The sequence below is a fragment of the Eptesicus fuscus genome, chromosome 16, assembly GCF_027574615.1.
Source record: "Eptesicus fuscus isolate TK198812 chromosome 16, DD_ASM_mEF_20220401, whole genome shotgun sequence".
Classification (NCBI taxonomy): domain Eukaryota; kingdom Metazoa; phylum Chordata; class Mammalia; order Chiroptera; family Vespertilionidae; genus Eptesicus; species Eptesicus fuscus.
Genome location: NC_072488.1, coordinates 25,599,281 through 25,670,580, shown reverse-complemented (window position 1 = coordinate 25,670,580; position 71,300 = coordinate 25,599,281). Strand labels below are relative to the sequence as shown.

Here is a 71,300-nt window from a genome sequence, read left to right as displayed (position 1 = left end):
TAGCATAATAGAGCACCCTGGATGCAAAGATCAGAGTGTCTCAGTGGTTTAGACTTTTATAGGGAGGAGTGAACAAGTTACAGGTGATTTATAGTTGGAGCTGTGCAGTCAGCACAAGTCTCAGCTGAACAGGCAGTGTGTATCTGTCTCTAGCTAATGTCAGGGGGACAAACAGTTCTAATCTTAGCTAATCATTCATGAGACAAAGAATTGAGAAGTTGGTGAAGGGCAGAAGGGAAAAGGTCTGTATTGGACCTTGATGGGTTACAAATAAGGGCAGAGTTCCTTGTGATGCAGTCAAGGCCCTTTACCATCTGGTGTTGCTCTGTACTTCTAGTCTGATCTCTACTGTCTCACCCACCCCGTCCATAAGCACACACCACAGGGTCTCAGAAACTGAAAATGACCATTCCCTTCATCAGACATGTTTTCTAGTTCTTTCATTGCTTGGGATAACTACTCATTCTTCAAGACTCAGTCCAAGTGACCCCAGCTCTGAGAAGCCTGGCTAATTTGGGGGTTCCCTCCTCTGTGCTCCCAGATTTGTCCTATGCCTCCATTAGACCACATTAAAGGGTGTTTATTGCCTATGATCTCTCCAGCCAGATGTGGGCTCCTGGAATGTGGGTCTGGGTCTCAATGTGATTTTTGCAACCCCCATCAAGACTGATTTTCCGTAGGTGTTCTCAGTGGGGAAGAGTCAATGAAAGGAAGGAGAGGTAGGGAGGCAGGCAGACCTGGTAAAATCTAAAACACTGGTGACCTCACACACCTTCATGGTGAAGTGTCTCCTCAAGCCCAAAGATCCAAGGAGACACCCCTTAGCCTGGCATTGAAATACCTCCAGAAGGCAGCCCCAAGCTACCTCCCACCATGCCCTTCCCTCGTGGCCCCCCCAAACTGGCACCTTCAATCAAATCACTAAGCCCTGAATACACAAAGTGTTTGCTGCCTCCCCACCATTGCTCCACAGTTCCCCACCTGCCTCCTTCCTTGTCTCCCTCTTAGGCAGGCTCTACCCATCTTAACCCTCAGAAGCCCCTGCCACCTGCTCTTTTTGGGGCCCATGAAGTGCAGACAGAGCTGTGTCCTTTCATTGGCAGTGAAGCGCAGGCACCCTCCTCATGCTGTTCCTACAGAGCTGATTCCAGGTGGTGCCGACGCTGAGCCCGGAAGAGTGACCACCCCGCCCCTCAGTGGCTGAGCCCCAGGCAGCAGTCTGCCAGATGTCCCTCGGCTGCATCTCTCGGGTCTCTAACGTCCTGTTTTTCTACTGAAGGTCTTTGTTTCCCAGCCAATATTTTGCAAAGGACAAACAAACCTAGCATCATTTTCCTGCTTAAAGGGGGTGGTTATGACAGTTTAAGGGGTGTATGTTTCAAATGGATGTGGGTTGTGCTCCAGGCTCCACCATCATTAGCAACATTGGAAAGGATGGTGAAAAGATGGGGCATCAACCAATAACCCCCTCATGGCATGTTGATTGTGAGCAATAAACTACAATTCCAGGACAGAACTACACGGAGCTCTTGATATAAAGATCCTGGTAGTCATGCGTCAGGTAAAGCCCCCATCCCTAGCATCCCTCAACCAGTAGGATGTGCTCGCCCAACCCAAGGTTGGTGCAGACGGCTGTGAACAGTGGTCTTCTGCTGCCCTCTGTCTGACTCCCCTCCTTAGGATGGAGGGGTCCCCCTCCACAAACCTTTATGGCAGCTGGCTGGCTTCCCACTCAAGAAGCTGAAAAGACCACCCACTTTCTTCCACCTTGGGTGATCAGGGTGGGGGCTGTGACCCAGGCTTCACTCCAGGCACCCTGGGAAGAAGGGGTGTTGATTCTGGGGTCAGTGACTTAAAAGAGTTGGCATGGGTGGCTGAGGTGGGTAATGGCGATGACAGTCTGTGGTGGCAGCTCCCCTCGGCCTCTGGGGTCCTGTGTCCAGCCTGGAGTGGCCTTGCTGCCTGTAATGACAGCTAGTGTCTGAGGCTGTGGGGTCCTCCCCTCCTCATTCCCGGTGAGTGATTTGAGCTTCTGGCTGCTTTGTCTTCCATGAGTTCCCGCCTGATTTCTGAGCTGCCCCTAAAAATAGTCACTAGATTCTTTGTCTGCTTAAACTGGCTGTTACCAAGAATCTGACTGAATCATGCATTAACAGAAAGCGTATGAGAAAGCACTTCGTAAAGTACCAGGAAAATGTTAGTTGTCAATATTCAAGGCCCCCAGGTAGCAAATTCTCTCACAGATGCCCCAACCCTCACCTGCCCTGGCAGCTCCCACACAACCCTCCTCCTCCCCTCACGGTCTGCAGGGCTGGGCCTCACAGATCTGCCCGCCTGAGTCTGCACTGCCTTGGCAGGCCAGGTAATCCCAGAATGGAAGATGTTCCCTCAACCACATCTTCCTTTCAGAGAGCCAAGGACCTAAAATTGGAAATAAATACACAGTGGAAGGCTGAAGTGGGGTTCATTCTATTTCATGGCCATTATTATTAAATACTAGAGGCCTGGTGCACGAAATTCGTGTACTGGAGGGGTGGGGGGAAGGATCCCTCAGCCCACCTGCACCCTCTCACAGTCTGGGACCCCTTGGGGGATGTCCACCTGCCAGCTTAGGCCCACACCCCATAGAAGTGGGCCTATGCCGGCAGTCAGACATCCCTCTTGCAGTCCAAGAGCCCTTGCTCCTTACCACCCGCCCACTCGCTGCCCCTTATCACTTGGCTTGCTGCTCCTTAGTGCTGTTGTGGAGGCAGGAGAGGCTCCCGCCACCACCGCTGTGCTCACCAGCCATGAGCCTGGCTTCTGGCTGAGCAGTGCTCCCCCTGTGGGAGCACACTAACCACCAGGGGGCAGCTCTTGCATTGAGCGTCTGCCCCCTGGTGGTCAGTGCGCATTATAGCAACCGGTTTTTCTGGTCGTTCCGCCATAATGGTCGCTTAGGCTTTTATTATATAGATGGTTATTATTAATAAACAGGGTGTGGTTGCTGTTGGGGTATGGCTTGCAGTGAGCTCTGGAAAACATTTTCCTACCCATTCTCAAGTCTGGAAAAGAAGGAGTGACAGGGATTGAGGTACCCACAGTCTCAGAGAGGGGGCGTGACTTGCCCAGGTCACACGGAGCAGAGCCAGGCCCTAGGCTTGCGCTCCCAGACCTCTACACAGGCTGTGCAAGGAGGAAGGCTTCAGGAACTTGCGGCAGGTTCAACAGCAGTATGAAAATTCTATGGCCTTCACGCACCCAAATTAATATGCTGCATCGGTAACTCCACCCAGGCAGGCCTCACGTTCCCCTGCAGAGCATGCACTATCTTAAAATAAACCAGCCAGGCTCTGGAGACTGCGCCACTCAGTCCGGGCTGGAGAGCCTGGAAGGTTTATGGCAAAGGCACGGGGAGCCCAGCAATGCTACTTCAAGCAATTTCCCCTAGAAATGTGCTCCCACACGCGCGACATGATGCATACACAAGGTTATTCACTATGGCCTTGTTCATAGTAGCTGGAAGCATAGGCAACAGCTCATGCCCCTCAGCAGGGCTAATGTGTTATGGTACTTCCATATTGTGGATGCGTCAGCCACTTTAAAAAATGCAGAAAAGCCCTGTCGGCGTGGTTGAGTGTCGACCTATAAACCAGGAGGTCACCGGTGGATTCCCAGTTAGGGCACATGCCCAGGTTGCAGGTTTCGTCCCCAATCGGTGGCGTGCAGGAGGCAGCCAATCATTTGATGTTTCTATCTCTCTCTCTCATCAGTGATGTTCCTCTCTCTCTCTCCCTCTCCCTTCCTCTCTGAAATCAATAAAAAAATAAAAATAGATGTTTTAAAAATGCAGAAAGGAGGGAAAAAGAAGATCTATGACTATCTGTGTATTTCCGGAGAATACGTAAGACTGAAACGTCAGTGGCTTCTGGGGAGGTGAACAGGGTGGATGGGAGGCGGGAGTGGGAGGGACAATTCTCACAGAATATCCTTTTGTTCCTCTGGAATCTGGAACTATGAGAATATGTCACCCATAAAAATGCCTGTGATAGTTTTTTTGTGGTTGCATATGATGTTTTAAAAAAATAAAAATAAGAACTAAAAGGAATAGATCTCAGGTGGTCAGGTTTCAGCCATCAGCCAGGGGGATATTTGGGGAGCTGGAAACCCTCCCAGATCTGCAGGTGGCCGTCTTGTTTTAGAGTGGGAGCTCAAGAGCCTGGGGAGGGGACCCCCTTCCCCGTGGGCCAGAACCACTGGGGGGCACTGCACTGGTCTTTACTCCCCAGCCCCCAACCACCCCCCCCCCCCCCCCCCCCCGGAAGAAGGGCTCCTAGAGCCCAGCAGGAAGTGGGAGGTGGTGCCGGAGCCCCTCCTGCCAGGACAGCGCAGGTGTGACTCCTATTTGCACAGCTGCACAGGCAGGGCCGCTGCCCGGGCTGGATTAAACCGAGTCACCAGGAAGATACCTGGTGGGAGAGCATTTCCATCGCTGCATCAGATATGCAGCCTTGGGGGCCACGTCCTCTTTGGTTAAGGGGTCACCCTGTCCTGAGCTCCACTTTCAAAATATACACCCCCTGGCTGTGGATTGAGAGGCATCCCATATGCCATTCCTAACTGTAGTTGACCACACCAGACAGGAGGAGCCTGGTGACAGGATCACCTCCGCAGGGGGTTGACTAATGGCCCCCACCCCCCAAAACAGGATTTGTCCACCTGGAACCTCAGAATGCAATCTTTTTTTTTTTTTTTTTGAAAGTGGGTCTCTGCAGATATACTAAGGTAAGGATCACAAAATGAGGTCATCCTGGATTAGGATGGGCCCTAAATCCAAAGACCAGTGTCCTTATGAAAGAGACAGGATGCACAGAGGGGGATGGAGGTGGAGAGTGATGCCATGTACAAGCCAAGGAACGTCAGGGGTGCCAGAGCCACTAGAACTAGACACGGGCATGGAGCGGGCTCTCCCTCAGTCTCGGGAAGGGAGCAGCCCTGCCAACACCTTGGTTTTGGACCTGTGACCTGCAGAACTGTGAGAAAATAAAGTTCTGTTGTTGCAACCCACCCATCTGTGGTATTTTGTTACGGAAGCCTAGGAAAGGAAGAGAGCCTGTGAGTTTTGCTGAGGAAGAGGCGAGGGGGGGGGGGTGCCTTAGGGCACCGAGGTGTACCTCAGGGTGCAAATGAAGGGTTGGCCCTGCTGCAGGGTGACCTGGGAAGGAGGGACAGGGTGGCCTGTTTAAAGACACACATCCAGGGAAGGCAGGGCCTGCCCCCCTGGTCTGGAGAGTCTCTCAATTGCCTGGGGCAAGAGCGTTTCCAAAGTGGGTGTTTTTCTCTAATGGGGAAGGTGTGCCTGCCCTGTCGCTAGGAAACAGGGAAGGGCCTATGGGCTCCCAGCCTGGAGTGAAGGCAGATGGTGACAAGATTAAATAGTACCTTTCATTTCAACATAGGAAATGTTTTCAATTCTCCTCTTTCTTCTTGTCTCTAAAAAAAGGCAAGTGGCGGAAACGGCCCGCTGGAAATGTATTAACAAAAGCCTAGGCAGCCCCCCAAAGCAGACTTTTTCCTTTGCACACGTCTCTCCAAGCAGCCGGTAGGCACTTGGAAAGGGAGCTCTGCCCCATGGCCACGACCTGTCAGTCACCCCAGCCTCATTCAGTTTTCACAGTCACTCCATGAAGTAGGTTCTGCTGCTCTTCCATTTCACAGATGGGGAGACTGAGGCCTACAGGACAAAAGTAACCAGCTGGTAAGTTGTGAAGCTGGCACTTAATACACAAAGGTGCTATCCTTTGTTATATGCCCCTTAGTGTGAATGTTTGTGAAAGTAGTTGGAAATGATAGGGACAATACAAATCCAGAATCTCATTGTTATTAACATGATGAGAATAAGTAACCACAGGACGCTGTGCCATGAGCACAGCAAGGAGGAAATAGCTTGGTTTTCTCTGCACATGAATTTGGGGCAAGGAGCTAAGTGGGCCAGGAGAGATGAGGCAGATGTGGAGGCTAAGATGCTGCAGGTCAGAGTCGGCTGTCTGGGTCAGCCTCTCCTCTGAGCAGGCCACTTTGGGTACAGCTTCAGGCTCCACGAGACCCAGTTTCTCAGGCTGTTCAGCCAATAATAGTAGCTGGCTGGGCCGGCCAGGGCCCTGCTCCCCTGGCACAGTCTGCTGACTGCTGTGTGGTAGAGGGGAAGGGGGAGATTTCAGTACCCCAGGACACATGGAGTCAAAGGCCCAGATGGCAGCTGGGTAACTGGGAGAACAGTGGGGCACAGACAAAGAGAGGGGAAGAGAGATGTTCTGGGGTTTAGATCTATCAGGGTGGAGAGTTGGGCAGACATGTCCGTAAATAGTCCCTATTCTTTTCCCAACCTTACCTCCTTCTGTCCTAAAATAAACACTGCTCCCACCAAGTGAATTGTTCTTACAATAGTAATATTTTCAGCATCTACAACTTCTCTTCTATCCAAGTGGTTTCATATCCACCGTACCACATGATGCTCAACTCAGTCCTGGGGACGGATGGGACAGATGCTAACCCTCCCTTTGTACATGAAAAGTGAGGTCCAGACCCATCTCTTTGCCTCGTCCTCTATTTCCCGGGCGTTTGGGGTAGTGTTGATTCTTCTTTCTTGTAACAACACTGAGAACTCTGCCTCCTTTTCCACTCCTGATGCCAACATCTTAATTCAGGTTCTCACTGGGCCAAGGCTCTTGTCATTGCCTTTAGTCTCTCCACAGACCAAGCCATCCAACACGCTGCCCCTGGATCAGGCTTCTTAAAGCTCTGCTTTCATCATAGTCGGTCATCATAGCACTCACCATTGTTCCTTATTAACAAAACGAATGCCACTGCCTGGCTCCCAAAGCTCTCTTTAATTCAACATCCCCCAACTGCACTGTAAGACCTCTACTTCACTACGTGCACTCCCTGCCCCACCCAGACCACTCCGCTCCTTGATCAACAAGTTCATGATGCCCAGGTCCTGCCTCGGGGCCTTGGTTCATGCTGTGCTCCCACCTGGCCTGCCTTCCCTCCACTCATCGACAACTCTCCCCTGTCTAGTCATTCCTCAGGATACAGAGCAAGTCAGCCTCTCCCATAAAACCAATCCTATTCACCCCTTCTCTGGATTCACATGTACATACAGGGCACTAGACTTCAGCACTTGGTAGCTGGTCTCTCCAAAGGCCCCCAATGATCCTAACCACCTGGTACACGTTCCCCCATTAGTCTTCCTCAATAGGTAGAGCTGACCTGTGTAACCACTAGGATGGGACAGAAATGACATAGTGTGAATCCCCAGGCAAGGTTATAAAAAGCATTGGGACTTCTGGTTCGGACTCTCTTGGATCGCCTGCTCTGGAGGAGTTTAGCTGCCAGGTTAAGGGTCAGGACACTTAAGCAGCCCTATGCAAAGGTTCACGTGGTGATGAACTGAAGCTACTAGGCAACAGCCTGTACTGATGGCAGGCAAGTGAGGCAGACATCATGGAAGTGGGTCTCCCTGCCCCAGTCAAGCCTTCAGATGATGCAGCCTCAGCCACAGGTTGACAACCTCCTGAGAGACCCAGAGCCAGGCCATCCAGACCAACTGCTTCCAAATACCTCCCTATCCTCACAGTGTGAAGTGACACGTGTTTGCTGTTTTAAGCTGCTAAGTTTGGGGGTAAGTTGTTATTCAGATAGGAACAGGGACGGTTCTTCCAATTGTGGCAGATGGGGGCAGATGGGCGCTGGTGGCAGTGGGTCAGTGGAGGAGTGCCCTCTAAAGGTTTGCTTCCTCTGTGAAGACAGAGCACCTCTGATGACTGGGGAGGAGAGGGAACACGGATGTGAGCAGAGGGAGGGGTGGCACACTGTGTGGGCGGGCAGGACAGGGATCCCTGAGGAAGGTGGACAGGCTGCCTGATGGCGCTGCCTGAGTGCGCATGTGAGACTGGGATCATAAACAGAAAGAGGCAGCACCGTCAGCCCCAGGATACCATCTTTCCCAGCAGCATTCGGCCTCTCCAGCACAGGGTGGAGGAGCTAGGGCTTAACAGGGGGAGGGAGGCAAGGAAGTTAAGGGTACTTGCAACCTAAGCATCATAAAATGGGCCGTGGACTCTAGGCCGAGTGGGGGCGGGGGCAGAAGGAATGGCAGCATCAGTATGACGTGACCCTGTGCTGGCGAGACTTGCTGGGACCACCGAGGACCGCCTGCCCCATCCAAGTGCAATAAGCCAGTTCCTCACCTGAGCACTGTCAAGGCCACCCTCCCTACCCCCTTCCTGGAGGGGGAAGGGGACAGGCGAAAGCAGGCAACTGTGTCACGATCCTAGGGAAGATTTTTACAAGTCATTTGTGGCTAATAATGAAAGATTGAAGCTTGGGAATGAATTTCCTTTCATCGAGCCTATTGGAGGTTATCCCGATCAGGTCACTTTATCTCACTTACATTCGGCTGAGCTCTCTTGAACGGGAGAGAAATGACTGGCGTTACAGCCAGCACTCCAGATAGTGACAATATCTGCAGTGTAGCTTTGTAGGCAGAGCTCGCCCTGAGCGACATCCAAGTGACTCTGGGGCTTTTGTCCTTGTGAATGGCAATGCTTTAGGGGCCTTGGTGCCTGGTAACCGACTCATGTTTGCTGCTCCTGCTGCCGAGTTTTGTGGGGCATGGAGTTAGGGCCACACAAATTCATAATTGGAGGTTGCCATGGAGACTTCTGACTGTCCACCACGATCTCTTTTCCGCTTCTTCCAAAGTAGGAGTTACAGCCTGGTGTGGCTGCCCGGCTGCAAGCTACTTCCCAGCATTCCTTAGCCATGTGACTAAGTTTAAGAGACTTAGTGGAATGGTGGACGTGAGGTATGCCACTTCTAGGCTGGTGGAGGAAGGCACACAGAGCCTCCTCCTCCACGTTCTTTTTCCAGTTCCTACAAACTGGAGCATGGAGAGGCCTGTAGCCTGGCTTCAGCCAAAGGCAAAGCCAAGGGGATGGTAAAGAAACAAGAAGGAAAGAACCTGCCAACCAGGAATGCTCACCTTGGACGGTGTCTCAGGAACAGATTCTGCCCTGGAGGTCACCGGGACACACTGTCAGGAACGGCACCAGCCAGTGGCAGAGCAGAAGCTGAACGGCAGTGAAGTGAGATGAGAGGCTCAGCTGGCCCAGCAGGGAGCTCTGGAGCGAGATGGCCCTTCAGAGCTGTCCTAGATTGGGACAGGTGGGTGGGACTCTGTCCTCCATATCCACCAGTCCTTCTTACATGCAAGCTGCCCCTGCAAGAGGTGTAGCTCGTCTGAGGCAGCTTCCTTTGACCAAGGGCAATTCCCAGAGAGGGGCTCAGCTATGAGCCCTCAACAATCAACGCCTCCTCAGGAAACTGGGGAAATGGCGCCTCGGTCCTGGAGGGGAGATTGGGTGACCCACAGCACCCACTGCAGCTGTCACTATGGGAGAAATGTCTATGTTCTTTAAGCCATTGATGTCTCCTTGGGTCTCTTTACCACAGCAGCCTCTTCTTACCCCATCTAACAAAGCTCTCTATGCTCATTTACAGGTGCATATCCTGTCCTGAGACACACAGTAGGTCAGTGGTTTGCAAAGTGCGGTCCACAGACCAGCATGATCATCATCATCATCATCAGCAGCAGCAGCAGCAGCTGAGAACTTGTTTTAATTACAAATCTCAGCCTCACCCCAAACCTACTGAGTCAGAAACTGTGGGGATGGGGCCCTGCAACCTGTGCTTCAACAAGGCCTTGAGGCACACCCAAGATGGAGAATCACTGCTCTAGATTTTTCCCCTTCTATTTTCAGAGCACCAACCACTGTGCAGCACACACGAGGCCTGGAGGGTAAATCGGAGAGCTTCTCTGTCAAACCCTGGGGCTGCGCGTTAAGATGCTCACAGCCTAATGATGTTTCACCTGCTGACTGAGTCCTCCCACCCTCCCTCTGACACTATTGGCCCCCTTCTCGCCTCGGCCTTGGATCCTCACAGCTTTTGGGCCAGTCCAATCTGGCTTCCAGTCCCAGCCGTGTCTGCTACTGGCTGACTGCCTTTAGACAAACTGTTTGCTGGGCCTCAGTTTCCTCATCTGTACAATGGGGGTAAGACCCACTCTACATGTTAGTTATTGTGAGATCAACATAAGAAAACATATCTGTATCTTGTTAGCTATTATCAAAACCTTATTGAAACAACATGTTCAGTGGACAAAGACTTCGTTTTGCTTGCATATAGGACCATGAGTTAAAAAACAAACAAAAGTGGTTGATTTTTATCTTACGTCGGATCAAAAGGAGTCATGTGTGAGTAACAGTATGATTTAAGGGACGGACCTGATAGATCCTCCCTTCCCCCAACTGATGGACGGAGTATGATGTAAACTCCACCTGCAGCTGGACATTCCTGAACACCTTATATGGACTGTACATTGAACCACCAATCAGCACCTGCCATATACCCTAAGCCCCCAATTCCTAAATCCCTAGGTGCCTAATCATGTGCCTTACATGAAACCACCAATCAGCGTGTGCTGAGTGCCCTAAGCCCCGTCCCCTCTTTTCCTCCCCTTAAAAGGTACTCTCACCCCACAAGCTCTCTCTCTCTCTCTCTCTCTCTCTCTCTCTCAAGTTCTCTCTCTCTCTCTCTTCCCTTTCCCCCTCTGGAAGGCGGCCGGCAGGGTGATCTCCAATAAAGCCTGTGTCCTGGTATCCCATGGTCTCGGGCCCTCTGTTTCATCTTTCAGGACCCTGGTCCATCCCTTCAGTGGTCAGAGACCATCGGATTTGAGAGATGGACAGGCCAGGTCAGGCCAGCTCTTGGTTACAAATGAGCCTCTAGCTGATCTTGGGTTCACATTTTCTGTCACTTAGTGTTTCTTGAAAGACTGAGGTGCCTGTGGTCACATGAGGTAAGGGATAGGGATATAATTCACCTTGACTTCTGACTCATCGGTTGTTTGTATTATTATCCTGAAATAGCACTTCTCAGAGTTCCTAGACCTACTCTTAGGAGTTTCTGTGCACTCCTTCCCCAACGTTCATGTGCCTTTATTTGAACAGCCCCACCAGTGACTGTCTTCGGCGGACAGCCCTGGTCATTACTTTTCCCAGCTGAAAGCTTGCATCCGCCTGGGGTAGCCCATAGCCAATGACAGACCTGTGCAGAAATGGGTAAGATTATAGTTTCCAAAAACAGTCATAGCAATATCTCTGGTCCCACATGGTCTTTGGGAACCGTATGCCCGCTCTGAGAGCTGGAGTCTATTTCCCCTGCCCTGCCTTTGAAATTGGGTGGGCCTCTGTGAGGACCTCATCAAAGAATGTGGAGAAAGTGACGCTGTATGATGGCTGAGGCTAGGCCAGCAAAGGCAATGTTGCTTCCATCTGCCTCTCTGTTCACTGGCCTTGGAACTCGGCCACCGAGGCCACAGGGAGAACGTATGGATGAATTAGTTGGGATGCATTGCAGCTGGGATGGGATGCATTGCCAGACATGAGAGTAAGACTCCAGGGGGTTTCATGTCAGCCTTCAGCTGACACAAAGTGCAGAGGAGATGGGCTGTCCCTCCAAGCCCTGCCTCGATTAAAGACTCATGAGAAAAATATGTGGTCATTGCTTTAAACAACTATGTTTACAGATGGCTTACTGTGCAGCAATAGCTACCTGATTTAGATTAAGGTGCCTGCGTGGAAGGTGCTACATAATAAAGCCTAAAAATGGGACTTTGGCACTGGGGGGGTGGATGGAGGCTGGAAGGACCTGGAGGAAATGGCTAATAAAAACCTAAATAGCTTCAAAGGGACTGTCAGGGCAAGCTGGGTGGCCCTGGCGGCCCACAACAGTGCTTCCTGCCCCACGCACTCCTCCCCTTGAAATGAGCAGGCCCCAGTTTGCCTAATGGAATAGGACAACATTAACACTGTCACTGTTTTAAAGCTACTGCAGGGGAGGGGCAGGGAAAGATGGACTCATGGGCTAATCTATCAGTACTCTAAGCAAACACTTTAAAAAACAAATATACAGCCCTAGCCGGTTTGCTCAGTGGGTAGAGCGTTGGCCTGCGGACTAAAGGGTCCCGGTTCGATTTTGGTCGGGGGCATAAGCCCAGGTTTTGGGCTCAATCCCCAGTCGGGGGCGGGGGGTGCAGGAGGCAGCTGATTAATAATTCTCATTATTGATGTTTCTATCTTTCCCTCTCCCTTCCTCTCTGATATCAATTAAAATATATTAAAACAAACAAACAAACAAACAAACAAAAAAGCCACAAATATACATAGGATATGTCTAACCTTTATAATAAAAGAAGCTTACTAATACATGATTTTGATTTGCTTTTTCACGGTCATACTTAATTCTAAGAGTTTCCTGGGTTAAAAACTCTAACTCACTAAGGGAACAATGATTTCACCATTCCATGCAAACTGGGGTGGCTTTCTTGCTAGGCTGAGGTTACCCCTAGACCACATTTGGGGCTGGGACATGAGATCTGGAGCTATAGACTCCTAAGGAGATTTTTCTCATGACAATAGGGACAATTTGAGCCCAATTATACAGTAGCTGTGCTTAAACTCTATGATTCCCAGTTCACACTCTCCTAATGGGGTGGTCTCAGCTTGTGGGCCCTGGATTATACCTTCCCTAATTATCAAGTTTGGTTTGAACCCGCACCCCCATTCCTTCCTCATTCCACTGAAACTCCTCTAATGCTATTTTGAATTCTTTTCATGCTCTTCCAAACTGGCAGGGCCACACCTCTTGAATATATTTAAATTCAGTTGGATTCCGAACATCCCTCCTGTCTTTGTCTGGCTCCCACTGAGGCCATTTCAAAGACAGACAGAATGCACAAAGATGATCCTTGCTGCTCATTTATAATAATAGTGTAAGAATTGGAAACAAATGAAATGCCCAGTAAAGACACTTGACTCTCAGGTCACACTCAGGGTGAGGCAGCAGGGAGGAAGCATGCCAGTAGCTCTTCCAGGCCGGGAGACCTCAAGCCAAATGCAGTACTTGGCATCTATCACCCACACAGCTCCTTAAGCCAGTGCCAGATGCACGATGCAAAGTCTACCAGATGCCCAAGAGGGGCAAACAGCAGTGGCCTGCATCTGTTCATTGCACACCTGCTCACAGGTACACAGAGGCACGGGACATAGGTGATGAACTTAATATCACCTCTGTGCCCAGAACTTGAGATGCAGAAACCCAGCAACTAGAAGAGACCTGCAACCTGTCTCCCACCCAGGGAAAGGGCAGATAAACTCATGTATTCTGAGGTTTGGAGGTAGCTCAGGGATATCTACATAGAAGGGCTTAGGAAGAGCCATCTGGTTGAAGAGGAAGCTGGTGGACTTGGGTGGAGCTGTGTCAGTGTTTTTATTTGTAAACTAGTGGCCCAGTGCATGAAATTCATGCATTGGGGGGGGGGTCCCCCTCAGCCCAGCCTGCACCCTCTCACAATCTTGGACTGCTGGCTCCTAACCGCTCACCTGCCTGCCTGCCTGATCGCCCCTAACTTCTCTGCCTGTCTGCCTGATCGCCCCTAACTGCCTCTGCCTGTCTGCCTGATTGCCCCTAACTGCCCTCCCCTGCCAGCCTGATCTTGCCCCCAACTGCCTCTGCCTGCCTGATCACCCCTAACTGCCCTCCCCTGCTGGCCTGACCTCACCCCCAAAGGCCCTTCCCTGCCAGCCTGATCTTACTCCCAACTGCTCTCCCCTGCCGACCTGATCTCGCCCCTAACTGCTCTCCCCTGATGGCCTGATCTTGCCCCCACCTGCCCTCCCCTGCTGGCTTGATCTCTCCCCCAACTGCCCTCCCGGCATGGTTGCCCCCAACTGCCTTCCCCTGCTGCCCTGATCTCGCCCCCAAAGGCCCTCCCCTGCCAGACTGATCTCGCCCCCAACTGCCCTCCCCCGCTGGCCTGATATCGCCCCCAACTGCCCTCCCCTGCCAGCCTGATTGCCTCTAACTGCTTCTGCCTCAGCCCCCACCACCATGGCTTTGTCCGGAAGGAAGTCGGATGTGTGGAAGGATGGCCGGTCGACGGGGTCTAATTAGCATATTACCCTTTTAAAAATATATATATTTTTTATTGATTTCAGAGAGGAAGGCAGGGAGAGAGAGAGAGGGAGAGAGAAACATCAATGATGAGAGAGAATCATTGATTGGCTGCCTCTTGCACACCCCCTACTGGGGATTGAGCCCACAACCCAGGCATGTGCCCTTGACTACAATCGAACCCAGGACCCTTCAGTCCTTGGGCCAACGCTCTATCCACTGAGCCAAACCAGCTAGGGCAGCATATTACCCTTTTATTAGTATACATAGATTATATAGGATATGATTGCTTAAATGGCGGGAAAGCCTTTTTCAGCAGGAGGAGATGCTCTTGGCAGACAAAAATACATAATCCCTATATCTGGACTGATAGCAAGCCATATACACCATACTGCCAAACCAGTCATTAAAAAATTGAACCGCTTTCTTACACATTACACCAAACAGCTGTTGCCCTTAAAACCCCTCCTCAGCCCCCATCTTAGGTTCTGCCTTCACAGTTAACCCAGATTAGGTTCTGATTGGTTGGTTTCTATGCCAGTCAGCGTCAGAAGCTCCGCCTCCTAGGCAGCCATTGCCTCCTCGCAGTTCACCCAGATTTGGTTCTGATTGGTTAGTTTCTATGCCAGTCAGTGTCTCCGGGCCTATCTCCGGGCCTGATCAGAGAGGCAGGGCTGATCAGCAGCCCCTGCACAGGCAGGGAAAGAGAGGCATGGCTGCTGGTGAAGCCCAGAGAGAAAGAGAGAGGCAAGGGCTGATCAACAGCTGCCACCAAGGCTGCGGATCAGACCCTGCCTCTCTCTCTGGGCTTCTCTCTGGGCCTGATCTGCAGACCCCTTGGCAGTCAGTGCTGGGTTGCCATGGCAACTCAGCACTGACTGCAGGACTGACTTCCGGTGTTCAGTCGAGCCTTCGGTCATTACAGACCCTGGGTTTTTATATAAATTAGGATGGAGATTATAACTCACCACCCTCACAGCTACCAGTAGGCACTTAGACCAGGAGCATATAGAGGTCAGTGCCTTACTCTACCAAAAAGACCCTCTACCCTCGTATGGTGGGGTTCAGGTGATAGAGTTATTGGACTTGATGTGGGAGGCCCTTTGAGAACAGAAAATCATGCTCAAATCCCTCATAACAAAATATGTTCTCTGGCTTAGTGAGTGAATAGGTTGGCAAGAATGGCTGGGGATTGCTTTCCAGGTAGGAAAGCTGAAAGAAGAGCTTACACCTGGGGGGCAGTGCTCTCCCGAAGACCCGAGGCTGTCACCTGCTCCCCAGGGTGTCGAGTCGGCAGAGGACCGCAGCACTCATTTAATCCAGTATCTAGCCCCTGTGTCTGAATTAGCACCAGCCCCAGACTTAATCAGCCTTCGCACCTATGGCTGACACTTTTCGCATGGAAGTTGAGGAATCAAAAGAGAGTAGGAGGAAAATTCAAGCAGCTTCTTGCAGCTTCACACTCGGGGAAAACCCCAGTCCAGGCAGTACAACCTTGGAGAGGGTGCAAGCCCAACCCCCACAGAGCCTGCATATGGCTTGACCTGCATAAGGCTGAGCAGGGTCTGCGGCTGGGCGATAGCAGCAGCCTGGAGCCCTGTCTGCTGATCTTTAAGGAAAGATGAGATTTGGGTAGTTGAGTGTAGGGACAGGCAGGACCGGGCACACATGAGCAAAGGCTTAGAGGTGGGAGCATGCCGGGGCCAGTGAGAACACTGGTCTAGCTAGAACAGAGTATTTGGGGCACATGGGGAAGGACCAGATGTTGGGCTTCCTTGACTATCAGGCCAAGAAGTTTGGACCTTACCCTGAGGGTACTAGGGAGTCACAGATGGTTCTTGAGCAGAAGATCAATTTGATGCATATAGTGAAGTATCAGGATAAAACTAGCCCACTCCATGCAGAAATTATTTGCAGTTGAGAGTCTAGGGGCAAAGAGGCCAGCCTGGCATCTATGGCTTTAACCCAGCATGAGTTGATGGGCCCTGGGTGAGGGGAACTAATTAATCTTAGAAACATCCGGTGGAAGAATCCCCAGAAGTTCTTCTGGGTCCCAGGCTCACTCTGACACCACTACTTCTTAGTTTTTGGCATCAACGGCACTGATCTGGCTATTTCTCATCTGTGGGTGTTTTCCTGGAAAAACTTAGAGTAGTCTCCAAGAAAATGACTCAGTGGACACATGCGGATCTGAGGTGGCGAGCCGTGTCAGGAAAGATGTTCCCGAAGCTGACTGTGAGGAAGGCGCAGGCTTTCTGCAGGACAGGCTCAGCCCTGTTCCTGCGGATCCGAGCGCCAGGCTTGGGTTGGGTATGAAGCTCCAAGGAATTTAGGCTGATCTTGCAGTTCTGCAGGGTGGCCGCCAGAAAGGCTCATCAATCCCCACGTGGCAGCCCCAGGGCGCTCTCTGGCAAGGAAAATGGGCAGTTTCTGATATCACATGTTTACTCCCAGCAAGTGGCCCCAGAAGGTGTTCTGCTCTATCAGTCAGCCAGAATAACTATTGCTACAGACCTGGAGCTTACCTAGTCGGTGACCATTCTGTGTTAAGATATGTGAGAGCACAGATACCCTGCAGAGACCTGCACATTGAAAACTACAAAACATGGCTGAGAGCAATCAAAGATCCAAACAAATGGAGGGATATACTGTGTTCATGGCTCATAGGACTCAGTATTGCTAAGATGTCAATTCTCCTAATTTTTCTACAGAGTCAATGAAATTCCAATCAAAATCCTAGGACAGTGGTCGGCAAACTTATTAGTCAACAGAGCCAAATATCAATAGTACAATGATTGAAATTTCTTTTGAGAGCCAAATTTTTTAAACTTAAACTTCTTCTAATGCCACTTCTTCAAAATAGACTCGCCCAGGCCGTGGTATTTTGTGGAAGAGCCACACTCAAGGGGTCAAAGAGCCACATGTGGCTCGTGAGCCGCAGTTTGCCGACCATGGTCCTAGGAGGTTCTTTTGTAGAAATAGACAAGCTAATTCTAAAATTTACATGGAATAACCAAAACAACTTTGAGAAAGTTGGAGGAAAGCTGCTTGCCTTCAAGTTCACTATAAAGTTAATCTGGAGAGGGTGGTATGGGCATAAAGATAAACAAATAGATCAATGGCACAGAATAGAAAGTCCAGAAATAAACATAAATGTATATGGACAAGTGATTTTTAACAAAGGTGCAAAGGCAATGCAGAGGAGAAAGAACAGTCTTCAACAAATGGCACAAAAGAATGAACTTCACTCCAAACCTCTGACCATATTAGAAACACACCAACTAACTCAAAGTTGATCAGACTTAAATGTAAGTCTAAAACTAGAAACTTTGTAGAAGAAAACAGGAGAAAATCTCGTGCCTTGGGTTAGGCAAAGTTTTCTGTAACACCAAAAACATGACTCAAAAAAGAAAGAAACAAAAGAATTAGATTTCATCAAAATTAAAATTTTCCTCTCTTTGAAAGACATGTAAAAGAATGAAAAGATAAGCCACAGATTGGGAGAAAATATTTATAAATCATATATCTGATAAAAGCCTTATATCTGGTATATATAATGAACTCTCAAAACTCAATAGTAAGAAAACAAGCAACCCATTTTTTTGTTTAATTGGCAAAAGATTTGAACAGCCCTGGCCTGTTTGGCTCACTGGATAGAGCTTCGGCATGTGGACTGAAGTGTCCTTGGTTCGATTCTGCTCAAGGGCCCGTACCTCAGTTGTAGGCTCAATCCTCTGCCCTCTCCCTCCCTGCCACTCTCTCTAAAAATCAATGGAAAAATATCCTCAGGTGAGGAATAAAAATTAAAAGAAAAAGATTTGAACAGACACTTCTCCAAAGAAGACACAGATGGCAAATAAACACACAAAAAGATGCTCAACATCACAAGCCTTTGAGAAATACAAATTAAAACCACTATGAGCTATCATTACATCCCTACTAGAATGGGTAAAATGAAAGAGACTGACCATCCCAAGTGTTGGAAAGGATGTGAAGTGATTGGGCCGCTCATACGCTGCTGGTGGGGGTGTAGGGATTGGTACAATCACTGTAGAAAACTGCTTGTTAGTTTCTGGTAAGTTAAACCATAAAATCCAGTCCACTCCTAGGTGTTTACTCCAGAGAAACCAAAGCATATGTCCATTCAAAGACTTGTGTGCGCACACACACACAAATATTCATATGTTCATAGCAGCCTTATTTTGTGCACGTATATTCATAGCAGCCTTATTTATAATAGCTCCAAACTGGAAATACCCCAAATGTCCATCAACTGGGGATGGATAAACAAATTGTCATACATCCATTCAATGGACAAGCCATATATATCCAGCAATAAAAAAGGAATAAACTATTAGGACAAGCAACAATAAAAATTAACCTCAAAGTAATTACGCTAAGTGAAAGAAGCCACACTACAGAGCACACTGTTTCATTCTAGAAAATGTGTCTAATTTGTAGTTTGATCAGTGGTTGCCTGAGGATAGGTGGGGAGGAAGGGGAAGGAGGGAAGAATTACCAAGGGGCACCAGGAAACTTCGGGGGATGATGTTCACTATCTGTGGTGATCATGTCATGGATACACACACATGTTAGATGTCGTGACGTTGTACACTTTATATATGTACAGTTGTTTGTTTGTAAATTACACCTCAATGTTCCTTTTTTTTTGGGAAAAACCTCCAAGTTCTCTATATTCCAGAGTAACAGCCAAAGTCCTTACAGTGGCAAAGCTGCCACTGACCTCTGCTCATGCTGTTTCCGCAGCTTCCAGAACAGTGCTCGGAACATAGAAAAAGCCAAATAAGTATTTCTTGAATGATTGCTTAGCAGGCCCTCATTTAACCATTGACAACAGTTGTTAAGAAGAAGGTGGGGTTCCCCAAACAATTGAATATAAAGTTGCCACCTGACACAGTAATTCCACACCTGGATATATTGCCAAGAAAAATAAAAAATTTTCATGCACACACACAAAAAAATTGTTCATAATAGCCAAAAGGTAGAGACAACCTAAATGTCCATCAAGTGACAAATTAAACAAAATGTAGTGTATCCGGCAATGGAATATTATTTGGCTGTAAGAAGGAGTGAAGCACTGACACATGCTACCACATAGATGAACCTTGAAGACGTATTGCAGGTGAAGGAAGCCAGGCACAAAGACCACATATTACACAATTCCATTCACACAAAATGCCCGTATTAGACACATCTACAGAGATAGTGCTGGGGGATGGGGGGTGGGAGTGAGTAGCAGGTAAAATCTAAAAGGTACAATGGTTTTTTTGGGGGTGATAAAATGTTTTAAAATGGTGGTGATGGTTGCATGTGTCTGTGAATGTACTAAAAAACATTGAATCATAAACTTAAATGGGTGAGTTGTATGCTTTGTAGATTATATCTCAATAAAGCTATTTAAAATCTAGAACATGGCCCTAGCTGGTTTGGCTCCATGGATAGAGCATCGGCCTGCAGACTGAAGGGTCCCGGGTTTGATTCCGGTCAAGGGCACATGTCCAGGTTGTGGGCTCGATCCCCAGCAGGGGGTGTTCAGGAGGCAGCTGATCAATTAACAATTATTCTCTCCCATCATTGATGTTTCTCTCTCTCTCTCCCGCTCCCTTCCTCTCTGAAATCAGTAAAAATATATTAAAACTAAATAAATAAATAAATATAGAACACGGTGGCATGTCAGGGGAGGCACTCTTGTTCAGGGTTTGAGTGGAGAGTGCTAATCTCTGATTCCTGTCAGTTCACTGGCAGGGTGAGGACCCTATCAAGTGCCCCCGAGAATGCAGGTGGCACAATGTGCCCAGCAGAGAAGGGGCTAAGGGCCCAGAGAGGGTGCTGGGCTTGCTGGGGTCCCTGATGGTGAGCCCTGGATGGAGGAAGGGCTCTTTCTTTTGGGACAAGCAAATGAAAGCAGTAACTCGCAGCCCTGCAGCCCACGGCTGGGCTCCAGACTGCCTTGAGCTCTGCTGAGTGACAGGACGTCCCCCCACTGCCTGGCAGAGATAATGCCTTCTATTTATAACAAACACCTCTCCTCCCAGGAGAGCACCGTGTTTCCCCAACATTGATTCAATAAGCCAGCTAAACAGAATTGAATTAAACTTCACAGCAGCCACTCACAACAAGCCCACCACTTTTCCCTGCCTCTCTGCTCCTCGTGCACGGCTGTGCCGCTCACCGCAAAATAAGTTCGTCTCCTACAGACCTGCCCCAATCGATCGAGGGGCCTCCACTCCCCCCTGCTCCAGGCCTGGGAGGGGAGATGTGTGCCTCCCCTCGGAGAAACACAATGCCGGAAGACAGGGGTCTTCAAGCGTTACACTCTCCTCTTTCCATAAACATTTAAACCATTAAAACCCAAACGTGAGAACTGCTAATGACGGGATATCAGGCACAAAGAGGCATAGACTGGGGGTGGCACTGGACCCTTTTCTAAGCCTTAATGCATACCGCATAGGCAGCCATCTGCTTTGCCTCTGCAGAAGGGCAACATAGACTCCTGGCCGGCATGATGGGAGGGTCCTCCACTGGGCAGAGACCCCTGACTCCCTGGAGAGTGGGAAGGAAGGTTCTGATGGACTCTGCTCTCTCTTTCCCCTTCGTACAGACTGGCCCTCGTCCGTCCATACCCCTGGCCTGAGGGACAGAGAGCAGTGAGGGGCCAGAGAGCAGGCTGCGCGGGTCTGACTGGATTGATGGATGGATGTCCCCAGCCCCTCTCCCCCAACACACTCACGGAATTCCATCTTCTCTAGGTCTTTATCCTGCCCTGCGCCTGGCAGAGTGTTTGGAGGCCAGAGGGATAAGGATAATGCTGGGACAGAGGTCTCCTGATACTGACGCGCACAATCAATGAACCAATCAAAAGGGAGTCCTCTTTGTAGACACTGTGGGCCTGCTGTGGCCCACCTTCTGTAGGGAAGGGCACATCTGTGGGGAGATACAGGTGGCTTTAGAGATGAGAGCCTGAGTGTCTCCCAGGGCAGGGGAAGCCACATGGCACAAAACCCTCGGGGCCTGCAGTCCTAAAGAGCTTTTCTTCTTCTGTTTTTTTTTTGTTTTGTTTTGTTTTGTTTAATATATTTTTATTGATGTCAGAAAGGGAGACAGAGGTAGAAACATCAATGATGTGAGAGAATCATTGACTGGCTGCCTTCTGCACACCCCCTATTGGGGATCAAGCCTGCAACCTGGGCATGTGCCCTGACCGGGAATCATACTGTGACCTCCTGGTTCATAAGTCGAAGCTCAACTACTGAGCCACACCGGCTGGGCCTAAAGAGCTTTTCAGATCAAACAAAGGACTTGTATGCATACATATGAGCATAACCAATGGACACAAATTGGGGGGGGGGGCATGTGCTGGGGGTTGGGGGTGGCCGGGGAGAGGGAGGAAAAGGAGACTTATGTAATACTTTAAACAATAAAGCATTTAAATTAAGAAAAAAAGAAAGAAGGAAGGAAGGAAGGAAGGAAGGAAGGAAGGAAGGAAGGAAGGAAGAAAAAGAGCTTTTCTCACAGAATCTTGGGGTGTGGAACTGCCTGGGGGTCAGGTAGTCAACCCCCTGCGCCCATCCCCTCATCCCCTGGCCAACATCCACAGTATGTAAAGGGCAGGAGTTCTAGTGCCCTTCTTCTGAGCTTCTGAGGAAGTAAGGATGTGGGGATAGGGCTGGGGCAAGGAGAATGTGGGTACCAGGCCTTTGTCTGGGCCCAAGCCAGGCAAGCATCCAACTTACTAGCTGAGTCTCTACAGCGCTCTTTTTAAATAAATAATTAGTGCTGACACCCCTCTCCCCCCATCAGGAACCAAGGAAGCCACTGTCTACTGACTTGAAAATTTAATTAACCATCACTGTCTAGCTCTTTGCCTAAGAAACAGGGCACCTCTCTCTAGAGGACAAGGGAGGCGATTTGCAGCCGTTCTGTAATGTGAGAGGAATCTGTCTAGTGTGCTGGTGGAAAGGGCAGGAGGCAGATGAAGACTATAGTTGCATGGGGGCTGGGGTGGGAGTTGACTAATGAAAACACTAGAAGGTACAGGCATTGAAGACAATACTGTGGCCATTTCAGCAGAGAACAACAAAGACAAGCCCCAGTTAGTGAAGGCGCTTATGTTGACTCCAGTGTGATGGCTTCAATGCCTGTACCTTCCTTCACTCTGCCCAGCCCACTAAGCTTCACTCCATCCCCCACCAGCTCCCAACCCTTAACCTGGCCCACCTGGTCAGTCCACAAATGTATGAAAGTAGTCCATGCAGACGATCTCCTCTCTGAGGGGAAAATGCAACTGCACAACAGAAAGCCTTTCACAATCACAAATTAACTTCCTGTGAGATCCTGTTAAGTGCAGATTTTCTTCCGTGTGCTGTGTCCCCCACTGGGAATGTTTCAGCCAAAATCGCATGTTCCCATTGATTGCCTGTCCACTAATCACAGCCCCATGGAACCCATCAAGTTCTAGCTCAGCCATTTGCTAGTTGTGTAACGTTGGGCAAATTGCCTAACCTCTCTGTGCCTTAATTTCCTCATCTATAAAATCTGGGCAACAGGAATATCCACCTCATAGGGTTGTTATAAGGACTAAATGCATTAATCTACCTAAAGCATTTAGAATATGTTCTAAGAGAATGTTAGCTTATACCAAATTATTCACATAATTTGTCTGCAATGCGGTTGAAATTCTCTTTTATAATATGAGTGAGTGGGGATTTCCTTATTCATCCAGGGGAAATATTTACAGAACTTTTCATAGACTAGCTGGTTCCCCAATCCATTTTTGCAAAGCACATCTTAAGTTTCTCAGCTGAGAATTCTCTGATTACAAGGATGTTTGTCACATCTTGGGGTGAAGGAGGTTGCTGTAATTTCCACATAATAGTGTGTCTCACAGGTCTCTTGGGGCTGAAGAGGAGAGTTTGAGTCGGTTGTTTGAAGTGCAGTCAACATAAGCAACTCCATTAATTGTCTTTGTTATTCTCTGCTGAAATGGCCACAGTGAAGTCTTCAATGGCTCTACCTTGTAGTGTTTCCTGATGTTCCCAGGGCCGGGCCACTCTACTCAAGAGTAACAAGTACAATCCAAGTAACAGGTACAAGAGTAACAAATACAACCCACACATTCTTAAAAATGTTCAGCCCATTCCCTCTCCCTCACCAGCAGAAATGACCCACAGCTCAGTCCCCTAGGGTCACTCACCAGCCGGGCAGGGCACATTTCTTTCTCTACCAAAAGGAAGCCCCTCCCCAGAAGGTTTTTATGATGAACCCATGAGCCTGTGCCCATGAAAGGGTTTGAAGATTTATTTTAGTCATAGTCTAACTACAAACAATCCTAATGATGACTTTTATTTATTTTTAAATATATATATTTTTTAATGATTTCAGAGAGGAAGGGAGAGGGAAAGAGAGAGAGAAACATCCATGATGAGAGAGAATCATTGATCGGCTGTCTCCTGCACAACCCCCACTGGGATTGAGCCCACAACCCAAGCATGTGTCCTTGACCAGAATCGAACCCGAGACCCGTCAGTCCGCAGGCTGACGCTATATCCACTGAGCCAAACCAACTAGGACATGATGACTTTTCTTATTGCTAGCAGTCCAAGTTTGGTCTTTAGCAAGGCGGATGATGGCTGTGTTAAAGATGACACACCAGGGCTAGAAAGCTTCTCTCTGGAACTCACACACCCTCCTCCTGGTCAGTGCCTGCACATCTTGGCCCTGCCCAACTCCCCTATCTGCATTTTCACAGAACCAAGCAGTTCTCCCTCATAGCTATTGTCACGTGTTTGTTTTTCATTTATACTTGTGTGATTTTTTTTATTCCCCAGTGGCCCAAAGCTCTGTGAAGGCAGGAACAATTTGGCTCTTATAGACAGCACCTAGCTGCATACCTGGCACGTGATTGGTGTCCCATAATACTTGTTGGGAAAAGAAATGAGCCCTTTGAGATATCGTCTCTGTGCAGGGCAGGGAGAAGAGGAGAGAGCCACAGGAATCTTGGCATTTTCGTGGGGCCTCCCCAGCCCCCATCTGGGCTTTACTCCTGATAAAATCTGCTCGTGAGAAATGTCAAGGGCAGCCACAGTTCCCAAGGTGAATCCAGCCAGTGCTTCGCTGGCCTTTTACTCTCAGGCTACAGTATATTATGCTTTTTACATATAACATAATGAGGACTCGTATAATGAGAAAACACCTCCCAGATTGTATCCAACCTGCACGAGGGAATTTATTCAGCATGTTCCTCCCTGCTCAACAAGCGGGGAAGAGACTGGAACTTTCTGGCAAACCTTTCTAGAGCTGGTCCCTCCCTTCCCCTTTTTCGTTCTCCCTTATCTCTCCAATCTCAATTGTTCTATTACAAGGCAGTGAGCTAAATACTGAGCAGAAGGGTCTGGAAACTACCACTCCTTGGGCCTGCAGGCCACCCTCCTCAGGGGCCCTGGAGCTGATGCAAATGCATACTCATGGCTGTACTCCTGGGAGAGCCAAAATCCCAGGTTCTGAGGCTCCAGGAACCCCCCTGACAACAGGGTAGGAGAGTCTTGGATAAAAACGATGTTTTCTTCAAACTCTGAAGAGGTGTCTCATTGCGTCAGTCAAAAGAAAGGTTTTAATGACATCCCCCATGTTGCCCATGAGCTGAGCATCCAGGTTACTTGGTCATAATTATGATTCTGCAGCAAAGAAGGTGGTATTTATTGGTACATCTGGCTGCAGCAATAACCCATAGGTGGCATGAAGGAAGGGAGGGTGGAGGGAGACTAGCCAAGGTCACATAGCAAGAGAGCGGTAAAACTGGCCCTGGACCTCGCTTTCCATTTCATTTACCTTCCACACAACACAGGAAAATGGCCAAGTATTTTTTCAGACTCTAACCCTGTAAGGCCCATTCCAACTGATCCAAGGGCCCAAGCCCACAACGCCATGGTGCAGGAGACTCACCGGGGAAGTCTGGTGAGCCTGCAAGTCCCCAGGCCCAGTGCCCAGAGATTGGATACAGAAGGCCTAGGATCACGTGGAGGAAGAATACAGTCTACTTCAAGCCCAGCCAGTCCAGTGAGCATTTGGGTTGGTGACAATTGCAAATGCAAAAAAAAGAGAAAAGATTGCAAATGCACTGAGGATGTGAGCAGCTCTGACTGCCTCTCTGGGGCCTAAGCTTCCTTATCTGCGATTCTGACTGCCCTCAATGCACTCCCGCCCTCCTTCCTGCCCCATCCTAAAATAAAGGCAATTTGTAATGAGTCAGGATCCTTAATAGCATATTTCCTGGCACCGAATAAATGTTTAGAAATATTTGTTGCATAGATGGAATGAAGGAAGGTAGAAAGAAAGGAGGAAAGGGAAGGAGGGAGAGAGGGAGAAATCAAAGCAGGCTGACCACATTCTCATCTTTATCTGTAGAGAAGAATTTATCTCCACAGGTAACACTGTTTCCCCAGAACCCCATTTACTTATGTAATATCTGAAAGGGGTCCCCAAGACTCTTCTCCCCACCCCATCCCCACACCTGTCTCTATTAATCCTATTTCTCTGGACACCACCCTCACTCCCCCCGACCCACTAATATCCCCACCGACCAAGACTCATCTCTGGGCCACAGCAAGGGAAAGAGTTAACACATTTCCCTGTCAGTGCTTTAAGCTGAGTGTGACCTGTACTGTGACCCATCTTCAGCCCAGGAGTTTTAATTGATGTCTAATGAACAAATCTCTTGTCTTTGCCTGTGTTTCGCAACCTGCAGATAAGTTAATAATATGAAGAATGGTTTGGTTATGAGAACAATTGCTTCCAAAAACTGCCTGGTTTCCAATGCCGCCTTCCATTCCTCTTTCCTCTTGGGCTCAGTCCTCTTTCTTAAAATGCTCTCATCTCAAAAGATCAGTTCAATATTCTTAGACCTCTGACTCATGGGAACAATGAGACATTAGCTGTGGCAACCCCAAAGCATCTTTCTCCTCGTGCCCTCCTTCTCTGCTTTGTTTTTGCTTTTATTTCTGATAACCTAGTGTTTTTGAATTAGAATAGCTGCTGACATTTCAGTTCTCTCAATTGCAAGAACATGGAAGAATCGACTTGATAGCAAAGTCAGCCATAAAGAGACCACAAGGCATAAGAAACCTGAGAGAAGAGGGGATGTTCGGGAATGGGAGGGAAAAAAGGAAACAGATGAAGGAGTCAGGCCTGTTTCACCACATCTGAAGGTCTAAATTCTTACAGCAAACTGATTTCAAGCTTGGACTTCTGAATATTTGGGATACTAGTGGCAACAATGGGTTAAATACATAAAGGTTCATTTTCTCCCGTCAAAGAAGACTAGAGGTGGACTTTCCTCTGTTATGCAAGCTCATTTCATCAATGTGGCTTCTATCCTCAAAGTCACCTCATGATTATAAAAACATATGCACCAAATAACAGAGACCCAACATATATTAATTGCCCCACCGGTGTGGCTCAGCGGTTGAGCATCGACCTATGAGCCAGGAGGTCACGGTTCAGTTCCCGGTCAGGGTACATGCCCAGGTTGCAGGCTTGATCCCCAGTCGGGGGCATGCAGGAGGCAGCCAATCAATGAGCCTCTCATCATTGATGTTTCTATCTCTCCCTTCCTCTCTGAGATAAAAAAAAAAAAGGTTAAAAAAATATATATATATATATTAATCAACACTGAGAGATTTGAAGGGAGATATAGACAGTTTTACAATAATAATTGGAGACTTTTATACCCACTTTTAATAATGTATAGAACATCTAGATAGAAGATAAGTAAGGAAATAGAGTTGTACTCAGTCCAAAAGGAACCGCCTCCTCTAAATGTCAATCTGAGAGAGAAGGAGCAAGGCCACCCCTGTTATAGTAACCGCCTCTGCACTGTTTGTGCCATCGCTTATCTATGGCTGTTCAGATGCACTTTTCCATGAAGGGCAACCTTAGGCACCAAAGCAGCTCTGCTCTCAGGTCATAAGTCTAGGCTCAGCTCTTGTTTTCAAATCCCACACAGTGCCAGGGAGATGGACCTATGTGCCACCCAGCATCCGTTACATCCTTTGCCACCGAAGCATGTAGACCCTTGTCTGAGCCTCGCTTCGAGTCAGACTCCTCTTCTTCAATAATTTCTTTTCAAGGAACTTTTCTTCCAGCTCCGGGGCTACAGTTAGACACTGCCCGTATCTTTCCTCAGCTAAGCGCTCTGACCTCAAAAAAACATATGCACCAATTTGAATTCAAGGAAGACAGATCAGACATCTTTTCCTTCTGTCCCAGAAGGCCCTAGGAAAAGCTGGTTCACTCCTCCTCAGCCACCAGCTCTCAGCTCTGTAAAACATGATGTGAGGAAATTTTTGCCAAATCACATAAATTCAGAAGACATGAAAGGTCTTATGAAACCCTGATTTCAGGAGAATGGAAAAAGGAGGATTTCAGCATTTGTACAACTAAGAAGGCAACTCAAGCGACCCTTCACAGGATAGAAATGATCAACTTCTCTCTCTCTCTCTCTCTCTCTCTCTCTCTCTCTCTCTATATATATATATATATATATATATATATATACACACACACACACACACACACACACACACACACACACACACACTAGAGGCCCAGTGCACAAAATTCGTGCATGGGGGGAAGGGGAGGTTCCCTCAGCCCAGCCTGCACCCTCTCGCAATCTGGGACCCCTCGGGGGATGTCCGACTGCCAGTCCAACCGGCAGTCAGACATCCCTCTCTTAATCCGGGACCACTGGTTCCTAACCACTCACCTACCTGCCTGCCTGATCGCCCCTAGCCATTCTGCCTGCCTGCCTGATCGTCCCTAACTGTTTGCCTGCCTGCCTGATCACCCCTAACCACCTCTGCCTTGGCCTCCACTACCGCGGTTTTGTTGGGAAGGACATTCGGAATGATGTCCAGAAGGTTGTTCGGCTGTCTGGTTAATTAGCATATTATACTTATATATATATATATATATATATATATATATATATATATATAACATTTATATAAATTATTATATCTTGTTACACAACTAACTGCTAATAAGTAATGCAGACAATGAATATTAGTGAAGTTCTGACATATGGAAGATCAAAGAGTTTAGAAGCACCCAGGACATTTTGCATCTGCTACCTGGAATGCATAATTTTCCATCAACATTTTACCAACACAGATTAATTTTTAAGAGAAAGTAGTTTCTGGAGCAAAGTCCTTTAGTTTCATTATCAATGTTCTCTTTAGCACAATTAAATTGTTTCTATATTTCTATTTTAAAGAAATCATTTTCTTTGGGATAAATGATTTTCTATTTTCTTTTTTTTTTCCAAAAAAGATTTGCTCACATTTGTATTTGTTTTTTTAACAGCTTCATTGATATATCATTCACAAACCATACAACTCATCCATTTAGCAATACAATTTGATGCTTTTTAACATATTCACAGAGCTGTGCAATCATCACCACAATCAATTTTAGAATATTTTTATCACCCTCAAAAGAAACCTCATACCTATTAGTAGTCACTCCCATTCCTTCTCAACTCTCCAGCCCTTAGCAATTACTAAGTTACTTCTGTTTTTATGGATTTTCTTATTCTGGACATCGCATACAAATGAAATCATATAATATGTCATCTTTTGAGACTGGCTTATTTCACTTAGTATAATGCTTTCAAGAGTCACTCATGTTGTAGCATGTATCAGTACTTCATTCCTTTTTATTGCTGAATATTTTATTGTATGGTTATATCAAAGCAATTTTCAACTTTTTTCATCTCATGGCACACATAAACTAATTACTAAAATTCTGTGGCACACCAAAAATTATATGACATTTTTTGCCCTGGACAGTGTGGCTCAATTGTTTGAACATCATCCCATGTACTGAGAGGTTGCCCATTCAATTCCCTGTCAGGACACATGCCCAGGCTGTGGGCTAGATCTCCATTGGGGGGCATGCAGGAGGCAGCCAACTGATGTTTCTCTCTTGATCATGGATATTTCTCTCCCTTAAAAAAAAAAGTCAATAAAAAACATTAAAAATAAATAAATAACACACACACACACACACACACACACACACACATAACCTTTTTTGCTGATCTGACCAAAGAAAATAGGTATAATTTTGATTCATTCACACCGATGGCTATTGTTGCGTTGGCTGTTTTAATTTTTTTATTTGACAGTCTAATGGAAAAAGAGGTCAGTGCTCCTGACTAATAGTTGCAAGTTTTAAAAATTCTTGTGGCACACTCATTGAAAATCGCTGTTATATCACATTGTACTTATCCATTCATCATGGACATATGGTTGCTTCCACTTTGGGTCAATCCTATATAATAAAAGCCTAATATGCTAAGTGTCCAACTATTCGACCGGTTGCTATGACACACATTGACCACCAGGGGACAGATGCTCCTACCAGTAGGTTAGCTTGCGGCTGGGATCTGGCCAATTGGGACTGGGCAAGATGGGCCAGACACGCCCTGGAGCCCTCCTGCGGTCCCTCCCCAACCCCAATTCATGCATGGGTGTGAGGGACCCCACTGGTGCACGAATCTATGCACTGGGCCTCTAGTTATGAATAATGTTGCAATGAACGAACATATGTGTATAAATTTTTGTGTGATGTATATTTTGATTTATATTGGGTATATATCTTAGAGTAAAATTGCCAGTTGAATGCATTTGATCTTACTGTTTTCCTGGTTAAGACTTCTGCCATTGTATTTTCTTTTATGAGAGAGAAAGAGAGAGAGAGGCTATAATTTAGGTGTCTTGTCTAAAGTTATTTTTTGGTGGGTTAGGGGGGATACAGCAGATGTAAGGAAGGGCCTAGGAGAGAAGAAGCAGCAGGAAAGAGAGACTAGGCAGGGCTGCTTTGGCTTCCTGGAAATGTTATGGGAAAGAAGTGAGCCAAGGCGGGGCTGCTGTTGGTTCACTGGAGAGTCAGAGAAAAGGGGGCCTTATGAACAGGTTTAGGGGATCAGCCTGGAAAGAGCTGCCGCTGCCCATTGCTCCCCTGGCTGCAAGTCTCAGGAGGTCCCTTAGAGTTTAGGAGATGTGTGCCTGTGGAGGAAGCAGAGGGGGAAGAGAAAGGAAGGCATGGGCATGCTCCCCGAGGGAGAACTCACATCTTGCCTAAAGTTCTCGAGGGCATGGCAGAATTAAATGATCTTAGGGTTGCAGTGACGGTATCAAAGTGTTTGGGTCAAGGTAACCCACAAAGAAAAAGCTTACTGGCAGAAAGGTCTAGCCTAAGTTGAGCTGTACTAGTAGAGAAGGAGAAAGAAGATGGCATTCTATCAAGGTCAATAAGAGAAGCAAAGGGCTGGTGATTGGGCTGAGTATGGAGTACCTGGGGGATAAGTAGGAGGTAGAAGAAGGTGAAGCTGGAACGATTTGTTGGGAATCATAACCTCAAGTGTTAAAGGACTAAATTTTTTATAGCTTTGGGGGAGCCATTGGAGACTGTGGTCTAGGGACATTAGTCACTTAATCAGATCAAATGGGCATGATCACAGCAAAGACTGGCAGGTGCAAGCAAGATGGACCTAAGTGGGTAGAGGCCTGAGGTAGCTAGCCCCTATCCTTAGGAAGCTATCGTAGCAATTCAGGGCTGAAGCAAAAGCATTAGGATAGCCAGCTGGAATTCAGTGACTTAAATGTTGCTTCAGTGGGCAAAAGTGTCATTCATCATGGGGCTGGTTCCCCAAAGGACCTATGCTTATGTGCAGGGAACTCATCATTTTGCTATTATAAAAATTGATTAGGTCATTCAGAGTGGAAATTGATGCCAGAGGTTTGACGTTAATCAGGCTAGAATAACAAGCTGGGGAATGAGGCAGGCCCCTGCCAACTGGGCAAGGAGCTGGTCTAGAGGCACAGAACACTGCAGGGAAGCACTCTGTCCCTGTCCTGGGAGTCTGGGAGGTCTGACAGTGTCTTTCAGCTGCATCAGGGACTCCAGGGCAAGCTTCTCGAGTGACATTTCTCAGGGCTTCTGTCAGAGCTTGGCCAGTCAAGTGGAATCTGGCCTCAGAGGTTCATGTCTGGGCCATCCTCCCTGCCTGAAGGAGCTTGTAAAGATGGGGGTATGCATGGATGGGGGAACTGGCTGGGATGATACCAGTGAAGAGCCTAGGGGAGCCAAAGTCTTGGGTTGGGGGAGAGATAGATAGATAGATAGATAGATAGATAGATAGATAGATAGATAGATAGATATTGAAGATTGAAGTACATTTTGCCAATAGTAACAATAGCCTGCTGCAGTGGCAATAATTTGTGCTTGTATAAGGCTCCCACCACTGATGAGATGTTCTCCCCATTCACACAAAGGTTCCTCTGCCCCTTTCTAAGAAAATCATTGCAAAACTAGCCGCATGCCACCCAGGGCTAAGATGCCTGGTTCTGACCACGGTGGTGGTGAAGTCTCTCCCTGTCGGTCCCCTCCCTAACACAGGAGCAGTTGGCTCCATCTACACACTGGAAACATTTCTAGGATGATCCAAGACTCCAGTGTGTCCTGGTTTGAAAAAAATCAGCGTTCCAAGTCAGATGCCTTTCAGCTTTCAGACAGCTCCTCCTCCCTCTACCTCCCTGTATCCACTTGGGGCATGGGGTCAGAGGGCCCAGCGAGAGGTGGGACACTGTGAGCACCCTGATCCTTAGGGGACCGACACTGTTGCCAGTCTGGGTCGACCTTAGCTTGAGTGTTTTTTAGGGTGGAGACCAGACAGCCAGGTAATTGGAGTGGTAGGTCAGGTTTGCATTTTGCCACACTTCACCCACCTAGGGTATCTAAGCAGTCACCATTATTACCTTTTTGTTTTTGTTAATCCTCACCCAAGAATTTCCATTGATTTTTTTAGAGAGAGTGGAAGGGAGGGGGAGAGACAGACACAGAGAGAAACATCAATGTGAGAGAGACACATCCATTGGTTGCCTCCCACATGAGCCCCAAGCAGAGCCAGGGATCCAGCCTGCAACCGAGGTTCCTGACCTTGACCAGAATGGAACCCAGGACCCTTCAGTCCCCGGGCGAGCTCTATCCACTGAGCCAAACCAGCCAGGGCACCATTATTATCTTTTATCTTCTGTCATCTGTGTCCTCTCATCATCATCAGGGTCTCCCTCTCTTGTGGAAGGAGAACGGACAGAAAAGGGGTGTTCCTCACCACAGAACTTTGTGACCCAGCCTGCAACCCACCGGCAGAGAACTCTTGCAATAATAGCAAAGAGTGCCCTCCTTTCTCTAGTAGCCGCAGGGCAGAGGGAGCCATGATGCCCCCCCCCGCACCCCCCTCAAGAGTACACCCTTCACCTGCAGGCACAGGGTGAGGGGGGCGCTCAGTCAATGAGTTCTCTGTACACCTCCTCTAACACCCTGCTCCACGCAGCCAGGTTCTTATCCAGGCTCTCGACCCCGGGCTGTTGGGTCCCGGGAGCTGGGTTCGGGGGAGAGGAGGTCCAAGCACCAGGGTGGGCCTGGACGCTTCCTCCTCCCGTGGCACTTGGGTCCCCTATTCGTGTTGGACTCCAACCCTGTCTCTATTCCTCAGCATCCCCGCCCTGTCAGCACGCTGCTTCAGTGACTGCACCTGCCCGCGACTGGGGAGAGATCAGAGGTAGGAAGGAAGAGAGAGCGTTTGGGGAACACAGCGCAGCAGGGTGACTGGCCTCTCCCGGCACCGCGGGTCTCTGCAGCCCTGGAGCCACCGCCCCGCGGCTGCGGCACCGATGCGCTGTCCGCGGTGCTGACGCGGGCCGCCCCGCTCAGTGGAGAGGGGGAGGAGATGCCCTCATTCCTCGGTCGCCCCGACTCCTCCCCAAACGGGATCATTTCCCCCAAAGGAACCCTCCGAGACGTGGCACTGCGTATGGATTCAGGAAGGAGAAGCGAGCGAGAGGAAACTTAAACTTCGGACTGGAGCCCGAGAGACGCGGTATGAGGAGACCCGTGTCTTGGGGCCCCCAGCCCCTGAGACCGCAGGGCATCATCAAATTGAGCAAAGTTTGGCAGCAGCTTGGAGATAAGGGAGGAATTCTGGAGCCGAAGCGCCCCCGGCGGGGTGGCAGCAAGCACCGCAGTCTCGACACCTGCTCTGATGCCCCGCATTAGTGCCGCCAGAGCGACAGGGAGGCGGGAGGCATCGCAGCAGCGCAACTCCCCACCCCTTTCCTCTCTTCCTTACTCCCCCCACCCCCACCCCAACACCCCGCCCCAGGCGCTGGTGACTCCGCCTCTCCGTGCCAGGCGGCTCTCGGGCTGGAGCTGGAAAGGGAGCGCTTCCCAGGACTAAGCTCGGTGCCGAGGCTGAGAAGCCGACGCCGCTAGCTCAGGCCCCGGGGGCGGGAGCTGGACTGCCCGCGCAGCCCGCGGCTGGGAGCTGCGGACCCGGGAACGCCTGATGGGACGCCCCCAGGGGTTCTGTTCGCGCCCCGCTGCCAAGTCCCAGTCCTAGGCGCACGGGCGCGCAGCCCGCCCCGCCGCAGCCCGCGGCCTGACTGGAGGGGAGTATGCGGCCCCGGGCCCCGCGGACACCGGCCACAGGGCGGCGGGGACCTAGCTGCAGAGCCCCGCGCCCGAGGGCGGCGGGTGAGGAACCGCGGGGGCCAGCGAGTCGTCGGGGCAAGGAGACGAGCGCCCCAGCCCGGGCTCCGGAAGGGCCGCGGGACCCGTGTGCGGCCTGAGCGCTGCGGAGGAGGCGGAGGCGCCCGCCGTCCAGGCTCTGGAGAGACTGTGAGGGGCTCCGCAGCAGCCCCGGACCCCCGGCCACCATCCTCACGTTTCTGCTCCCGCGGGGGGGATGCCGCGGCCCGGGCCCCGAGCACCGCCCCGGCCCCGGGGCTGAGCTCCGGACCATGTCCTCCCGCAGCCCCCGGCCCCCGCCCCGCCGCTGCCGCCGCCGCCTGCCGCGTCCCTCCTGCTGCTGCTGCTGTTGCCGCCGCTCGCACCTCAACGAGGACACGGGGCGCTTCGTGCTGCTGGCGGCGCTCATCGGCCTCTACCTAGTGGCGGGCGCCACGGTCTTCTCGGCGCTGGAGAGCCCGGGCGAGGCGGAGGCGCGGGCGCGCTGGGGCGCCACCCTGCGCAACTTCAGCGCGGCGCACGGAGTGGCGGAGCCGGAGCTGCGCGCCTTCCTTCGGCACTACGAGGCCGCGCTGGCCGCCGGCGTCCGAGCCGACGCGCTGCGCCCGCGCTGGGACTTCCCCGGCGCCTTCTACTTCGTGGGCACCGTGGTATCCACCATAGGTGAGCAGCACGCCCCGCGCGCGTTTCTTCTCCGCGCCTTTCACCTGCTGCCCTTTCCGCTGCTGGGCGGCTGAGTCCGCGTCCATCAGCCGCCCCGTCTCTTCTAATGCCCCGTTGCCCACTTTCTTCTCGCCCTCTCCTCTCCGCCCGGTCCCCTCCTTCGGCCTCCTCTCTCTCTCTTAACTGGCTTTTGGTGCGGGAGGCCCATCCCTGGAGCTTACCCAGCGAAGACTCGCCTGACAGCGTGGCCGGATGGGGTGGAACCCTCACCCCGGCGCTGGCAGACCCGGGGGCCGCCTGCGCTCCAGCGCCTGCCAGCTCCATGCAGGAACCTCTGTGCGACTCCGTTTTTCCTCTATAAAGGACTTGTGAGCACATGGGCCTTCTGCTTCCTTCCTATTTCTCACTCTCCCTCCTCCCCCTCGGCCTCAGTTTCCTCATATAAATAATTTGGAAAGCCCTTTCTTTCCACTCACAGCGTTTTACTCTCCTCTCTCTCTCTCTCTTTTCCCCTTTTTTTCCACGCGTTCTCCCCGCAGCATCCTCTAAGACTTAGAGTCTAAGCCCTTTTACCGGAGGAATGCAACCACTCTCCCCAGAGTCTCTTTCCTAGATCCCCTTCCCGCCTGCTTTTCCTAGAGTTCACACTGCCCCCTCCTCACAGAAAAGCTGGGCGACTTGGAGGCCGGACTTCAGCTGCTCTTGTTCCGGGCCACCCTTGGTTTTCTCTCCCTCCTCTGCACGCCCTCCCCCCACCCCCAACTTTCCCTCCAATTTCTCGACTTCTCTTCTGTGTTATCTTGTCACTTTTTCCAGTCAATAGTGGCACCAAGGGGTAACTTGGGCAGGGTGGGGTGGGGGGTAGTATCTCTATACTATCCATCATGCCTTCTTTCTTTCTTTCTCTCTCTCTCTCTCTCTCTCTCTTCTCTCTCTCTCTCTCTCTTTTTTAAAATATATATTTTATTGATTTTTTTACAGAGAGGAAGAGAGAGAGATAGAGAGTTAGAAACATCGATGACAGAGAAACATCAATCAGCTGCCTCCTGCACACCCCCCACTGGGGATGTGCCTGCAACCAAGGTACATGCCCTTGACCGGAGTCAAACCCGGGACCCTTGAGTCCGCAGGCGGACGCTCTATCCACTGAGCCAAACCAGTTAGGGCTCTCTCTCTCTCTCTCTCTCTCTCCTCTCTCTCTCTCTCTCTCTCTCTAAAAAAATATTTTTATTGATTTCAGAGAGGGAGAGAGAGATAGAAACATCAATGATGAGAGAGAATCATTGATTGGCTGCCTCCTGCATGCCCCACACTGGAGATCAAGCCCGCAACCCAGGCATGTGCCCTGACCGGGAATCGAACCTGGTTCATAGGTTGAGGCTCAACCACTGAGCCATGCTGGCCAGGCTCCTTCTTTCTTTTTTGGTGTAAACAGCTCATGGTTTCACAACCTTACAAAAAATGTTTTGCAAGTACTCCTTGAGGCCCCCTACTTTTCCCACTCCCCCCTCCTCTGAGCTTCTTCCGTAGAGATCCGGGAGACACCACTGCTCCCCACTCCACCCCCCCCTCTCTTCTCCTTTCACGCACTTTCCCCGTTTCCCCCCTCTCCCTGGCCCCTGAGTGTCACGTGAAACAAGACCTCCTTTCCAGTTACTGTACAGGGTGCAGAATAAACACAAGCTTTTCGTTTTGGCAAAATTGTGTGTGTGTCCAATCCACTCTTGCTTGGAGTCCCAGGGGAGGAGAAGGCACTGGGCTGTTTGGACCTCTAGTAGTTTTGGAGGAGGGGGCTGGATTCACTGGGCTGAGAAGTGAGGGAAATCATAGGCACGCCTTCCATGGGTGGGTTCTGGTCTGGCTTGGTATGCCAGCCTAGGCTCGGGGTCACGGACTAACTGACCGGCGTAAGCCATCACAGATGGCTGCTGGGAGGCAGAAAGATGGCATCCATGCGCAGGATGTGAGCAGCTGGAGATGTCTCGCTCAGTGTGTATGTATCGTTTACTAAAGGGCTTCCTTTCCTTCAATGATTTTTCATGTGTCATGCTTGATCTGATTATTTTAAACTAGAAAAGGCAAATATGGCCCAATTCCAATGCACAAATTGGATAAAAATACCCTTTAAAGGCCATATCATGTTGTTATGGTGATTGAAGATATAAAATGACCCCCTCAAAAAAATCCCCTTTGAAGAGCTGCATCAAGTTGCTATAGCAACTAGAGTGTTGTTTTTTTTTTAAGTGCTTTAAAAGTACTAAGGATGCTTAGTCCTGAAGGATGACATCATGTGTTCATAGCTCAGTATTGATTTGTGCGCCTCCTTTTGTAAACACACCCTTTTGCTCTCTTCCACCTAGACACACACCTGTGCACATATTGGGAGGCCACAGCATTTCTCTCCCGGTGACAAAGGAAATGGGGTTAGCCGGATCCTCTTTCTCTGTGGGCTGTGAGTTCATACAGATCGGGCCCCATTCCTGGGACCTGCTGTCTCTGGGCTTCTTTGATAAGCTCCCATCCATTTTTTCATTCACTGCCCAGCCACAGCTTCGAAAGCTTCTCTCAAGCTTTTTGCACACAAAAACCAAGGCAGTGTTTTGGCAAATCGTTCCAAGTCCCAGCCTTTAATCTACTGGCAGGAATGGCTGTTCTTCAGTCAAGTGGAAAAGAACTATGTTCTCTTTCTCGATTTGTGTTTTTTTTTTTTTTTTTTTTTGGGATGTAGGCAAGTAGCGTAGGAGGGCTACACGGAAGCGTGTGGCTGTGTTACGAATGACCCAACATTGTTTTCCAAAATCTGCTACAGGAAAACATTCATCTCTGAGAGGAGCTGCACCCAGGGACCAGAACCAGCCTGGGGACAGCTCAGCATTGCACGAGCCCCTTGCAGGGGCTGCCAAGAGAGCAGCACCAGTAGCGTGATCTGGGGCAGCGGTAAGACAAGTTCTGCTGAATCCCACAGTAGCATGATTGTCATTTCAGCCTTCTCTTGCAAAATGTACTTGGACGCGATTTAAGTAAAGACCTACTTATGTACACAGTGATCATCTTTCTGCTCACATCGCTCCTTCCCCTTAAATGCCCCGAGTCTTCAGAGACGATGATTACTATTACTGGTGCTTTTATGGATTCAGCAGCTCGGGGAGCCAAAACTCGGTCCAAAATGGGCATCGGGATTCTCTATCTGCTACCTTGTCCAGTGAAGAGAGAAATTAGCATGCACTCAGTTTTATTTGATTAGTGACTATCACAGCATGGATGGTCCGTGCAGCCGTGTGAACATTTTGAGTGTGTGTTGTGCAGACCCAGCTAAATGATTCATTTAGACTTTAGTATAGAAAAACCCTTCCTTCATTCATTACATAAACATGATGTATTGTGTATGTCAGACCTGGTGCTATGTTGTGAATAATTAAAGCTTATTCTACAAGGCAAAGGTGAAAGCATATTCCAACATGGGCCATTGGATCGATGATTAGAACAAGGAGGGGACCTTTGGTCCAGTCCCAGGTAGCTCAGAATGTTAGCGCACTTGTCTCAGATCACAGTTAATTGTGTGTTCAGCTGGGTCCAGAATCCGAGTTATGTAGTGTTTGTTCTACCAATTTCATGCATATCATTGGGTTGCATGTTCTTGTTTGAGACTCAAGTATTTAATAATGGATGTGTGTCCCTGGCCGGTGTGGCCCATGGTTAGAGTGTTGACTCTGGGCACTGAAGGGTCACGGGTTCGATTCCCGATCAAGGGCATGTACCTGGATTGCAGGTTCGATCCCCAGCCCCAGTTAGGGCATGTGCAGGAGGCAACCAATCTCTCACATCTCTCTCTCTCTCTCTCTCTCTCTCTCTCTCTCTCTCTCTCTCTCCTCATCCTTCCCTCCCTTTCACTTTCTCTAAAATCAATGGAGAAAATATCCTTAGGTGAGGATTAGCAACAACAATAAAAATAATGGATGTGTGTGTGTGTGTGGGGGGTGTGCCCTTTCTCGAGCCATCAGGGCAGGGCTGGGCAGGAGGATGCATTGTTGATCAGGCTGCCAACTAATTAAGTCCAGAGAAAACTTGAAGGAACAGGCTTATCTTAAAGGTCAGTCTGACTAGAAGCATCTGGCAGGTCTTAGACAGCTGGGAAGGCAAGATCCAACTGAAAAGGTCATCGGAGACTGCAATGCTAGCAAGTGGGAAACAGTCTAGTAAACGCTGTGTGTGTGTGTGTGTGTGTGTGTGTGTGTGTGTGTGTGTGTGTGTGTGTGTTTAGGGGCAGAATTGGACCTTCAGCTAGAGGGAGACATAGAAGGAAAGTTCAGGTGTGGCTGTATGTGCCGAGGGTTAAATGGAACATCATGATGAGATGGAATGTCTGTCCTGACATTTGGCGTGAACTGCGTCCCATATCCAGAGCTGGGCAGCTTGCAACTGTGTAGACACAAATGTGTGTCCACACAGCACAGACCCCGTGAGAAAATTTGCCTGTGATTGTTCAATAGTCGCTGAGGCTGTATAGCTCAATCTGAATAGCTCAAGCAAATAAAATCCAATTTTGCGGTCTACATTACTCATACTGATTGCTTACACTGAACTGAACCCTAGGTAATTATCATTTATCCCACTTATGCTATGCCACATATTCCGAACGTGTTGAAATCAAGTTTGTTTTAATGTGAATGTATCCATTTATTCACCCCTCCATTTAACAAAGTAACTTATCATAGATGCACGTGTGGCCGTTGGCATGTCGTTATCTGCGTGCCCTGTGACTACAGGAACTCCTGAAGATAAAGATGGTGGCTTGTATCTTTTTAGTAGTAAGCAATATTTTTGGAGGCAATGCTCTCGCTCAAAGACATTTAAACAATTCAAAGAGTATTAATCCATCACTTGACATCCTAAAGGATGTTTTATTGGTTTACTTTGAAAAGATTAAAAGGAAACTCTCCAGTGGGGTTTTAATTATGCAACTGCTGTCAGATTTACACGTAGGGAGGAACATATTTAAAAGTCTTTCTCAAATGGCAGCTTGATATAAACAGAAATCTCTTTGCTTCCTTTTATTAGGTTTTCTGGCAGCATGCTTCAGCTATAAAGCTAAAGCCATGGCTCCATAGACGAGATGGTGTAGGTATGAGACTTGTCACTTTCAGCACTGCATAATTTAGCTTGCGGCTTTCAAAATTAGGCACACTTAATTATTCAATTGTGAGATTAGTAACAAGTCCTAACTTTTTCCCTCTTTTTTTAACATGGATTAAAAAAAAATTTTTTTTTTTGGCTTCAAAGGAAACATTATAAGACCGGAATATCACTACCACATTTGCATTAGACTTTCTTCTAACATGAATGTAATCCAGACAGAAGTGGTTCTGATACCAGGAGTGAAATACATTGCCCAGAAGGAGAGCAACACCTTTCGTTGCTTATATTAGTCTCATCAACTATTTTTTTATTGAAAGACTAGAGGCCCGATGCACGAAATTTGTGCAAGAGTAGGCCTTCCTTCCCTCCAGCACCTGGGATCTGGACTTCCCTCGAAGCCCCACTTCGTCCGAAAGGTCATCTGGAAGGACATCCAGTCTAATTAGCATATTATGCTTGTATTATTTTAGATGATGCTATGACAACTTTGAAGGACACTCAGGGGAAAAGCGGTAGCGTTAGATCTGAAGCTCTAGATGGAGAGCAGGAAATGCATTCTCATTCACTGCTCCATCCTCAGCCCCCAGCACTGGACCCAGCCCATGGTAAACACTCGATAATTATTTATTCAATGAATAAGACAGCAAGTCACTCGAGATCCAACTGCCCTAACCCAACTCTTCATTTTTGCAGGTTCCCTGCAGTTCTTTGTCACACCTTTTGTAGGGAAAAGGAAGGGAACTAACTGATCTGTGCCAAGGTGTTATCATCAATGCTTCCCTGTTTCCACATAGCCTTCACATACCAATGTTAGTGGGTGCGTGATATGTATTCCATTTGACTGAAGTTCTGTAATTTACTACCCCTGTTGCTGAGGAGCTGGGTGGTTCCCTGTTTGGGGCTATTTTTAGCAATGCCACAGTGATCATCTTTATGCAGCTGGCCTTTTCTTTTTGCAGTATCTCCTTGGGCTGAATTTCCAGCAGTGAAATTGCTGAGTCAATGAAACTGCTTGGGCTCTCTCGCGAGCTGAGCCTATACCTTTACAAAGCCTAGCAGAGACTGGATAGTTATGCAGCTAAATGTTTCATGGATTCTTCATTTTCTTTTTAAATATGTTTTGTATTGATTTGAGAGAGAGAGAGGAAGGGAGAGGGATAGAGAGATAGAAACATCTATGATGAGAGAGAAACATCAATCAACTGCCTCTTGCATACCCACTACTGGGGATTGATCCCACAACCTAGGTATGTGCCCTGACTGGGAATCGAACCCACAACCTTTTGGTGTATAGAACAACACTCCAACCAACTGAGCCACCCACCCAGGGCCTTCGGTCTGTTCAGAGGTGAAGGTCAGTGCCCGCACCACCCCAACAATTATAGAAGGACTCCTTGCCATTGTGTGGCTGCCTCAGACTTCGAGGAGCTGGGAGACAGAGCAAAAGGCCAATGTGCCCCTGCGGTCACCCTCTGCCCAGGGTCTCCCTCAGACTTCTGGTCCTCCCTTTGCTTCTACCCAGTTCCAGTGACTTTCTCAGGATCCAGGGCTGGGACAGGGGCTGCCAGTCAGCAAACCAGAAGGGGTGGGCGGGCACTGAGGTGAGCACCCTGGACAATCTTGACCTCTGACCTCACCCGAGGCAGTGGCAGGATGTTTATGCAAGGAAGGTTGGGAAGGAGAGGGTCTTGAGACTATGAGGTCATAAGACTTTCCACGGGATGGAGAAGACCTTTGCACAGTACAGGGGAGGTGCTGGGAGAGAGTGGAGAGAGAACTGAAGTCCACTGGCCCACAGCTCCAGCCAGCTCTTGGCTGCCACCCTTCCTACCTGGCTCTGGCCCCAGAAGTTCTCTCCTAAACCCTGCCGTTCCCTAGCCAGCCACCAGGCCTAGCTCTTCCTTAGGGGAATCTAGGCCGCCTCTGCCAGCCACCTGTGGCTTTGGTGGAGATGCTCTGGACCCTGTCTGTGCATGTCACCTCCTCCCTGGGCTTGGGTTCCAGTCCCAACTCGGCCACTTACATGTGCTCCTGGCGAGTGGATGCATCTGTAACGTGGGTTTCCTCTGTAAAGTGAGGATGACCGTGTTTCCTGCCCCGTGGGGTAACTTTAAGTATGAATGAGCTACTCTGTGCACAGTGCCTGGCAAGCCCTCGGCAAGCGTTAGCTGCTCAGAGCTGGGCTCGGCCCGCTGGTGAACCCTGCGCTGCCTCGCTGCACAGGAAGGACCGGGCACAGCTCATCCCCTGCGGCTCCCTGGCCACCGCACTCTGTGCCCAGCCCTCTGGGTCTCAGCCACCCCTGCAGTGTGGCATCTGCCTCCTTCTGATTGGCTACTGTCTCTGGGGCATGTGTTTTGTTATATAACTGGCCTGGGAGGGTGCTTTGAAAAATGCATTTTCTTTGGTGCCTCAACTAGAATGTTTTAATAATTCCTCACATGTGTGTCTCTTTCCTCTTTTTAAGGAACGTGTTTGGCAAATAATGAATGGAGTGGTGGAGTGGTGGGTTAACCCCCTGGTGCTTCTCTGTGCCCCCAACTCCCAGAACAGTGCCCTGGGAAGCCACCCCACCCACTGTCCTGGTTTCCGGGTGGGCTGGGGCCTCTTGGCTGTGCTTGGACTTAGGGGGAGGTTGTGGAGCTGAGACCAGCAGAGAAGCCAGAGGTGGCTGGGGCCAGGCCCTGCCACACCACTCTGGGGTAGACGGCAGTGGAGGTTGGAGGATGGCACTGCGGCAAACAGCCCCATTGTGGTGGGAGCCACGGTGCTGCTCCAGGCCCCCAGGCCCAGGCCTCACCCTGCACCCTTCACTCTGGGCTAACACAGCCCCCCTGGTGGGTGGAGAAAGCATTCCCAGTCAGAGGTCTCTGCGGGCAGGACAGGGGAGGCTTTGTGGCCTGCCAGCATCTCCCCTCTCCAGACTCCACCATGCCAGTGGCCAGGCCTTTGTTTTAGGGTTCAGGAGGGGTGGCCGAAGCATCAGTGACCTCACTGACTATCTCCCCACACGTGTAGGACCTGCCTGCCAGTTTACTGTACTGTGTTTTCACCCACCTTTACTCAGGAACCTCCCCAGGACCAATGAGGATGCTATGATCCCATTTCACAGACTCAGAGAGAGACTCAGAGAGGTTAAAGTGACTTGCCTGGGGTCACACAGCAAGTGAGTCAATGCCAGGATAGAGGATTCAGGATGCTCAGCATCCTCCCTGCTGCCCTGAGCATTACCACAAAGGGAGCAGAATCACATCCCACTCAGATCAGCTGGGAGGAGGGGCAGAGAATGTGAGGGTGTGAAACAAGGGCTCAAGCACAGTTTAGAAATGGATTTGGCTGTGCTGTGCCCCTTGCAGCCCCAATGGCTAGACTGAACCGGAGGCCGCCTTCTTTCTCTCCTTCACAGCCCTCACCTCTCCGTGAGGGAGGCCGCCAGGCAGAAGGAGAGGTGGGAGGGCGTGTGCTCTGTGCAGCTCACTGGAGCTCTGGAGCCCGTGTTGGAGCAAGCTTTGGAGGCCCCGTGCACCAAGATGCTGCCCAGAGAGGGGACCCCGTGTCTGGAGGGCTCTTAGCCTTGCCTCTGGGATAGCAGCAATGGGCAAGGAGAGGCAGAAACAGAAACCCAAATAAGCCAGGAAAGTCTGGGGACACAGCCAGCTCAGGCCAAGCCTCCCAACAGCCAACTGGTTTATGAGAGACTCTGCCCAAGGTCATGTCCTGAGGCACAACTACCTGGATGTTAGGAGAAGGCATGACACCGAGCACCTGCCAGTGCACTACCCTCTCTAGTCACTTAACTGCTGGTCATCCCCCTTCACCCTCTGCTCCACTTCACCCCAACCCCTCCCAGTCACCCCCTCAGTCCCCACCCCTAAACTCCTGGCATTTTAAGCCTCTAGGCCATTGCTCATGCTGTTCTCTCCACCTGGAATGCCCTTCCCTCTCTCTCCATCTTCTACTGAGTGAACTTGATCTTCAAGGCCCAGCTCAAACGGGGCCACTAGAATGAGACCTTCTGTGAAGTCCCTCTTACTGCCCCCAGACTCAATGCTAAGTGTTTGATTCTATGCCATTTTCCCTGGCCATCATATAAGCCTCTGTTCAGTGGGGTGAGGTATGTCAAAAGCTGGCCCAGGACCCAGCACATAGTAAGTGTCAGAAATCCCTTTCCTTCTTCCTCTTCCAGGTCAGGAGCTGTATCTCAGCAGTGTTTGTCACTGCCACGATTAATAACAGTAATAGCCATAATGGCAGCAGCTGTGCACTGAATGACTACTTATGAAGTGGGCCCTGTGTCTGGAGATGCAGATCATGAAAGCAAAGAGGTAGTTTCTGTAAATCATGGGGCATAGTGCTTGGCACGAAGTGGTGATTGATCAATGTATGTTGAATGGATGGAATAAATAAACGAGTGTGACTGCTGGGGCGTGGGGGTGGGGGGTGGAAAAGGCTGGGCCCAGGCCAGGCTCCAAGAACCTCCCAGCTCCTTGCTCTCCCTCCAGGCCCCTGGAGCCAGAGGGGCTGGCTGTGCACCGGCCCCTCTGCTGGACCTGGCTTAGCGATCTCTCAATGGCTGGCAGGTACGCAGCAGGCAGCCAGCTCATTCTGGCTGGGGCTCCCCTGGCGGACACTGCTGTCTCCGTGGCTCTCTGAGTCAGCTTGGTCCTTTTCCCACCCTGCCTGGGGCCCGGCAGGATCCTGGCAGTGAAACCAAACCAGAGGATTCTGAGCCTCAGCCCCAATCCCCCAGGAGTGGTGGGAAAAGTCCTGGAAAAGGAGGCCAGGCTTCTGGTCCCAGCTCTCCCACCAACTCAGATTCCCCATCTGGGCCTGGCCTTGGCCGCAGCCCCCGGCCCTAAAGCCGGCTGAGGTCTGCCTCTTAGCCCAGTAGTTCCACCTTGTCCCTCACCTGTCCATGGCCCACCCCTTAGGAAACAGATGTTGGCTCACAAATTGGACCAAAGTTTTACCAGTAACTAAACACAGTTCCAAGACCAGGAAGAACCACCTCCTCCCACACCATCACAATGCCTCTAAAAATACTAAGAGAGGCTTTTATTGGAATTGGGTGTCCCAGCTTTCTGGAAAGTTACAGTTAGACATAAACACAAACCCTGAATCTCACTCTGCGTGACTTCTCCCTAGTCCTTTCCAAGTGGCCACGCTCTCATTCCTGGCTGCCAAGTGTTCTGAATTCTGAGCTGCTAACACCAGGACCTGCCAGAAATGCTGCAGGGACAGCCCAGGCCCAGAGGGAACGGAAAACACAAAATGCCGCCCATGCTGAGTTGGTTGGCATTTCCTATGGGGGCAGGGCGCATTTTGGAGACCATGCAGGTTTTGATTATTGGACTCTATTTTCAAAGGAAGGGCGAGGAAGGAAAGCTGAGATGGCACATGAGCCTGCTCCGAGGGAGGTCTGGGAACCCGGGCAGGCAGGCAGGAAAGAGGACCCTGCCTTTGTGGGCCCTGGAGTGGGACTGCGGAACCTGGCCCTCCCAGCATCCGGGAGCCTGGCTCTGCCCTCTTCTGCTGTATCTCCCAGTGCCTGGCACAGGGCTTGGCACATCCAGGGGGCTCCAGGAATTTTTGGGGCAATGAATGTTTGCCTCCCCAATTCCCAAATCTCCCTAGGGTCCAGTTTAAGAAAATTCCCCACTTACAAATCAGAGGATGATTCACTTTGTAAAAAAACCTTCCGTTTGGGAAAAAGAATTCGCTCCAGGCTTCTGTAAGTAAGCCAGCGCCCAAGTGCATTCAAAGTGAGCTGCCACGTGCAACGTGTGTCCGAGAGCCAGCAGCTGCCTGACGTCCCCTGGACTGCCATTGCCACCCTCACACAAACCCCGAATCCCTAAGGCAGCACAGTCCCTAATGTCGGGGGGTGGTCAAATTAGTGAGCTCTACCCATGACCCAGTGGGCGATTTAGAGTCGAGTATGACAAAAGCTCACGTCGGTAGAGTGCCCTGTACTGGCTGGAGCTGGTGGGGCAGCTGAACTGTGTGCCTAACGGAAAGCACCTTACAAAGCCCTTTGAGTCACATTGTTCAGCCAGGCAGGTGGGTATTGTTCGTAGCTCCACTTTAGGAATAAATACAGCCCCGGCCAGGTAGCTCAGGTGGTGAGAGGATTGTCCTGACACGCCAAAGTTGCGGGTTCGATCTCCGCTCAGGGCACATATAAGAAGTCAACCAATGAATGCATGAATACATAGAACAACACATCGATGTTTCTCTCCCTGCCTCCCCCTCTCTCTATCTCTCTAAAATTAATAAATAATTGTTTAAAGTTAAAATAAGAACATCTGCATTATGGAGACAAATTGCCGTGTGAAGTAGGGGTTGGGAAGAGGTGCTGAGGGCCTGGTCCTGGGTTTGAATTTCAGCTCTGTCATGGATGAGCGGGGTGGCCAGGGCATGTCTGCTGCTCATTCACTGAAGAAGTCGGGCTCCCTGCCTCCCCCTCCACCGCTCTCCAGCCTCCCATGCATGGCCCACCCAAGACCCCGAGCTCACGCTCCTTGACCATCTCATCCACAGTGTGTTTTCTCCGTGCCACTCCAGGAGGTACTTTGTTCTACCTGCGTCCTTGCTGTGACCAGTAACTGCACTGCCTTCAAAGTTTTTGACTCCGAACACCTCTCCTTCTGACCGCCTACCTCTCATCCCTCCAGCTCTCCGATGTAAGATCCTTGGGCCACAAGACCTGCGGTTTCCTGCCGCTATGTTTCCAGCATCTTTGGGCCCTTGCTTCTTTTCTAATCCAGCTGAGATTTACTGTACTTCCTCTGCAGGGACCCTTAGCTTCCTGTGCTGTACCTCTGCCCCCACTCTGCCGCCACCAGAAAGCCAGCTTTCCCCCTATTCCTCCCCTGCACTCAAGCTGCTAAAGTGGCTGGAAGAAAACCACGCAAGGATGCTGACTGGTCCGAATTCAAATCAGCGACCACTCCAGCTGTCGACTCTCCTTTTCCATTTCTTACTGTGTGCCCCCCTTCTCACTTCCAGCCCCCCACACCCCTCCTTCTCTAACCAAACCTTATTGAGAAAATAAAGGTAATCAGATAGGGACGCTGATCTTCACACCCCAAATCCACTCATCATGTGGAGTGGTTTCTCTCTTACAATAGCAGATGAATTATCCACTTTCAAATGCCTGCTGCACTGGGTCCCATTTCCTCTAACTTTCTCAAGGACTCTGTTCTTGTTATTACCCACTCCCACTCGTTGTTAATTTGTCCTCCATTGGTATGCAAACATACTGTATTTTCTTTCATCTTAATGGAACCCTCTCTTGACCTCTGCATCCTCCTCCACCAACTCTCCATTTCTCTGCTCTCCTTTGCAGAAAAACTTCTCATAAGAGTAGTCAACTTCTCCCTTCCTCCCCTCCCTTCTCTCCTGGACCCACATCAACCAAGAGTCCACCCCACTTTGCCACTGAGTCTGCTCCTGTAAGGCCCCTAATGGCCTCCCTCCTGCAAATTCAGGGGTGACTTCCTGATCTTACCTTCTCAGCATCTCAGTAACATTTGATACAACTGACCATTCCTCCTTCTTAACATCCACTTTTCTCTTGGCTCCTGGGACATCATACTCCCCTTTATCCTCACTGGCTGCTGGCCTCAGTTTCCCTTGTTGGATTCCCTCCTCTGTGTGACCTTATTGTGAAGGGCCCCATGTTTATTCCTCAGACTCTTTCCTTGGGTAGGAGAGCAACAACTTCTTTTCTCTACCCTCTTAGGTTCTGTTTCTGGGGTCCTGCAAATTAAATTGGCAAAAGCCAGAGTAACAGGAAAAGGGGCTTATTATGTATGTATATAGGGGGCGCTTTATAGAAAAGAATTGAATACCCAAAGAAGCAGTTAGGCTAGGGGCTTATATACCAGCTTAATGAAGAGCAATAAATTGTGCAGAAGTTATAAGACAAAGGAAAAGGGGGTTGGGCTTTTAGGAGTGGTGAATTGTGGAAGGTAAATATATAGGGAAGTAATGGAAGATAAGGGTTATTTTTGTAAGGGTTGTTTTGCAGACTTAGTCTCATGCAGTTTCAGGTGATAAGAGTATCTCTGGTGATTAAGAGTTTCTGGTACATGCTCATCTCACATTCAGTTCTTATAAGTATATCTCTAGTGACACATGATCTCGCTCATCTAGGGGAAAAGATGAACAACATAGACTGATGAACAAGAACAGAACCAGAAACAAGGAGGCATCGATCGGACTATCGATGGGGGGTGGGGGGAGGGGGGAGAGATCAACCAAAGGACTTGTGTGCATGCATATGAGCCTAACCAATGCATTAAGTTCAACAGGGGGTTGGGGCATCCGTGGGGAGGGGTGTGGGATGGGAATGGGGGGATGAGGACAAATATGTGACACCTTAATCAATAAAGAAATTTAAAAAAAAAAGAGTTTCTGGTACAGTTGAAGGGCGGCGGGGTGGGGGGCGCATCTTCACAAAGGGAAATGTATGCCCTACATTTAGGCAGATAGGGGAGAGAGTAGAGAGCTTTTCCTGTGTCTGGTGTTTCTCCACTGCCTTCAGCTCCAAATAACCCTTATGCCAAAGCTGTATCTATTAGGTCTGCATACTCTGGTCCCTTCACACCCATGACTTTAAATCCCATCTGTCTGCTGATGACTTCCAGGTGAAAAAAAACTCCGATCCTCCACCACACTAAGCCTCAAGACCACAGGTCCAACGGCCTATTTGACATCTTCGTGTAGATATCTAATATGTGTCAAAACTTAAAAGACCAGAATAGAACTCTTGACTCTATCCTATCACAGCCTTCCTCACCTCAATAAATGGCACATGAGGAACTGTCTTGATTCCTCTTCCTCCCTAACCTCCCACACCCATCATCAAATTCTCTCAGTTCAATCTTCAAAATGCATTCCAATTCCATCCACTTGTGTCCATGCCTATGGCTACTGGTCTACTCCAGCCACCACCAATTGTCTGTTGCTGGGGCAACTCGGTCAGTCTCTTTTAATCAACCCCCAGCTTCCTCTCTGCGTCTTGGCCACCTCTTCTCCACACAGCAGCCTAAACGATCTTTCAAGGTGTAAATCAGATCAAGTCCTTCCTTAACTTGAAACCCTTCAATGACTTCCCATTGCAGGAAATCTGGCTCCTCACCATAGCCTGCAAGGTCCTGCATCGTCTGGCCCTGCTCCTTCTCCGCCTCACTGGCACTGCTCTGTTTCGCTCAACTCATTACAGCTAAACTGGACTTAGTAGACCCCAGGGCATTTGTACTTGCTGTTCTTACTCCTTGGAGCACGGCTCCCTGACTCTTAGACTGACTTTTTAACTGCATTCAAGCCTCAATGTCTATGGCTAAAATGTCACATCTTGAGCCTTCCCTGACCACCATGACTATAGAATGTCCCCCACTCACCTCCAGCCACTGTCCATCTCACTTACATGAACCATCTGGCTCATGTATTTGTTTATTTGTTTGTTGTCTGATTGGCCACTTCCTGCTCTGCCAAAGCAGGGTTCTCGTCTCTCTCATTCACTGTTATATTCTCGACGGCCTAGCCCAGCACCTGATGTTGGTTGAACAAATGAATGAACTTCCAAAGCTTCCATTTTAACATCTATAAAGTGGGAATAATAATAGTGCCTATCTCACATGGTTGTTGGGAGAATTATGAGACAATGAATGTAGATGCTTAGTCTGGCCCTGGCATTTAATAAGCACTCTAAAGTGAGCTAGGTTTTGTTTCTTTTAATTAATAAATAATTTGGCTGAGGCCACAAATGGCAAAGCTGGATGCGGAGCTGATGAAGGTAAAACTGCTTTAGTAGGTTTAGGTCAGATCAGAGGGCCTTGCAAGCCAGACAGAAACTGTTTCGACTTGGCCATTAGGAGCAATAAGGCTTAGCTATTATATGTTCTTGAGCAGGAGTGTAACAGGATGATGATGCTTTAGAAGAGCATTCTGGCTGATTAGTCACTATTTAGTTACACCATTAAATCAGGCATCTAGTTAGTCTAATTGTTGGTCTCTAGACTGCCTGGAAACATCCAGATAATTGTGAAATCCCTTGTTTTGGCTGTTCACCTCGAACATTTAAATCAGCCCACTACCAGCTGTCCCTCCGCTTTATGGGGAGCTTACGTGTCTCTCTGGGTAGTAAATCCTTGAGGAGTGTGTACTTAGTTTGTATATTCAGCTCTGAACTGCAGTGTGGTTCCAAACTCATTCAAAAGGATTGCCAGTATGTGTGATTTCTTCATGAGCTCTAAGTGGCTCAAGATCTATAATATTTATAATTGTGTTTTATAGCTACTGGCATACACACTTTGAACAAAGAGCAGAATTTGGCATGTTAGCAGCTATATACAACTCTGACAATGATGTCTGCCTCACAGGGTCATGGGGAGGACCCTCACATAATAGGCAGAGGGTCAATAAATGTTTGTTCGTTTGTTTATGTGGGAACTCAGGATGCTGAATATTTATAATGCAGAGTGATTGGGCAGAGGGGGCAAGGGATAGGGGCCAGGGATATTTTCCCCCTAGCTTGCATAGTTCCTGACAAGAAGTCTAGGATTTTTTGCCGAAACCGGTTTGGCTCAGTGGATAGAGCGTCGGCCTGCGGACTCAAGGGTCCCAGGTTCGATTCCGGTCAAGGGCATGTACCTTGGTTGTGGGCACATCCCCAGTAGGGGGTGTGCAAGAGGCAGCTGATCGATGTTTCTCTCTCATCGATGTTTCTAACTCTCTATCCCTCTCTCTTCCTCTCTGTAAAAAATCAATAAAAATATATTAAAAAAAAAAAAAAAAAGAAGTCTAGGATTTTTGTCTTTGTACATAAGTAATGTGCCTTTTTTTCCCCTGGGGGGGGGGGGGAGAGGGAGGGTGGGAGAGAGAGACAGAGACAGAGACAGAGACAGAGACAGACAGACATCGATTTGTTGTTCTACTCATTCATGCATTCTTTGGTAGATTCTTGTATGTGCTCTGACCAGGAATCAAACCCATAACCTTAGTGTATCGGGATGATGCTCTAATCAACTGAGCTACCTGGCCAGGGCTTTCTCTGGCTGTTTTTAAGATTTCTTTTCATCCTTGATTTTCAGCAATTTGATTTTGATGTTCTTTGGTATTTTTTTTGTGTGTGTTTATCCTACTGGTGACTTACTGAACTTCTTGGATCTGTGTTTATAAATTTTATCATATTTTTTCATATATTTTTATTGCTACCCCACCATCTATTTTTGGACTTTAATTACACATATGTTAGACCACCTGATATTGTCTCACAGGTAACTGATGCTCTTTGCTTTCTTTTTTTTTTTTTTGTTATTGCTATGTCTTCAAGTTCAGTCTTTCCTTCTGCAGTGTCTAATCTACAGTTAATCTTATCCAGTGACATTTTAATTTCAGATATTGTATTTTTTTTATCTCTACAAGTTCCACTTAGTTCTTTTTCATTTTGCTCATTTTTTTCCCCATTATCTTTATCTTTTCCTTTATGTCCTTGAGCATATTTAACATATTTGTAACAGCTGTTTAAATGTCTCTGCTGTTAATTTCCTGATCGCTAGCATTTCTGGGTGTGTTTCCATTGACCAATTTTTTTTCCCCTCTTGTTTGTAGATTACATCTTCTTGCTTCTGTGCTTGTCTGATAATTTATTAGAGACATTGTAAATTTTACATCGTTGGTTCTTGATTATGTTGGACTCCATTAAAACGGGTTGGACTTTGTTCTGGCAGAAACTTAGGTTACTTATAGATAAGTCTGATATTTTCCAGGCTTGTTTTTAAGCTTTTTATAGGCCAGTCTAAAGGAGCCTTTCTCTGGAACTAATTTAGCCACACTGTTCAGGCGTAACCTTTCTGGGGTCTCTCCTCTTCAGTGTATGTAGTGAAACCTTGGCACCCTGGCAGGTTGGAACTTGGGTGGTTTCTGGATCTGTGAAAGCTCTGGGAATTGTTTGGCTTACAACTCTAGCAATTGTTCTTTCCTGGAAGATGTTTTTTGCCTTTGCCTTGAGGAGCTTCACCCTTTACCTGCACAGACTGTTCTTCAGCCAGAGATTCTAAGAACCCCTGATGCAAATTTCAGGAGCTCTTTCTCTTGATGGTTCCTTCCTCTCTGGTTACTGCCTTTGCCATAGCTGCCTTGTCCTCCTTGAACTTATATCTGTCTCCTCAACTCAGTGAAACTGCCCCACTCTGGGTACCCCTCCCTTGATTGCTACCTGAAAATTGCCTCTAGCCATAAAACCAGGGCAATCAAAGGTCTCACATTGTTTGTTTCCCTTTTCTCCACTATCGTAATCCTATACTACTAGTTTTCCAGTATCTGAAAACAATAGTTTAGTAGATTTTATCCAATTTCTTCGTTGTTTATGGTAGGAGGGAAATCTAGATCCAGGTATACCCTCATGGCCTGAAGTAAAAATGTATGTGGTTAGATTCTGGATATGTTTTGAAAGTAGATTGGCAGGCTTTGCTATTGGATCAGATATAGGATATGAGGGGGAAAAGACTCCAAAAGGACTCTAAGACTTTTGACATTAGCCATTGGAAGGATGGACTTGCCATTTACTGAGATGAGGAAGACTATAGTAGAATCAAGGAGGAGGGTGGCTGGGGGAGAAAGATGAGAATCAAAAACTTATTTGAAAATATTAATTTTGACATGTTATTCAACTTAGACTTCAAGTTAGATGTCCGTTGGATAGTTAGATACGCAAGTCTAGAACTCAAGGGAGAGGATGGAGCTGAGATACAAATTTAGAACTTATTAGCCTACTAGAGGCCCTGTGCACAAAATTAGTGCACTGGGGGGGGGGGGGTCCCCTCAACCCAGCCTGTGCCCTCTCACAGTCTGGGAGCCTTCAGGGGATGTCCAACTGACAGCTTAGGCCCACTCCCCACAGGTAAAGAGCCTAAGCCGTTAGTCAGACATCCTTAGCACTGCAGCGGAGGTGGGGCTGTGCTCACCAGCCATGAGCCCGGTTTCTGGCTGAGCAGTGCTCCCCCTGTGCGAGCACACTGACCACCAGGGGGCAGCTCCTGCATTGAGCGCCTGCCCCCTGGTGGTCAGTGCGCATCATAGCGACCAGTTGTTCTCATTCCACCGGTCAGTCAATTTGCATATTAGCATTTTATTATATAGGATAAACCACTGGTTATTAACCCTGGCTGCAGTGGTACTACAATCACTTAAGAAACTTAAAGAGAGAAAAAAATCCATGTTCAGACTTGACCCTAAGCCCATTCAATCAGAATCTCTGGGGATCTGACCTAGGAATTGATATTTTTTGAAGTTCTTCAGATGATTCTAATGGGCAGGCAGGGGTGAGAACCACTCCTAAGGGTTATTTAAAGCCCTGCCAAAGATCAGCTAGGACAGTGGTTCTCAACCCTGGCTGCATATTAAAATTACCTGGAGAGTTTTAAAAAGTCTTAATGCCCAGGCTGTTCTCCCCACACCCTCCAACAATCCGATTGCATCACACTCTCTGGTGGTGGGGCTTAGAAATTAGTGTTTTGTTAAACTCTTCCGATAACTCCAATGTACAGCCAGGCTGAACCCCTGATTCCAGGGAGTGATCAGGGGACCCAGAAGAGAAGAGATCTGAAGACTGAACCTTAGTGTCTGAAGATGGAAGAGTGGCTAAGCTAGGAGGAGAACCAGGAGAGAGAGGGGTGGCAGGCTTCCCCAGATGTCTGAACTGTGGCTGTCCATCCCCACTTAAGAATTACAAACAGAAGACCAGTGTGATAGGTGAGGCTGTGGACTCGTGTTTCTCTGTAGGTCAGTGGGTGCTTCCCAAGGTTCTTTGGGCACTTCATCTCCTTCCCCTCCCCAGCTGTCACCTTCCCTGAGCTGCATCCTCCCTCGTCACTCACCACTCATTCCCCGGCCGTCTACCTTCCACAGATCATGTTGAAAGTCCTTATCCACTGGAAACCTCCCTCCCCGTTCTCAGTGCTGTTGCTGGTTTACACATTTATGTCCCTTTAGCATCATTTTCATAGGGTCTCAGAGGGAGAGCAGATAAATTCAGGTGATTAGATCATTATCTTGAACCAGAAATCTACCAACCTTTTAAAATGTGAGGATCACTTTAAATGCTAGAAATGTTTTCACAGAATCCATATGATGGAAGTTACATATACTTTCAGTATCCATTAACAGGGAAAAGGCATATTGACAGAAAGTCTTCCGAATCAACTCACTGCCACTTTTAAATGCATTAATGGTTTTACATTTATATATATTTGGAAACTAATAGCACAAGCATGTAGGAGAAAGTTATTAGGGCTGAGAACAGTGTTCAGTGAACAAATGGATTCAGACACCATTGCAATCATTGCAGAGTTGTAGGAGTCCACCTTTTCACGGCCCCACAGCTCTAGGCCCTGGGAAGCCACTGGAAGTTTTAGAATGGGGGAGTGGATGCTCCTGGGGCACTTAAGTTCATATATATATATATTTTTAATTGATTTCAGAGAAGAAGGGAGAGGGAGAGAGAGAGAAACATCAATGATGAAAGAGAATCATTGATTGGCTGCCTCCTGAATGCCCCCTAGTGGGGATCGAGCCCGCCACCCAGGCATCTGCCCTTGATCGGAATTGAACCTGGGACCCTTCTGTCTGCAGGCCAACTCTCTATCCACTGAGCCAAACCGGCCAGGACGGCACTTAAGTCCCTGCTTCCTTTACCGCTTTTCCCTGTCCATAGTGGTCTCTTTCTCTGGGAGATGAGTGTGGGGTGGGTTCCTCCTCAAGAGAGCGTGTCGATAAAGCCAGCTGGCCTCCTGAGCAAATTATTTACCCAAAGAAAGCAAAGGAATTTTCATGGAATCGAGGCATTTTTATTCTACCACCTTCCTTCCCTCCCGTCTTCCTCATTCCCTATCTTTAGAAATTCTGTTCCTTGTTCTCTCACAGGTCAAGTGGTCCACATGTCCCAGCCCTGTGTGAAGCACTTTACACACTTTGTCTCACTTACTCCTCACCGTCCTGTGGAAGTAGGTACAACTCATATCCTTACTTTGCATATGAGGTAACTGAGGCAAAGAGAAGTTAAAGGGCTTTTTCAGATGGAAGAGCTAGTGAGCATGCCACCCCCACCCCGCCCCCCACGGCATAGTTGGCGCTGTCTGAATGATGAGAAATTTAGAGACATAAAAGGTTCCAAATGACTGAGTTGGGGAAGGACACTGAGCTATATCCAGGCCTCCCACAGGTCCATCCTCTGGCAGCAGCCTGCCTGGTCTCCTCCAGGATTCTACAAACTGGCCCCAGACCCTCCACACATGAGTATGGTCAGCACTCCCCTTTGCTGCACCCTCAGCTCGAGTCAAACAGAACCTGGTACCGTGCACCTGTGGGTGTTTACAACAGCAGTACCTCCCTCCGCCCAGAATGCCCCCTCCTGTCCTCTCCCCTCCCTCAACCCAAGCCCAGGTAGCAGTCAAGGGCCACTTCCTCTGCAGACCCCACCCTGACAGTTCAGGCTTCACCGACCCTCCTTCTTCGTTTCGGTTCTGCCTTTGATGATCTGACCACACATGTGTGACGTCCCTCCCCGCCAGCCTGTGAGACCCGGCCCTAACAAATAATGACAAAAGGAATCGTCTTTAGTTCATTAAAATAATATCTGCTCATTATAGAACACCTGAAAAGGAAGAAGCACAAAGAAGTAAAAGAAAAAAAACTCCCACATATTTCCACCAGTCAAGTGGAACTACTACGGAGATTTTGCCTTTGAGTCTTTTTTTCTGGACAAAATTTGGGATCTTTCTTTTCCTGTATTGATATGTGATGTACACATACGCTTTCCCAAGCATCCCTGTTTTTGGAAGCACAGTAGCCTTGGCTGTGTGCCGTAGTTTGTCAGAGGGACGATCGCATCCCCCTCAGCCTTAGCCCAGGGACCTCCAAGGAGAGCCCTGGTGAAGACCTGGTGAGTGAGTGAGTCACTGGGCTGTCTGGGGGTGGAAAGAAGGTGGGTGATGTTTGGCGCCTGATACGTGTTAGGTACAGGGGGGCCATTCAGGAGGCTGGAAAATTACAGAGCGCTCATGCTGGGCCCATGTCTGCCAACAAGGGCATTTAAAATGTATCTCATGGAATTCTAGCTTTTGCAGTCTATGAGCTACGCAGGCAGAAGAGCACACGGGACTGATGTGTGTAGTGAGAACACTGGAACAGTGGCGCTGGCCATCTCGAGGGCCTGGGAAGGTGGGGTTGGAAAGAGAAAGGCTGGGAACACCTTTCTCAGGAGAGTCCCTGACACTCGGAGCTGATGGGTAGAGGCCCGCACAGAGGCGCCAGGGCTCCCCGGGTTACGAGGCTGAGGCACAGGCTGGGACTACACTACTAGTAACAACTGGTTCCGAGAGAACTCCTTTGGCCTAGCTTATCCCTGAGACACCCTGTGAGTGTTAGGGGGCATTGGGCGGGGACGGGGCAGTACAGGGGAGGGCTGGCATGCCTGTGAGCCTGTCGTCAGGGTGAAGGTCCGTCTTTGCTTTCGTCTGAAAAGGGGAAGTCAGTCCGAAAGGAGGGGTGAAATTAGTGGTGGTGTTTCTAGAATGGTGCTTGGCCTTTCACTGCCACCCAGAGCTGAGGGAAGGCAGGCCCCGGGGACCCGGCACCACATCTGGGGGTCCCCCGCTCCCAGGGGCGTCTTCCTGCCTTCATGGTGGAAAGAACCCCGCCCCCTTCCCCCTCCCTCCCCCCCCATCATCAGCAGAAGCAGCTCTGAGAATCGGAGCTGGGTGGACGGTGCTTCACTCATTGGCAGAGAGGTGGGAAATAAAGACTTTCAAGATGTTACACACCCTTCTACAGACCTCTGGAATCACAGCAGCGGGGAGGAGCAGGAGGGAGGACCCACCCCAGCCCAGCTTGCTGGCCCAGCTCCCAGGAGACCAGTCCCTGGGCAGCGTCCACAGCCCCATGACCACCCTGATCTCCCATGTCCTTTTTCCCAAGGAGCCAACAGAACCCACACGTGGGGGAATACACCCCATTGCCTTTTGGGGTGTCTGTCCAGCCACGGGGCAGGAGCACGTAGCAGGACAGCTGAGCTTCTGACAGGCTTCTACTCTGAGAGCCCTGGACAGTGCTGTCAGAGATCAGAGACCTGCAGAGGGAGGGTCAGCCACTGTGAGGTCACCGCCCAAATTCTGACGACCCATCCCCCCCCCCTCCTTTTCTTGCCTTGGACCATGCCATTCAGAGGCTCAGACTGTGCATCTGAAAACTAAAGATAATAGCACCTGCCTCACAGATAATTGGGAGGAAATAAACTGTGTGTGAAAATTACCTTTAAAGCCATAAATCCCATAGAAGCGTTGTAAGGAAAGCAACACAGTGTAGCGATCAGAGCTAAAAGGCAGTTGTCATCTGTGCTTGTTGCTGGGGTTGCTCTCTGCTGCGGTGGTGGCTGTGACAGGGTCTGCGATACAGTGCCCCGGCCGCCCTCTCCCACAGTGACACTGACACACCTGCTCAAGGAAGTTCAAGTCCCCACCTCACGGAATGCCTTTATTGACATCACATCCATGTCTCAGTGTGTAGGCTGAGCCAAGCATTTACCAGCCCAGGAGTATAAAGTGTTTCCACCAGCCAGCGCTGAAAGCCTGTGAGCTTTCCTGCCTTTCCTGCTGGTCACGGTGGCAGGCACTGGCTCCCCACACCTGAGTGCTCTGCGAGCAGCAGGAGCCTGGGCACCGCCCCCCGACGTTGGTACTCTCATCCTACACGCTGTCCCTGCTGAGGACCTCGGTGATTTCTCTGATAAAACGAGATTCTGTGCAATGAGGCCAGGGTCCAGCTGAAACCTCCCATAGGCTTCTGAAAGCTCAGTCCGGCTGCAAGACCCCAGAACAAGCCCAGGGTGGCTGGCCCCACCCCCAGGAGACCCTCCCCTCAGACAGCTATCTGCCCACCTTGGCAGCAGGCTTTACGCTGCATTTTTAAATGGAGAACCTAAGTACCCACCCCCAATTCAAGTTCTCATGCCCTTTTGCAGCAATTTCACTCCTAAGAATTTTTTTTCTTGCCGGTGTGCTTGCACATGTGTGCAAACCCTTCTGTACAAGGCTATTCATGCTGATGCATTTGTAATGGCAACTGTAGAAGGGGTAACACCACCTGGAGGCAGGTTAAATAAGCCACGGTCCTCCCATGCAGTGAATTACCTCTGCATCCACAATAAGGACAGGAAAATTATTTCAGTACTGATATAAGCTGATTTCAAGCATGTAATGTCTAAAGTAAATATGAAAATAAGTGGCATTTTACCATTTGTGTAAAAGTTTTAAAAGCATGTTCGTGTAGAAATGAGAAATTAGTTACTCCTGGGGCAGGTCTGTGCATGAAGAACGGAGGAAGACTTGCTTTTTCCTGTCTACTCCTGTATAGCTTTTCTTTTTTGGTACATTGCTTTTACATTTATGATTTTGTGTCACTTTATTCTTAACATTTTGAGAGAATGGGAGAGAGAGAGAGAGAGAGAGAGAGAGAGAGAGAGAGAGAGAGAGAGAGAAATGAAGCCCTTGTTACTGTCAGGAGGACAGGGGGAAACTTCAGCCTAAGGAATGAAGCGCTAATGGTGGAATTTTAGGACTTGACCCTCCCAGGTCCCCTCAGTGGTAACTGTGCTGCTGCTGACCTTTAACTTTCTCCTGGAACGAATGCAGGGCATGTCCCCAGTTCTAATTAACTGGACAGCAGAAGCGGAGCAGAAAGGGAGGCCAGTGGCAGAGGCACCTTACAGTTATAAAGGTTTGAGTCTAGACTATGGTAGCCCCCCTTATCATGCGGGATAAGTTCCAAGTCTCCCAGGGGATGCCTGAAGCAACAGACTGTACCAAACCATATGTACACTATGATTTTTCCCATACATACATACATACATACATACATGTTTTTTCAGTTAAAGGAAGCACATTACAGCTTCTCTTTGGCAGGTCTGAATTGCCAGCATCACTACTCGTGTACTTCGGGGCCATTAAGTAAAGTAAGGGTTACTCGAACACAAGCACCTCGATACCATGACAGTCCATCTGGTAACCGAGAGGGCTACCAAGTGGGCAGGTAGCGTATGCAGCCTGAATGTGCCGGACAGAGGGATGATTCATGTCCTGGGCCGGACAGAGTAGGATGGTATGACATTTCATCATGCTACTCAGGAGTACCTGCAATTTAAAACTTATCTATTATTTCTGGAATTTTCCACTTAACATTTTCAGACTGTGGTTGACTGTGGGTAACTGACACCACTGGAAGCAAAGCCATGGACAAGGGGAGACTGCTGTGATTTCCACAACCCAACACCACTTATTCTGTTTCTTGAGCTCCTACTAAATACCCGGGATTGTGTTGGATCTGAGTGAGACTAGAACTGTGACTCGTGTACAGAGGCACTGCTCCTGGGGCCGTGCACATCCTGGAGAGCTTGTGAAAAGCAGTCAGCTCTGGGCAGGCCCCTGTGCTAAGAAGACTAGACTCCACCCCTGCAGCCCAAGCCCCCAGTGGCGGCGAGGAGAGCTGGCATCAGAGACACCTGAGGGGGGGGGGGCACCTGAGGACCAGGGGCCTGGGCAGGGCCTGAGCGTGTGCGCCTGGCTGGGGGAGCCCAGCAGGTCCGGCGGAAGCAGCTGGCTCCTTGGCTGCCCCCATCTTGCCTGGGAGGTTATGTCTCGGTATATAAATAGTCCCCTGCAGTTAGCAGGATAAATATAAACACAGCCTCCTGATCAGGGCTCAGAAACTAAGCTTTGCATCTGAGCTCCCTGCTGCCACCGCTGCTGTAAAACACAGGATGCGCAAGGGGCAGCACGCACATGGCTTCTGCAGCCGAGCACGGGCGCGTCAGTCTGCTCGCTCGGCTGCCACGAAGGACTGCACAGCCCGGGGGCTCCTGGCTCACAATTCTGGGGGCCAGAAGGGCAAGCTCAAGGTGGAGCAGGATTGGGGTGTTTAGGCCTCTCGCCTTGACGTGTAGGTGGCTGTCTTCCCTCTGTGCATGTCTGTGTCCTAATCTCCTCTTCCTATAAGGACACCAGGCATAGGCAGGGCCTACTTACGCCCTCATTTTGCCTTAATCACCTCTTTGCAAGCCCTAGCAGCCACACTCACATTACGAGCTACTGCACGGTTAGGGCGTCAACTTACGAATTTGGGGGAACAAGAGGCCTTGGAGGCCATGCCATCCCTCTGCCTTCAGACGGACACATGTCAGAACCTTCCTGGGCAAAGGAGGGTCAGTCTGCATCTTAAAGGCCACCCTGGAGAAAGAGATTCCATATACTTGGTGGGACTACGCTAACTTGGAGATTTCCGGAAATTGCTGTTGCTTATTACATGTGACTAAAAGCCAGCTTACTTCCACAAAGGAGGTGAACAGATTTAAGTGATAAAACTGGAATAAGCCGAACTGTATGCTCGAAGACAGGGGTCCTCAAACTTTTTAAACAGGGGGCCAGTTCACTGTCCCTCAGACCGTTGGAGGCCCGGACTATAGTTTAAAAAAAACTATGAACAAATTCCTATGCACACTGCACATATCTTATTTTGAAGTAAAAAAACAAAACGGCAAAAACACCCGCATGTGGCCCGTGGGCCGTAGTTTGAGGACCCCTGCAGAGGTCAGGGTGGTGACCTAGCACGGTGCTTGCACATAGCAGGTATTCAACAGATGTTGTGAACAGGAGAAAGAAGGGGGAGGGACGGATTACGGAAGCCAAAAAATAATCGAAAATTGATGAGAAATGTACCAGCTGCCCGGACACAGTCCTTGAGCAATTGCTCACACTACCTTGGCTCTGCGTGTCCACGGAGCCGGCAAACCCTGGCACTCAGTGTGCGGGAGCCAGGGCACAAGTGCGCCTAGAAAACCAACACTTCAGATCCTAAATTCCAGAAGAAACGAATCTAGTGCATCTTTAAACAAGGGACGTGGGAGATGATTTTTTCCTTTGGTTTTGCAGAAGACACAGACATCATCTGCAAATGGGTGTTCCCACCATTCCTTCCCAAAGGCAGGAGGTGAAACATTCGATCACAGTGAAAGCATTTCAGTCGCAGTGGGAAGCAAGGATAATGTGGTCCATCGTTGCTATTTTCTGATGACCTGACTTCATATAGAGATAGCATCCTTACTGCTGAGGGTCTCCACGCTCTCGTTCAGGGCCTTTAATGGGGAGAGCCGGTGCCTGGCACGTAAATATTGGTTGTGTGAAGACTTCCCTGGGACACCTTATCCATAGGATCCCTGAATCTACATCCCAATCCAGAACCCACAGACCCTCCCCCACCACCTCCACCTGCTTGGCTAAGGCAGTGGTCGGCAAACTCATTAGTCAGCAGAGCCAAATATCAACAGTACAACGATTGAAATTCCTTTTGAGAGCCGAAAACCGACTTCTGCGCATGGGCCACAAAGTTTCAATCGCACTGTACGTGTGCGCCCGCGCGTGGTATTTTGTGGAAAAGCCACACTCAAGGGGCCAAAGAGCCGCATGTGGCTCGCGAGCCGCGGTTTGCCAACCACTGGGCTAAGGCACCTTTATTATTCGGCCAGTGGCACCTCCTCTGGGAAGCCCTCCCAGACCTTGTGTCTTGGCTTCCTGCAATGTCTCCCATGCTGTCATTTTCATAGGGTATCATTCTCTTGAGAACAGGGGCCTTGCCGTATTCATTTTTATTTATAAATTTTAAAAAATAACAATGCTTGTTGGGGGAGAAGTTTTGGTTTTAAAAGTAGTAACTGCCCCGTTTTGCACCACAGGAAGTGTGAAATATTTATAAAAACACACAGAAGATAATTAAAATAAGAATCACCTATATTTCCACAACCTAGAGGCATGCCCCGCCTATGAATTAAAGACCTGTGTGTCCACACACATGCACAGATAGAGCCAAACGAAGTAGAAGATGGGAAGGAGTTTCTTTAAAAGCCAATAATGAGTGGCATCCAGTAAAAGGCTGTGCTGGCATGCTGAGTGCGGAACCATTCTGAGAAGTCGAAAGCAGCCCCGGCGAGCAGGAAACGGGCCTGGCACTCACAGCTGGGCTGGGGGCTCGGATGTGGCACGTCCCACCTCCAGGGCACGGCACACCGACTGATGTGCTGCTTCACGACCATGGCCGAGGGAGAGAGAAACAAGACCACTCACCCATAATCATCTCTGAACAAAGACCAAAGAAGAACATTTTCCAAACCACACACAGAAATGGCCCAGCACCCCTCTCTGGTTAAGATGAGTGACTGCTGTTTCCTCTCCAATCACAGCTCTGGCCTTGCGTCGTTATTCCCACCTCCTAGGCAAGAAATATCAGGAGGCCCAATCCCAGAAATATCCCTGCTCCCTGGCAGCAGCCAATCCACAGCACAGCCTTGCTTCCTTGAGCCCTCCCTAGCGTGGCCTAACTCAAGCCCAAATTCTGACCAAGTCCTTTCTGCTGCCCGTGGGCTGAGATGCCCCACAGCTCCCCGTGGTGCCCCGGCTCCCTTGTCGCAGTGAATCCATACACTCAATTGTTTGTTTATTAATCCTCACCCGAGGATATTTTTCCATTGATTTTTATAGAGAGTGGAAGGGAAGGGAGGGGGAGGGAGAGAGAGAGAGAGAGAGAGGGAGAGAGAGGGAGAGAGAGAGAGAGAGAGAGAGAGAGAGAGAGAGAGAGAGAGAGAGAAACAGTGATGTGAGAGAGACACACCAATTGGTTTTGAGCCTGCAACTGATTGATGTACATGCCCTTGACTGGAATCAAACCTGGGGCCCTTCAGTCCAAGGGCCAATGCTCTATCCACTGAGCCAAACCGGCTAGGGCAGTACACCCAATTTTATTCAACTTCAGGTGTGTTATTTGGCTGCGGGGCATGGACAATATCACACATTACCACGTTCCTTTCCCAGCCCTTTCCTGGCACATGGCAGGCCTCAGGAATACGTTAGGTGAATTCATTAAAACTAAGATGGAACCAAGTTTCTGGTACAGTGCCTGCTGGTGACCACCAGACAAGCTGCCAGTGCTGTCAGGAATTTAGCAGCTGTCCCCTGGGCGCCTGCATTACAGAGGCTGAGAGGACATCTGAGACCGGGGCTGAGTCCTTACTGACAACACAGCAAAGGCTTAAATGGCGCTCTGGGGCAGCAGTCACTGGTACCCGGCCACCGCAAGCAGCACATGACTAAGTGAACGTGCTGCTAGGGGATGAGTCGCTGCAGAGAGGAGAAAGGAAGGACGTAAAGCTGTCGCAGACCTCAAAAGGTGGGAATGGCAGGTGCACAGGCGTGGAGGAGAGACCGTGCATGGTACACGTCCGCTGGGCACTGGGCTGTGCAGGCTGGGGCTCTGCCTGTCCTGCTCCCCTCATCGCCCACAGGGCCTGTCACAGAGCAGGCTTTCAGTTACTGCCTGCCCTGTCTTCCCCGGCCTTGAATTTAGTCTCCTACCACAGTTCTGGGCTGAGGCTAGGGCTCTGCTCTTTTTGTGAGGGGCGGGGGATAGGGGGGGTGGGGGGGCGGTGATCTCACTTCTGAATTAGTCACAGAGACAGGGACAGATCTGAGGGGGGAGGACAGGGCAAGGCTGGGCTCTGTAAGTGAGTCACCTTCCTGCCAGCTCCAGCTCCCAGGGCTTGACAGCTGCTCCCGGGAGGTCGCTCGGGAGGAGCCGCCCCGGAGGCAGGAGTGGTTACCCAGCTTTCAATAACTCATTTTGCTGGATGATTTGTGGGGAGGAGAGAAAGCCTTAATCACACAGACGAAGCACAGAGTCTCGGGGCTGGATCAAGTCATCCCTCTGGCGAGGAAAGCAGTGCCAAGGCCCAAAGGCAGTTCTCAGGATCCCTTGCCCATTGCTCACAGTTTACCCAAACTTTCCTGATGTAAAAACTCACCCGCCTGCAGCCTGTGGGCTTCAGTCTCCTCCTAGATCCCTGCCCTCCTGCCCTCCTCAAACAGAGAACATCCTCCCAGAGGCCCCACCGAACAAGCCAGAAGCAAACAGGACAAAGGGGAGGGCCCGATTCCTCCATGACCTTGCTGGCCGCTGCCTCTTCGGCCTGAGTCATGGAGCATCCAGCACGAGCCCAGCCCCACACCGGCTCCGGAGCAACGGAAACCACGCACGCGGCCCTCGGGGAGCTGTCTGTCCATCTAGTGTGCAACTTAGACCAATCCACACGCGCCAACGAACAGAGCAGCCCGGCCCGAACTTTCCCACAAGAGTGCCATTTGCCAGCACCCCGCCCGCTGCCACACTCAGTTTGGGGAAGGGAGAAGGTGGTGCCTCCCCCTAGCGGGGCCTCTCCCCCAGCTCAGGGCAAACCCAGAGGGGATGTTGCCACTCACCTGGAACCGCTGAGGAAACGGAGGCCCAGGGAGGTTGAAAGGACTGCAGGTCAGTGATAGAGTCTGTCTTGGGGGCGTTTTTCCTTGTCGTCCAAAATTCCTAGCCATGGCCTGTCCGTATCTCGCATCAGGTGAAGTCGTGATGCACTTCAGCTGTGATGCAAAGGCCACGCCTCGCACGTGGAGCTTCCAGATTGAGCGGTGCTGTGTTTTAGGCACTTATCATGGCCCAGGCACTGCGGGAAGCATGGGGAAACCAGCTCCTCACTTACTCCTCACAACAACCTTCCGAGGCGGACGGTCATCAGGCCGTTTTTAGAGGGAGAGGTAGCAGCCTCCCAGCCTCCTCTGCTCTCACCTCTCCAAGAAAGGAGGAGACGTTGCCCTTCCCAAGCGGCAGGAATGGAGACTTGCTGAGCTTGTCTTCTGCAGCCGGAGGTTTCAGTGCTTGTCAGTTTCTAGAGGGCAGAGCATGTTGCCAGATGTCTCAGGAGCTGGAGACTCACCTGGAGGTGAAGCTTTCGCTCCCACGAAGCTCAAGTTCAGCCCCAGTACAAGGTGGAGGGAAGTCCCTCAGCCGTGTCCTTTCCCTTCTTGCACCGGCTCACCCACTCCATCGGCAAGAGTTACTGCACATTGTCTGTGGGGCAGGCACCGAGCTGCCCGTGGGGACCAGCCAAGCTGAACCCCCCCACACAGCGGCCTGTGCACTCTCCCAGTGGGGTGCGCCTTTCTCAAACCACCACCCAACCTTCAGGCCTGAATACAAGTACCTTCTCCTCTCGGTCTTTCCTAGGCACTGTACGAAGAGGCTGGTCTGGTGCACCTGGGCCTTGGGGATAGTTTTATTTCCCAGGTGATTCCATTGTGCAGCCGGAGTAAAACCTGCTGTACCAGCCAGAAGCAACCTGCTTCTTTTTCTCCCGAACTCTCGTGCGTTTGACTTCTCCCTTATCACATCGCGAGCTCCTTCCTCTGCTTTCAAATCTGGGCTCTGCCACTTGCTTGTTCTATGATCTGGGCAAGTTAGTTAACCTGAGTATCTTTATCTATTAAATGACTTTGTTTATTAATCTCACAATTGGAGATGATAATCATTCTCAGTGTCATTCGTCAAATCTAAGACGCGATCGATTACAAATGTACCACTACTGCATACCATTAAGAATCTAAAATGCTATCAAATAAAACTGTCAGGTCATCGATTGCAAGATCCATCCCGATTCCAGGGGTGTTGAAATTCAAGGGGAAAAGCTGTGACTTAGAATGAGTGAGTGCCTCAGAGTTGTGGTGAGGATGAAATGCATGGATATATGTGAAGTCTTGGCAAAGTGCCTGGAAATAGTGAGGGCTCAACACTGTCAGCTACTATTATCCCCCTCCACATTTTCACTCCTCACTGAATGCTTTAATGACTTTTCCCAGCCATTCTCCCAGCCCCTCGTCTCCCCAAAGGTTCTGGATTTATCCAAGCTGGTTGTCCTCCCCAGGAGAGTGACTTGGAAAAGTGTGACACGGACAGCCCTGAGGGTCCAGGGAAGCCTCTCGGGCCCAGTGTCCTCTCAGGTCCAGCCCTCCTCCATGGAACGTGGCCAAAAGCCTCCCTTTTTCTCCTCGAGAGTCAGTGTCTGAGCTCCAGCCACAGAGCAGCCTGACAGCAGCCCCACCCTACACCCCACAGCCCACCCACAGCTCCCTCTGTTCCCTGTTTGGAGAGGGAGGGGCACTGGAAGGCCTGGCTGCTGACCTGGCCTTGGGTGTGAGCTTCAGGCTGCTTGATTATTAAAGTGAGGCTGTTAATCCCTCCTCTAGCCAGTCAGGAAAGATCAACAAAGCATCATGATGTACACTTTAAATAGCTTACCATTTTATGTCAACTATCGATAATAATAAAAGCGTAATATGCAAATCGATCGAACGTCTGAACAGTGGAACGACCATCCGGACGTCCTTCCGGACGACCTTCTACTCAGTGATGGCGAACCTATGACACGCGTGTCAGCACTGACACGCATAGCCATTTCTGATGACACGCGGCCGCTAAGGTGGCCGCATGCCGAGGATAAAACATTTGCTGCTCCTGAGGATGAAACATTTGCGAAATAATGTTTTTTCCTCAAAGTGACACACTACCCGAGTTATGCTCAGTTTTTTGGCGAAGTTTGACACACCAAGCTCAAAAGGTTGCCCATCATTGATGAAGCCAGGGCTGCGAGGGCCGAGGCAGCCAGGACTGTGAAGGCCTACTCTTGCAGGAATTTCATGCATAGGGCCTCTAGTATCTCAATAAATCTGAAATTAAGAACAGAACTTTCAATCAAAGTATTTGAAATTGGGCAGATTCCAATCAGAAGGGGCACTGGGGATACCTTATAACATTCTTTAAAAATATATTTTATTGATTTTTTACAGAGAGGAAGGGAGAGAGATAGATAGTTAGAAACATCAATGAGAGAGAAACATCGATCAGCTGCCTCCTGCACACACCCTACTGGGGATGTGCCCACAACCAACGTGCATGCCCTTGACTGGAATCGAACCTGGGACCTTTCAGTCCACAGGCCGACTGCTCTATCCACTGAGCCAAACCGGTCAGGGCCCTTATAATATTTTAAAGGAAGTGCTTTAGCCCGTTTGCATCAGAATCATCAGGGGACATTTGCTAGATGCAGATTCCTGGGCCCCTCTCCTGACCTCCTAAATAAACCTCTGGAGTGGAACCTGCCTTGAAATCTGCATGGCAAGGAGGGAGGGTTTAATCCTCACCTGAGGGTATTTTCCCATTGGTTTTTAGGGAGAGTGGAAGAGAAAGGGAAAGACAGAAAAACATTGATGTGAGAGAAACACATTGATTGGTTGCCTCCTGCACGAGCCCCAACCAGGGCCTTGGCCCGGGGAGGAGCCTGCAACCAAGGTACCTGCCCTTGACTGGAATTGAACCTGGGACCCTTTGGTCCACAGGCTGACGCTCTATCCAAACCGGCTAGGGCAAAATTTGCATTTTAATCATGCATTCCAGTTGCTTGGAACAGCCCTGGTTTATACATGCTGTTCTGGGGTAATTATTAGTAGTGTCTTTTTACTCTCAAAGGATAAAATGCATTGATATATATGAAGTACCCTGGATTGGACTGTCAATTATATTTCTCCTCCTCAGAGTTGGTACTACAGAACCAACAGGACAAGGTGCCTGAGGTGGTGAGCCAAGACTTCCCGTCTTCTGGGACAGTGGGAAGGGCTCCAGGGTCAGCTCAGCCACTTACAAACTCTATGTGGGCGAGTACCCTCAACTCCCGTGGCCCATGTCCTGGCCTGCATTGTTGGGTTGATGAGGCTTCCCTCACAGGGTGGCTGGAGGGATTTGACGTGTCCAGCATCTGGCAAAGAGGCTCCACCTAGAGCCACCGAAACAGATCAGAGCTGGCCTCCCCATCTCGATTGCAGATTCCTTGAGCTGAACTCTGGAGGCCCTGTCACTAGGGCCCCATTTGCGAAGGCGGCACCAGACAGGCTGTGGGAATGAGCTTCACAGCTTTTGTCAAAGTAGCACAATAAGGCCCCCAAGTGTCTGCTCTTTGCAAACTGGGATGGCAGATCAATTGCGGCATAAACAAAATAGCAGGCTTGGTGCAAACCCGGGGACAGATTACGCCTCCGCAGGGTGTGATTGGGGGAGGAGGGGGTTCTTGGGATGGCTGGGTTTGTCTTTTCTCTGCCTAAAGCTTCAAGGCCCCTCTCCAGAGCCAGCCTAGCTCCCACAGATTGTCAGAGCTCGGGGGACCACTCCTCCACTCTGGGAAGCGGCGGCCCAGGAGGGACCCCACTGCCCTCAGCAGGAAGCCTGACCCCAGGGCCTCCGCTTCCCCAGAGCTCAGACCTCAGGGATTGGGCCAGTGAGAGGGGCATTTGCATTGGGTGCCCTCTGTGTTGTCAGAGAACCCTGTGACCTGCCTGTCCACTTCTGGGCAGACAGTGCCACACTCACAGCCAATCAAGCATTTGACATCATTTTAGGCCTGCAGCCACGACCATGAGGAGACCCCAGGACAAGTTCTGGCCCAGCCTCTCTGTGGGGGCAGCAGGGAAAAGCTGTGTCCTGGCTCAGGGATGAGCTGCTGGCAGCAGAAGGGGGAACATCTGTACAAAACCTCTAAGAAGGCAACCCAGAGACTCTGTGAGGGTAGGGACTGCATCTGTCTGGTTTTCCACCATATCCCTGAGCCTAGTACGAGGCCTGCCAAGCTATGTCACCAGTACATGTCTGCTGAGGAAGGAGTGAATGGGTGGCGGTTGATCTTCCAGCTGCATATCTGGTGGTGCTGCCTTGTAGAGGCCCTACCTCGGTAGAGAAGGAGAACAGGGGGTGGAGAAACAGGTCGCGTTCTGGTTCCATCATTCAGGGACATCCAGGAGGACAGATGCTCATGCAATACTGGTTGATGTGATAACCAAGCTGGCTACTTAAGTGACTAAAGGGCGGGAAGTGTATACAGAGTGGATATGCTGGAAACAGGGAGGATTCATGTCCTAGGCAGGATGGCATGAAATTGCATCACATTACTCAGAATGGTGGATAATTTAAAACGTATGAATTTCTTATTTGTGGAATTTTCCATTTAATATTTTCAGACCATGGTTGACCATGGGTAACTAAAACCGTTGAAAGCAAACCTGCAGATAAGAAGTAAATCAGAGGTGATTTTTTTTTTTTTAATGAACTTAAGAACTTGAATTTGGCTTTAAAGAGGAGCAAAATTCCTCTATCAAATTCCTGGTTACATTGCTAATTTGGTTTTTCATTCTCTTGTGGCCAAATTCTAAATCTAGGGATATAATCCATCTTCCTCGACGTGAGGGTCGTGATCATAAGATTTTCCCCTAACTTGAGTCATTAGGCATAAGATCAAGACCACAGTTAGGCAAGTGGGTATTTCCTCCAGGGAATCTAGAGGACAATTAACACACAGGTTTAAGGAATTTCTCTGAAAAAAAAATCTTCTCAGACCCTTTTAAGGAAATAGTAAGCCCAGGGAGACAAAACTCTACACACACACACACCCCACACACAGGTAGCCTCCTGACATTGGGTATGAATTAACCCCTGACCTTTGCTGCAGAGGTGTTGAAAGGTGCTATAGTGCTACTCAGACAGATGATTCATTTTCAGCTCAGACTCCAAGCAGCAGCAACTCTTCCTACAAAGAGATGAAACCCCCTCCTGTAACCAGAGTCAGGCAGCCTTGAGTCCCATAAAGAGACCATAGCCAGCAGCAGGCTGAGAGCTCAGGTTGGGGGGCGGGCAGAGCTGCCACTCTGTGCTGCCCTGCATGGCATGGGCAGAGCCTTCTGCAGAAATCAATTGGTAAAGAATCTCCTTTCAAGACTGTGCTTTGAATACGTGGGTAAGTGAAGACTTAACTATAAGAGCTCAAAGCAAATGAGCAGCTGCCTGGGCACAGAACAGCCCTGCCAAGACAAACGCGACCCCAGACACACACAGCACAGGCCCGCATTGGACCAAAACCTTTCCCGTGGCAAGTGTGAGCAAGGATGACGTGGTCCTTGGGCGAGAAGAAGCTGAGCTCAGTGGCAGCCATGTTTCCTCGCTGAGGATTGTGGCCTCCTTCTCAAACAATCCTCTTGTCAGTTTCATAAACCCCTTTTCAGAGACCATCAAATATAGCTACCTGGACTGAACACACTCTACCTGGTCCCCAGAAATCCCACACAAAATGAAGCCTTTATGGAACTCTATCCTAACAAGGCCCAGGTGTGCCACTGTTGCATTAAAAAAAGCGACTGGGGGGGTGCAAGAGCCGGTGACACTTGCTTTGCGGCATCTCAGTGGCTTGCACCTGTGCAGTGGTTTCTGTTGTGTCCTGATGGGTCCTTCCTGGTGACCATCTTGCCTCGCCCATTTTGGTTTATAGATCCCCAACAGGAGGGGCCATGACAGTTTACGGGCTGCCAAGATCAGAAGCAATGTCTAGCGCCACTAAGGCAGAGACATGTCTAAATACGGATTCCCCTCCACTTGAGTGATGATACCACTCCAGACAGGAGCCATGTCGCCACCTGCACACACATAGCGCCCACCCCGCAGGGGCCTCCTGCCCAGCCAGGACCTCCCTGACCCTTGCCCTGTCTCCACAGGTTTCGGCATGACCACCCCCGCCACTGTGGGTGGGAAGGCCTTCCTCATCGCCTACGGGCTGTTCGGCTGCGCTGGGACCATCCTGTTCTTCAACCTCTTCCTGGAGCGCATCATCTCGCTGCTGGCCTTCATCATGCGCGCCTGCCGGGAGCACCAGCTGCGCCGCAGCGGCTTGCTGCCCGCCACCTTCGGCCGCGGCTCGGCGCTCTCGGAGGCCGACTGCCTGGCGGGCTGGAAGCCGTCGGTGTACCACGTGCTGCTGATTCTGGGCCTGTTCGCCGTGCTGCTGTCGTGCTGCGCCTCGGCCATGTACACCAGCGTGGAGGGCTGGGACTACGTGGACTCGCTCTACTTCTGCTTCGTCACCTTCAGCACCATCGGCTTCGGGGACCTGGTGAGCAGCCAGCACGCCGCCTACCGGAACCAGGGGCTGTACCGCCTCGGGAACTTCCTCTTCATCCTGCTCGGCGTGTGCTGCATCTACTCGCTCTTCAACGTCATCTCCATCCTCATCAAGCAGGTGCTCAACTGGATGCTGCGCAAGCTGAGCTGCCGCTGCTGCGCGCGCTGCTGCCCGGCGCCGGGCGCGCCCCTGGCCCGGCGCAACGCCATCACCCCGGGCTCCAGGCTGCGCCGCCGCCTGACTGCGCTCGGCGTCGACCCCGCGACCTGCGACAGCGACGCCGAGGGCCGCCGCCTGTCGGGCGAGCTCATCTCCATGCGCGACCTCACCGCCTCCAACAAGGTGTCGCTGGCGCTGCTGCAGAAGCAGCTGTCCGAGACGGCCAACGGCTACCCGCGCAGCGTGTGCGTCAACACGCGCCAGAACGGCTTCTCGGGCGGCGTGGGCGCGCTGGGCATCATGAACAACCGCCTGGCCGAGACCAGTGCCTCCAGGTAGACCGCCCGCCCACCCGCCCGCCTGCCGGCCTGCCGCCTCGCCGCGTGCGCCAGGGACCCCCAGGCTGGCGTGCCACCAGGCGTGGCTTGCTTTCCTTCTCTCAGACGCTGGCGCTTTCTTAATCTTTATCCAATAAAATGAAACCAAAAAAAAAAAATTTTTTTTTTAAAAAGGAAATACTCTTTGGACAGGCCTGATGTTATCAGGGGCAGGTTTTGGGGGAACCTGTTTTCCTTGTGGGTCCCCTCTTGGAGAACCGTGGCCCCCCAGCAGATTCTCCTCCAGGGAGAGAAAAAGTGGCACCCAGACCCTCACGCGATGCATACTGCAGCCAGGAGAGTGCCAGTCCTGGGTTGTGCAGACTGGCATTAAACCCCGTCCCCATGGGCAGAAGCAGCCGGCAACCCCAAAACATATG

The 71,300-nt window shown here is 49.8% G+C and overlaps 1 protein-coding gene and 1 long non-coding RNA gene across 2 annotated transcripts; one reads left to right on the top strand and one right to left on the bottom strand.

The window, feature by feature from the left end:
* The first annotated feature begins 33,941 nt into the window (after window positions 1-33,941).
* On the top strand, window positions 33,942-70,893 carry KCNK12 (potassium two pore domain channel subfamily K member 12). Its single transcript, XM_008162160.3, has 2 exons — window positions 33,942-34,332; window positions 69,981-70,893. The coding sequence occupies exons 1-2, from the start codon at window positions 33,942-33,944 to the stop codon at window positions 70,880-70,882; spliced, it is 1,293 nt and encodes a 430-aa protein (XP_008160382.1). The 3' UTR covers window positions 70,883-70,893.
* Window positions 68,603-70,125, bottom strand: LOC114230261 (uncharacterized). The gene is made up of 3 exons (XR_003616132.2): window positions 70,037-70,125; window positions 68,934-69,022; window positions 68,603-68,772 (listed from the first exon to the last, which is right to left on the bottom strand). It is a non-coding gene; the product is annotated as an uncharacterized LOC114230261 (long non-coding RNA).
* Window positions 70,894-71,300: the final 407 nt, after the last annotated feature.

Coding starts and splice junctions, on each gene's coding strand:
- KCNK12 (XM_008162160.3), top strand. CDS start 33,942: ATGTCCTCCCGCAGCCCCCGGCCCCCGCCCCGCCGCTGCCGCCGCCGC. Junction 34,333..69,980: donor CACCGTGGTATCCACCATAG/GTGAGCAGCACG, acceptor CTGTCTCCACAG/GTTTCGGCATGACCACCCCC.